This window comes from Miscanthus floridulus, chromosome 9, assembly GCF_019320115.1.
Source record: "Miscanthus floridulus cultivar M001 chromosome 9, ASM1932011v1, whole genome shotgun sequence".
NCBI classification, from domain to species: Eukaryota; Viridiplantae; Streptophyta; class Magnoliopsida; order Poales; family Poaceae; genus Miscanthus; species Miscanthus floridulus.
Window position 1 is genome coordinate 124,960,765 of NC_089588.1, and position 72,089 is coordinate 125,032,853.

Sequence of the window (72,089 nt, forward strand, 5' to 3'; positions counted from 1 at the left end):
CTCGACTTCATTGATCCAGAGCTTCCCATTCTTCGGGGCGAGAGGCCCCCAAGGCGCGACAGCATTGTGGAAAGGTGCAACGTGGCTCTGTCACGCTTCAAGGAATATGCGCGTGGTGCCGCCTCCTCTGCGCAGTCCACACATTGGCGATCGTCAAGTCGTTTTACCCTTTGGTAAGACGGGATCTCACCGAGTCTCGCTTCGCCCAAGGGACGACCGACGCGCGGGTCAGGTGCGCGCTTTGCGGCCGCCCACGCCGGCGAGCTCCGCTTCCTCGACACAGCCGCCTCGTCCCGACTCGACAATGTAAATTCATGGGAAAAAATCAGGTGTTAGGAGCTTTCAAAACGCTCAGTTGTTGGCTAGATTGACTCATGTTTAAAACAGTTATTTACCGTTCCGAACAATTATAATGAACATTATGTCCATTTATGTATAAAGCGTGTATATTTAATATTAACGGCGTCCGACTAGTTGGTTCTTGATTGTGCCCCCAGCCCCAGCTAGCTCATACCCCATAACGCAGAGCGCTGGAGCCCATGCACGTGTAGGAGTATAAGCGTCACTAGAGAGCCGCTGCGACCACCCATAACGTAGAGCGTTGGAACTCACGCATGTGTAGGGAGAAGCCGAGGACAGGGCCGTCTCTGGGAAACGCAAATAAGAATGTGGCCGTTCGGCGAGTCAAATGGCAAAAGTATGTTTTATCTTAAAGATGTTAAGCATTGAGAAACAAACAATTGGAGAAAAAATCAAACGGACAAAACATCACGGAGAAAACTTTTTATCAAATGTATATATATAAAAGGTACATATTTTTGTAGAACGCTTCAAGGATAGAAACGCCTAAAGATATCGATATGCTAGGAGTTGGGGATGTCCACCCCGTCCTGATCGCAGAGTCTATATGACCCTGGTCGGGTCACTGCGGACAAGTGTTTCGGCGTCTGTGACTGCTGATGGCCAATAGAAGCCTGCTCGGAAAGCTTTGCCGACCAGACTCCTAGATGCTGTGTGGTTGCCACAGGAACTGGTATGGATTTCTTGAGGTAACGCCACTCCTTCCTGAGAGATGCACTTTTGAAGCAATTCTGCCTTCTCATTCTTTCGCTTCAACTTGCCATCAATTAAGACGTAATGCTTGCTACGGTGAATGAGGCGCTCCATCTCGGCCGGCATGTCTACAAATGTTAGGTATTTGATGAAAGGCTCCCACGAGTCGCTGCTCGTCGTAGGGACTGCTCAGACCAACTGCTCGGCAGGAGGCGCTTCTTGAACTTCTTGCCCTGCTTAATGGATGGTGTCATGAGATCCTGGACAAAAGGGCCGGCTAGGACTTTGGCTCTGGTCGACCCTAACCTAGAAAACTAGTCGGTTGCTTGGATCTGATTTCATACAACATGGTTGTATTCAATACCATAGAATGTGCCTTCTATTTTTCTAATTTTGGAACAATAGGCGTCCATCTTATCACTGGTACGGCACCAATCTTTGTTGACCTCATTAATGACTATCGCAGAGTCACGGTACACCATGAGGCGTTTAACGCCAAGCTCGACGGCTATACGGAGACCATGAAGGCAAGCTTCGTATTTGACGGCGTTGTTGGTGGCTAGAAAGTGAATCTAAAAGACATATCAGAGTTTGTCCCCGGACAGGGAGATAAAAAACACACCTGCCTCGTCACTATCAAGGATGAGAGCTCCGTCGAAATACATAGTCCAGTGCTCGGGGCAATCAGCCGAGATTGGAGCTTGCATGTCGGTCCATTCGGCGATGAAATCAGTGAGCACCTGGGACTTTATCATCTGTCGGCTCCTGAAATCAATGGTGTATGTGCCAGGCTCTACCACCCATTTAATGATATGGCCATTGGCTTCTTTGTTATAGAGAATGTCACCAAGGGGATACTCAGTAACCACAGCTATAGGGTATGTTTTGAAATAGTGGCGGAGCTTCCTAGCTAGACATAATGAGGATGGCGTATAACAACTTCTAGACCTATGGGTACCAAGCCTTAGACTCGTTCAGGACCTCGCTGATGAAGTAAACAAGGCGCTGAACCTTATAGGCATGCCCGGTTTCTTCTCGTTCGACAACGACAGCTGTGCTGACCATGCGATTGGTTGCGACGATGTAGACCAGTAAGGTTTCGCTAGGTTGTGGTGCCATCATGACCAGAGGTGTCATAAGGGATAGTTTGAGCTCGGCAAAGGCCATGTTGGCCTCAGACATCTAGGTAAACTTCTCCGAAGCCTTGAGCAGCCTGAAGAAAGGTAGACCCTTTTTGCCCAATCGGGATATGAAACGACTTAAAGCCACCATTGCATGCACCCCGTTAACTTCTGGACATCCTTCATGCAGGTCGGTGGTTTCATCTTGGTAACCGCTTCTACCTTCTCTAGATTTGCTTCAATGCCATGATGACTGATGATGTTTCCTAAGAGGATACCTGATGGAACACTGAATATACACTTAGTGGGATTTAATTTCCATTGAAATTCCTTTAGGTTTTTGAAAGTTTCTTCGAGGTCGGTGATGAGGTTATCGGCAGTCTTAGACTTAACCACCACATTGTTGATGTAGACCTCGACGTTCTTCCCAATTTGGTCCTTGAGGCAGTGCTGGATGGCCCTCTGGTAGGTGGCACCACCGTTCTTGAGCCCGAAGGACATGGTGGTCTAGCAATAGGCACCAAAAGGCGTGATGAACGAAGTCTTGATCTGGTCTTCCTCCTTTAAGGAGATCTAGTGATAACCAGAATAACAATCTAGAAAGCACAAGAGCTCCAACTGGCTGTGGAATCTACGACCTCATCGATGCGAGGTAAGCCAAAGGGGTCTTTAGGGCAATGTTTGTTGAGATCGGTGTAATCAACGCACATTCTCTATTCATTATTCTTTTTGTGTACAAGGATTGGATTTGCCAGCCACTCTGGATGATACACCTCTTTAATAAAGCCGGCTACTAAGAGCCATATTATTTCTTCCCTAATGGCCTTCTTTTTGTCTTGCATGAATCATCGAAGCTTTTGCTTGATTGGCTTGGCGGTCACTGAGATGTTTAAGGAGTGCTCGATCAGCTCTCGTGGAACGCCAGGCATGTCTATAGGTTTCCATGCAAACACATCAATGTTTTTGCGGAGAAAGCTGGCGAGTGCATCTTCCTATTTGGGGTCGAGATGGGCCCCAATACAAGCCATCTTGCTCCTATCGCCAGCGCCGTGCTCCACCTCCTTTGTATCCTTGGACTTAGTTGCAGACCGAGGTGGCTCTTCAGTCAAGATCTCCTGCTCCACCGCTGGCACCTTCTTGGAGTCGATGAGGCAGTCCAGTATTCGGGTGGAGAGGTCGAGCGCCTCGGTAATGGCGAGGCCTTCCTTCTCACAAGTGTATGTAGTGGAGACATTGGCACGGAGGGTGAGAACGCCCTACTTCATCGGGATCTTCAACACTAGATAGACATAATGTGGCACAACCATGAACTTGGCGAGAGCTGGTCGACCAAGGATGGCATGGTAGGCGGTGTCGATGTTTGCCACAAAGAAGTTCACGTACTCAGTACGGAAGTGCTTGGTGGTGCCAAACTGGACTGGCAGCATGATCTGCCCCAAGGGTTGGGATACCCTGCCAGCTACAATCCCCTAGAATGGAGAATCAACAAGAACGAGATCATCCTTTGAGAGACCTAACTCAGTTAGGGCTCCGGCGAAGAGGATGTTGAGGGCGCTCCCACCATCAATGAGGACCTTCTTGAATCACACATTGCGGATGGTGGGCTCCAACACAAGCGGAAAATGCCCTAGGTACAAGATATCTGCCCACTGGTCAGCCCTACTAAAGGTGATAGAGTACTCTGACCAGTCCAGATATTTGGGATCAGCGACGGTGTCATAGTTGGTGATCGACATGATCTGCCGAGCGGTGAGCTTCTGCTGCTGTCTATTCTCGGAGGCGGCGTACCCTCTAAAGATTGTGGCGAAGGTCTTGTTTGCACCTTGAAAGGCGGGTCTTGTGTCCTTATGATGCTCCTCCCCCTTGCGGTCATCTGACTCATCATCCTTGTGTGTCTGCCTCTTCCTATCTTCATCGCAGAACGCTTTGGCCATGCCTAAGCACTACCGCATGGTGTGCTTGCCGTTCTTATGTATCAGACACAGGCCGTCAAGGAGCTACTATAGAAAAGACTTTATGAGGCATTGCACTTCTGTTTTTTTTATCATAGATAAATATCAAAACAAATAATAAACAATAAATTCTATATTACAAGTTCAACTATATGCAAACATGGAACCTTCACTACTACAGAAAAGACTTTATGAGGCATTGCACTTTAATTACCGAGGCGGGCTTTCTGGGCGGCCGCCTCTGTTAATCGGTGGCAGGGCCGCCGGCCAAGTGTCGGCCTCAGTTAATGATTTTAACGAAGGTGGCCAACATTAGATGTCTGCCTCTGTTAATGCTAGATTAACGGAGGCGGTCACCATTAACCAAGGCAACCGCCTCCGTTAATCCACTAATTGAGGAGGGCAACCTAAGATGTCCGCCTGTGTTAATCGATTATTTTTCGAGGAAGTCGTTCTAAGCATCCGCCTCAGTTAATGGTTATAATAAAAAATAATTCATAACTTTTTCGTATGAACTTTAAGAAGACAAACTTTATATCCAAATTGTAGCTCTCGACGAAATCTACAACTTTGTCGTTGAGTTTTTTATTTGAAATTGTTTATGGTCCCAAAATATTTTTTAAGTGCATAGATTTTGAAATTTAAAATTATCAAACTATCTCGGAAGTTAGCATACAAAAGTTATAGTTCTCAATAGAATATACAACTTTGTAGTTGAATTTTTTTTTTAATTTGAAGACATTTTGAGTCGCAAATATGTGTTCAAAGGTTATAGATTTTGAAATTTAAAATTTAGAATTTCTAAACTATCTCATTTGTTCACATAGTAAATACCAAAGTTGTAGTGGCCGATCTGAGCTGCACGTTTGATATTGGCATGTTTTTTTATTTAAGAGTCTCAAATATGTGTTTGAAATTCACATGTTTTAAGACTTAATTTTTTGAATTTCTCAAACTCTCTCATGGAAATATATCCTATTCCGAAGTTGTAGTACTTGACAAGATTTAAAACTTTGTAGTTAAAAGTTTTTTCATTTGATTTCATTTAGTAGCTAAAATATCTAATATAAAATTACCAAATATTGACATATAAAAATAGCATATTATATATAATTAGAAATGAGTGTGTAGTGTAATGGTAGAGAGGTGTTGGTGCTGAGTAGCTAGTCATGGGTTTAACTCTTTAAAGTCGCAAGTTTTTTGGTTTTTTTTTGCGTTTTGTGGAGAACATTAACAGAGGCGGGCATGATAAGGCGCCCGCCTCGGTTAATAGGATTAATGGAGGCCTTTAGACGGAGGCGGATGCTTTGCCCACCTCGGTTAACAGAAAACGCCTGCCTCTAGAAAGATTTGTGTACTAGTCCTTTAGTTTGATCCTAATTATTAAATGTTAATATAGTGTTTGATTAAAAATAAAATTTATTCTTATTAGAGTCTAGATCAGCCGATAGTTCAACTAATCAAACTGTAACCCAAAATCTTGAGCAATTTATTATCCAACATAGATAGTATGAAAATTAAAGCTATAATATATTTACGTGTAAAAAATTATGTGCTTTATAATGGGAGGAAAAATCTATCGAGATTGTATTTTAATTTGATACAGGCTTCAACATTATCAGTTATTGTCATCATAAAATAAATTATACTCTATATTTCAGACATTTTGACTTTTATAGATACATTGCTTTCCAGGCCGTTTGGTAGTGGTTCCACTCCAGTACGCCAGGAACCAAACATGTTGGCAGTCAACTGCACCACATGTGAACTCAGCTAAATCCGCTGACTAGAGCCGAAACACATACCTGGAGCCTAAAAAACAAGCTTCAAGCGGCTTCATCCACCGTGGCGGTGGCCTGAGCCCAAAGTGCCCTCCCCCTGTGTTGTCGCATGGCTGGACGGTGGGGGCGAGCGGCTCCCGACATTGCTGACGAGCGGGGGTGGCAGCGAGCGGCTCCCGACCACGTCGTGCAACCCATGGCGGTGGTGTGCGACCCCTGGCGGCTGCCCTGGGTGCTGACGTGGTGGGAGGGGCGACATAGACGCATGGTGGAAGGAAGGAGGCCAGGTCGGGAATGGATAAGGTAGAGATAAGCAATGAGGGAGGAGTAGAGAGAATAAAATAGTTAAAGGAAGAAGATAGAAAAATAAAAGAGAGAAAGGAAAAAAAGAAAGGTATTATCCATATTTTATCCCTTTTCCCTACTACTAGAAGTTATTTTACTAAACGTTTGTCTAATCAAAGTAGCCGAAACCATTAGGGCTGCTCTATCATAAAAGTCACAGTTGGAGCTGTTTTGGCTAGAGTTGGAGACGTGACAAACACAAACCTTACTATGTATCTAGGCATAATACATATTTAAAGGCCTAAAAAGTTATGTATTTAGAAAAGACAAAAATCTTATAATTTCGAATGAGGTGAGTACCTTTTAAATTTGATAGAAAGGGCAAAATATAGATAGGTATATATCAATCAAGTTCACTTTTTCTATGAATGTTTCATAGTTTTTTTTTCCGTTAGATGCACGGACATAGTTGCTGGTATATTTAAGAAATAAACGCAAAAGTGAACCGACAGGCGACACGTGTTCAACCCATAAATTTCACATCGCTCAGCCTTACACACGTCGCCATTGTTTCCGTCGGACGATTGGTCAACGAGAGGTTATCCGGCTGGTAGCTTTAAACACACGTGTCACGTAACTGATGGAGCACGTACACCTTCTGGTCTATTGCTGCGCTGAAATGTCTACATCAAATCAAGCATTCGTCCTGTTTGCTGGGCTCATAAGTCATAGCTGAAAGTACTATTGACTGATTTATTGTGAAAAAAAAATAATATTCGTTGGCTGAAAAAGTACAGCTTATAAGCTAAATGAATAGGACGATTATCCAAGCACAGGGTTGGGGTTTAATTTCTTTCGGCCGTAGGCGCCACGCGCCCATGAGAAGACAACTTCAAGCATTATCCTAGCATCACTTGTGTTTTATAAGACTAGTCTTGGTGGGAGTTTCATCTGAGTTTCATTTATATTAAATATGTTGCCACATAGACATTTTTAATGATACGGCAGTGTACTTAAGAAGAGAGAGAAGAAATAGTTTTCATCTAGATAAAACTCTCTTGGCACGAATACCAACTTTCTATGAGTCATGAAATTAAATGCCTATGAAACTATAAAATGAAACTCTTCATTGAGAGTGGGTGTTTCATCTTAGTTTTATTTTATTTCATATGACATGACAGTTTTAGAAATAAGACAATGAAACTCCTCATTGAGACTGGCCTAAACAAAGACAAAAAAAAGTTTGGAAACAAGTTAGTTGACAAACACAAACTTATGTGGTAGAAAAGTTGCAGGTACATGTTTCTTGTCGCAATCATAGCAGGTGCCTGCCAGGCTATCGAACTAGTAATGGTTTCTCTAATAAGTTTTGACCAAATATACCATCTCCTGTGTACTAAAAAACATAGCTTTTGACTAAACTCTATTTCTAAACAAGTATCTTTAAGTCATAGAAAATATTCCATAGGATACATGTATACCCTCGTAAATGTTGAGAATCTTCTGGTCTAAGACACTATTTGGCATAGCTCCACTTTAGCAGTAAAAGCTGTTTTTTTTTTTTTTTTTTTTTGCTTCACAGCTCCATCGGCGGAGCTGGAGCCATTTTGATAAACTATTTGGCAAAACAGTTCCACATGTAGAGCTTCTTAAAATATTCTCTCATAGAACCCCATATAGAGCCCACTAGCGCGTGGTGACGCTAGATGAAGCCATTATTTTTGGCTCTACCCTCTACATATCCCTTGTAACATCACGATTTATGGGGCTCCTTGGGTGAAGTTGCTTCAGGAGTCGGTTGATAAGCCATGCCAAACCCGACCCAATTTAGTACAGAGTATATTATAACTTTTGACAGATAGACATCTTTTTTTTTGAGATTGGGGGCTGCAAACGGACATCTAACAAGTTATGGTTTAATAATGGAACTGCTTTTCATAACTAATCTGTACAAATGTATATGATCTCCATATTTTTAACTATGTACATTAGAAGTTATTTGCAATAAAAGTTTTAGAAAATGAGTTAAGCCTTTTTGAAAACACAAACAAACTGGAGTAGTAGTTACGTACCATAGGTTTTAGAAACAGTTCTGTTAAAAATCGAGAAATACACTAACGCCCACATCCACTCATGGTGTGTGTCCAAAAAGATTGCAGGCATATTCACATTGTGCACCCACATGCTTTGATATTGAGTCATTCACTACAAGAAATCTGGGTTTACGTGACAGTTAGATTACGACGATGACAGCATGTTCCTGTCACAGAGACATTGCAGTGACGAAGTGACTGTCGTTATAGAAGGTGGGTCACTAACCAACTTCTGTGACCACCAGTGGACGCTGTCATAGATATCGTGACAACAATTCTTCTGCCACTAACTTATGACAGCAATATCTGTCACTAAACTTATCACAACATATTGAATAGAACAGCGACATGTATATGATGACATAGCACATGTGACGGGTGACAGAGAAGAGGGCGGCCAGAGTTTGTCCATTTTATACAGGCTGGTGGGCTAGACAGGCCGAGATGGGCCCTTATTTGTTAGCGGTCTAGGCTATAATAATAGCCTTTGAAAATAGACCCCATGTTTAAAGTCGGGCCTTTAAAAGGCCCACGTCTCTTAATTGATTTTTTAGAGGCATGAGTGTTTCTTTAAATAGTGTTGCCACCTCTGAAATCAAAAGATATATTGGGAGACTGGGACGTATTTTTGTCCATCTCTAAAAATAGAAGGGAGTGTCTCCTAAAATGTTTTTTAGTAGTCCAAAAGAACCAAATACCTTGTATAGTATTTCAAAAACACATTAGTTCATTTGATCATATTGTCAATCAACCACCAAAATCACATATGATTTATGCTTGGTGCCATTTTCATGAAACACCACTAGAGCTCTTTGGTCGAAATGTTGAGGGGTGAAGAAAAAATATTGGCTATTGATATATGTTTTTTCTTGTAATATTGTATAAAGATGGTATTGTTTTACGATATAATGAAGTTTCCAAGGCACTTGTCCTCTCAAAAACTAGTTTTTAGTACCATTGTGAATGATAAAAGTGGGGAGATAAAAAAGGGGTATTTAGCCATCATAGGCCTAACCAAAATTGTGAATCTCTTGGCTTCTAATGGAATTCACGAATGGTTTTATTTTTATACTGTTTCTTCCTCAGAAGACCTTGCCAGACCTATCTTCAGTAACCTGTTTATACAACCACTTGTAAGCGAAAAAACATTCAAAATTTCTAGACCCCCTAAATCCTTTGGTAAACAAAGAATGTCCCATTTCGTCAATCAGAAGTTTTCCATAACCATGCCAGAGAAAAAGGTTGACATATTGGAAACTAATTTCTATAAACATGGACAGGCCGCGAAAAATAGAGTTTATCAAGAACCAACTACCATAAGATAAAAGATTCACCTTTCATCAACTATGCTCAATTTTCGTGAAAGCCATCTTCAGCCACTTCATTGTCTTTATTATTGAGTGGTTTATGTGTCATTGGTATGGCAAGATATAAGAAACAAAGATTTGTGTTGCCTCCCCATAGAAAAAAAGTTTAGTCTTGTGGAAGACAATTTTCAGACATAAGAGTTGCTTGAAAGAATATCAAATAATTTTCATATTCTTTGTTTGTTCAATATCATGGTCCATGAAGAGTACAGTATCATCTGTGTATTGCAAAGTTGAGAGGGTACCATCCACCAAATGGGGAATCTGGCTCTGAGTTCGGCCATCATCTTTGACTGTAGTGATGAATATGGCAATCATATCCTCGGCTAGATTGAAAAGAATGAATCCCCATCCCATAGTGTTTTTTTCGTTTGGAAATGCACGGTGAGAGTGAATCCCCTTATGCACCCCACATTATTGTTTACTTTCACAACATTATCCTAGAAACTACCCATTAGCACCTACAAGTATTCAAATTATTTTGTCCTTAGAGAAACCCACATTATAGAAAACGGATGTAGAAAAATAGAGTGACAGGTTTTAAAACATGCATGAATCGAGGTGTCAATGCAAATGTTGCACTATTGTTGGAACCAAGTCATTCGGTCCTATCCATGAAGTAAGTAAGTGGCGAGGCACAGTAGGACGTATGCACCCAACTCTTCGTCATGTCCTCCTCCAAGCCATCATATCAATGCTACTATCCTCATCAGGAGCGTACATTGGTCTCCAAAGATTGCGTGCACAACTCTCCAACTATAGTTCCCTCCATCTATAAAAGGACATGAGCGACAAGCTAATTAAGAGCATAACATATCAGCACCGTACCTCACAAGGAAGCCACAATAGAAACAAAGCTAGACCGGACAATGGCCGGCAAAGAAGACCTCAAGCTGCTCGGCTCGTCGGTGAGCCTGTTCGAGATCCGTGTGCGCATGGCGCTGATCGTGAAGGGGGCGAGCTACGAGTACATCGAGCAGGACCTCTTCAACAGGAGTGAGCTCCTCCGCAGGTCCAACCTGGTGCACAGGAAGGTTCCCGTGCTTATCCACAACGGCAGGCCCATATGTGAGTCGCTCATCATTGTGCAGTACATCGACCAGGCACTTGGCCGCAGTACCGCCCAGCCTGCTATTCTTCCTGCAGTTCCTTATGACCGCGCCATTGCTATCTTCTGGGCGGACTACATTGACCACAAGGTATATATACCGGTCTTCTTTTTAGCATTATATATACCGGTCTTTAAACAAGCATACTACTGTTAAACTGTTTTTGATGTGGTTTTGTACATTGCAGGGTTCTTTAATTGCTTATTTTATATAAATATCTACATACAAATATCAATTTCTGAGACGTTTACTTTTCCCTAGATGTTGATAATCAAAGACAGTCCACACCAATCGCTTGTAGAAATGACATTTCCGTGGCTGTTGGTGCTACCAACTGTACCTAAAATTGGCCGCCATTTATAGAGCGGTTAGAAATGTGACCTGCCTATAAAAATAGGTGCAGCAAAAAAATGTATGATTTCCAACTTAAATCAAATGACGACTAACTATGTATATCAAACATGTTAGTTTTCGTTTTATACTTCCTCATTTGAAATTCTTTAGGGTCATGAAAATATGTTTTGAAATGATAGATTATAAAATTGTTTTCTCTGAATTTTCCAAACGGTCTAAAATAACAAATGCCGTAAACCAAATTACTAGGGCCCGACGAGATCTAGAACTTAGTAGAATTAAACTTTTCTTCATTTGAAACCATTTAGAGGCTAAATATTGAGTACAAGATTCTTGAAATTAATACAAGAGGGTAGCATCCTATACTTGCAACACGCGATGCTTCCCAGGCGTGCTTCTACAGGTATTAAAAAAATTGTTTGCTACTTTTTATAGCCAATTTTAAATTATTGGAAAACAATTTTTATAGGCGGGACACATTTCTGCTAGCCTCTAGAAATCAACTTACTGAAGCAGTTGATAACTTGACCCGCTTCGAGGAATCGATTTCTATATATATATATATATATATATATATATATATATATATATATATATATATATATATATATATATATATATATATATATATAATCGTTGATTTCTGGAGAACCTTGAGTAGAGGTGGTTGTTATAAGTTATAACCGCCTCTACAAAGTGAATCTGATAGCCTATACAAACAATCCTGTAGTAAAAGTAATTTTAATCTAAGATTAATTATTCAATTCGTCAAGTAAATCAAGCCCGTATCGTTATATCACACCTTCTTTTGAGAACTATATAGGCCATCTTGTAGTACCTGTCTTGTGAGTGTGCATGCATGTATACTAAAATCATACTCTTGTTGTGGGACCTTTTAAAAATTAAAATCGTTGCATATATGAGTTAGTTCTACATATTCTTGCACTGATTCTTGTAAAAAATGGTCATGGCAATAAAAGAATTCAATAAAAACTAAAAGAATTAGATTGAATTATAGGATGATGGAACGACAAAGCAAAGAACAAGATATGCATGAATTTTATATTTCTTATATATTATTAAAAATAGTAATTGCGTTTAATGTAGGTGATGTGAATGGCTTGCCATAGTAGGCTGAAAGTTAGTGGCGTGACGTGGTATTAGTGGGAGATAATGTGAATAGGTAGTGAGAATTGATGTGGATGGCTTGTAGGTTGAGATAAAATTTGTAGTAGTGTTTAGAAATCTAAGATAGTAGAAGCATACCTGCATTTTGCTCAGGGAGTCGTAGATATGTTGAAATGATATTATTATATTACTTATATTTATTTACACAAATGACTAAATATCATAATGCATGTTAGTGAATGGTGTGGGATGATGTAGCTTGTTGACATGAATAGCTTGAATGAATGGATAATCATGTGGTAGTGGAAGGCAACATGGACAACTTGCATGGCGAGATAAAATGCTAGTGGAGATTGAAAATATATGATATATATAAATATATAAATACAGATACAGATACAAATATAGATTAAGACAAATATATATTAATCTTTGCATGTGTACTAAGATTTGCAAAAAGAAAAGGAGCTAGTAGAATAGTTATTATTAGAGAAGCCATACATGCATTTTCCAATCTTACATAGTGACATTTATAAATCAAGGACTTTTTTCAAGCTCTTATGTTAATAATCACAGGGACAAAAGTAAATAAATGGTAAAATATAATAACAGATTCATCTAACTTGACTACTTCAATCAAGGGTGGTGCTAAGGATTTTGCACACTATGCACACATCGAAGAACTCTAGGTTTACACACACAAAACAGAAGTATAATCTCTATTCATGCCTCTATAAATCGATTAACACAGGTGGTATCTTAAAATGCCTGTCTCTATTATTAATGCCATTTAAAAAAACAAAAAATGATTGCCTAGTTTCAAATCCACAATCTTTCACATAAACAACAGCCATTTACTACTGCACTTCAAACTCATTTGTGAGACGCTATCTTTTTTGTTATTTCATAATCTTGTATTGAATATTTTAGCCTCTTAGTGATTTCAAATGAAAAAGGCAGTGTCTCCATTCAAGATTGTTTGAAAATTTCAATAAATTGAATGTGAAATTTGAGAATCCTAAAGTTTGATGTAGATCATCTGAACATTCAAGATTGTTTGAACACTTTAAAAAGTTTCAAGTAAAATATATCAACTAAATAATTGCGGACTGCGTCGAGGTCCAAAAGTTTTGTATAAAGTTAGTCTTTATCTGATTTCATACTTAAAGTTATTATTTTTTTTGGGCTAAGTATTTTCAGTGGCGAGCTCTTAGAATGACCAGTTCTATTAATCGATTTTTAAAGGCAGACACTTACATGCTTATCTTTGTTAATCGATTAATAGTGGCGGGCACGAGGCCCACTTCTATAAAAGTTGATTATTAAAGCGTTCACCTTACTATAACCACCTCTAAAAATGATTAACAGAGGTGGACGTTCGCCTAGAGGCCGCCTAACCATTTGTGGAGGTTGTCCCTAGATTTGCTTGTCTTTGTTAATCAAATAGGTTTCTCCTAAAATCCTTTTTGTATAAGTGACTTATCTCTGCAATTTGCATATGAAATATATATCTCTAGTAGCACATTTAAATTGTGGTGGTAGCTATTCCCATAGGCCACACACCAAGTGTAAGCATAAAAACAATGTGGAAGCTCAATATGTTAGTGTTAGCATAAATTGATTTAACCAAAATAAACAACTTTCATATATGCTTGGCATAAATAAGTTGTTCATGTGCTAAATAGAGCAAACCCACCTTTCACCATGTTTGCTACTTATACCTTGCAAAATGTTTGCCTACTCTCTATTTTAAACCTTTCCTGTTCTCCTGATGATACGAGAACTTGTATACTTTCATTTCTGTTATCTTTTACTTTTCTAACCATAGCCCTTCATACGTAGCCAAGCCAGCTATATACTCATACACAAGCTAGCACATGCTGAACCGTGAGACATGCATGACATTCCAAGCACTATTCATGCCTTTTTACTGTCACTTATTACTGCATAAGTTTCTTGATCTAGCACTCACATTAATTACCGCACCAAAGTGAAAGGCCTCAAACGCATGCAAGCATTTATTTAATTACCACTGATCTCAATGCACAGCAACGTACACATGCATGCACCTTTTATGACTAGAAATGGTACAATATGTGAATGTTTCTTCTACAAAACAGTCAACATCACAATGATTCCTTTGAAAGCTAAGGGAGAGGAAGAGTATTTGAACTTAATTCTTCTTCTTATTCTTTAATTCTAACAACCATCAGACAAATGCATTTAATAATAATAATTGTTACCATATTTACACGGGCCATATTTTAATTAAAATAATTTAGCATTTTGCCCCATCCCTAACCCATATCTTTATGAAAAGAATACCAAAATTTCTCAAATAAATTATTCCAAATTACCCTTTCAGCCGTTGTCAATATACACTGGACGGAAAAAAGTAACTGAAGGTACATACATGCATGATATATCTGACCATGGACATGGAGGTCTCATATACATGCATGCATGTAGAGAGAGCAATGAACATATTAATTGTTTCCATGTCAAACACATAGCTCAAGTTAAGATTTTGACTAAACATGTGGAAAATACAGAAGAAGCGTCAAGTGTGACGCAAAATGGATCAGGAAAACCTTGAATGATAGGCATACAGAGTAATTATGGCGAAAGTAGTCTATAAGAACAAGTAACTAAAGATGAACAATGTATCGGTATGAGTACTCTATTAGAATATGAACAAATTAGAGAGATCACAAAGAAGCAATTTTAATTACCGTGGCCGACTAGGTAATTAACAAATTTGAACAGCAAAATACTAATTAAATGTACGAGGTTATCGATGTGAATTAGAACTTCTAGGTTTAACATTTGGCTCAGATGATGGAGCTGTATATATATACAAGCTATAACAAAGATCATGTGTATAGTCGCTAGCTAGCCACGTCTACCTTATTGTTCACATGCACAAAAAACAATTATACTAGACCGGGGCATCAACATGAGTGGCCTTGACTCATTTTGTATCTGGCATGTGTTTAATATATCCATGATGTCCACATCCCATGATCAATAACTTATAAATGTTTCTAAGGAGACTCCCTCTCAACTCACTTGGTGCTTGGAACTCTTTATTAATACACGCGGCTGCGTAGACAATGAATCCGTTTACAATCTTGTTATTTTTTTTAATGAGAAAGCATTTTTTTAACTCAAGATACTTAGAGCATCTCCAACTCCAATAGTTCCCAAAAAAGCAATTGGCAAATCAATGAGTTTTACAGGTGGCTAAAAAAAGTTGGGAGCATATTCATTGGGTTCCTCTAATATTTTCTAAAATATTGATCCTAAAATATAGAAGATAATTTTTACATCAGGAATCCAACACTATTTCTAAATCAAGTATCTTGATAATTTATTATATATTGTTCATTTTACAGATGTTGCCTGACTGGCTCGGGATCATGAGGGCGAAAACTTCGGAGGGGAGGCTGTTGAAGGCTAAACAGTCATCGGCAAAGATGAAGCTTTTACAGGAGGAAGCTTTCACCAAGTGTTCCAATGGAAAAGCCTTCTTCGGAGGCGATTCCATTGGGTACCTCGACCTTGCTCTCGGGTCATACCTAGTTTGGTTCAAAACTCTGCGCAAGGTCTTTGTTGGATATATTATGGGTTTGTAAAACTCTATGGTACGTAACATTAAGCGTTGTATGGTTTAAAACCGTATGGGATTTTGACTGAACGTTTACTTGGCTTATTTGGTTGGAAATTATTCATCTCAATTGAGAAGCTGAGAAAAGGACAAAGGAGTGCCACACGCGCGCGTCGCTGCCAGGCTGGGGCACGGGTGCGGGGCGAGGCCGTGGGCATGGCGAGGCAGGCGGGCGGCGAGCGGGCGTGGCCAAGTTTTGCCACTTAATCCACATAATCACTGGAGTTTCTCTCCTTTATGGTGGAGGCGAACTGATTGCGCCAGTTACCGTCTCCTGGGATCCTCCGTAGCCTTTCTCCCTTTCCGTCCCAGCCATAAATCTAAAATCCTCGGTCAGTCTTTGTCCCTTTTGCTTCGCTTCTAAGAGAGACCATATCTTAGCCGCCTTTGGGCTTTCCCCGTCCCGTACCTCTGTGCGCATAGAGCAGCGGGAGAGCAAGTGCCTCCGGAACCCTCGTCCGCCTACGAACCTTGCACGTGGTGTGCAGCGATTAGTGTTTTGGGGAGCGATTCCGCGACTGCTTGTTCGACATCTTCTTCCTCGCAGAACCTGTCTTCTTCCTGGTGATCCGTTCGTGCGGCGATTAGGTTTTTGGGGAGCGATTCCATGACTGCTCGTTCGACATCTTCTTCCTCACGGAACCCGTCTTCTTCCTGGTGATCCATTCATGGGACTGCACTGTGAACACCGTCCTACATCGACTGTGGTCCATGACTTCGAGCAACGCACTATATCGACTAGTGCAAATGGAGCCTCCGATGCTCTCGGCATGGGACCCTCTGCTGGGTACAATCTTATCTCTGTGGTTACCGCACTTTGCGTTCTTACTGTATCGATCTGTATGTCTGAAAGGTCCCTGTTTGGTTTTGGTAATTGAGTGACAACTTAGGTGGACTAATTGTGTTTATGTGAGATATACAGGTGATTAGTCCACAGGTACATGTGTATGAGCAACATATGCCATGGAGGTGAAAATGGCTTGGAGATGTTGCAAAGCTCACACATGTGATGATGAAGGAGCTTATTGCACATGAGACATGACATTGAGTCATGTGATCAAGGTGGAGAAGATCAAGACAAGACTTGGCTTGATGGACCGGTTGCAAGCATGAAGGGCAAGTCGAAGGCTTTGGAGTGATGGACCGCGTGGCAGTGAAGCTTGAGCAAGACTTGGCGCCGATGGACGATGGCAACGGTGAAGAGCAAGTAGAGTCAAGATCGATGAACCAATATGATCATGTGATGATATGAAGTGGATCATATCATTGTTGATCGTGTTGGTGCATGTGTTGCATCGACATTGGAGGAGATGGAATGGAATGCGCAAGGCAAAGGTATAACCTAGGGCATTTCATTTCACCGGTCATAGGTGAGTAGAGAAGTTTATGACCAGGTTTAGAATAGATGGCCGTACTATCAAGAGGGGCAAACTTGTTTGCATATCGGTCATCTAGTGCCACTCGAGTGATCTAACTTTGCATTGTCGCTAGGATCGAGTGGCGTGGCAAGTTGAGTGGCTAACATCCTTTGGGAAATGATTGTGAAAATGCTAACACACTTACACATGGTGGTGTACACTTGGTGGTGTTGGCACATTTACAAAGGAGGTGATTCGACGCTTTCGGGAAAATGGAATGCCTATTTTCTATTGCGCCGGATGCAAGTTCTTGTGGTTAGCACATTGGAGCAAGGGTGAAGAAGTTTGAAGTGAAAATGAGTTGGTCACGAAGACGCTGGCGTTGGTCAACTGACTGGACGCTGGATCTGAATGCACCGGACGCTGGCAGGCTACGTCTGGTCAGGCTGACGTACAATGACGCAGAAGCTGGAGTGTGACCGGACGCTGGCTGCGTCCGATCAAGTGTGACCGGACGCGTCCGGTCGAGGTCGGTACCTTACTAGAAACGACCGGACGCTGGGGGTTCAGTGTCCGGTCAGTTGAAAGCTGCTGCGTCCGGTCAGGTCAAGTGACTGTTGGAATCGGGACACGTGGTCGTCTGCGAGCGACCGAACGCTGAGGTCCAGCGTCCGGTCAACACGACCGGAGCGTCCGGTCAGCCCGACCGTTGTCCAGTGAAGGGGTAACGGCTAGTTTAGCCCTTGGGGCTATAAATAGAAGTGGCCTTCGGCCATGGCTGGTGTGGAGCACCTTGGGGGACTTTGTGTCCATGCTTGAGAGTGCTTAGGAGCCCTCCATCTCACACATACTTGATAGCGATCATCCGATTGTATGAGTGAGCGATTCTAGTGCGATTGCATCGTGAGGTTGCATCGAGTGGCACTAGGTGATCGAGTTGCAAGCCGGTGGTGCTTGTTACTCTTGGAGGTTGCCACCTCCTAGACGGCTTGGTGGTGGTCTCCATCAAAGCGCGCAAGAAGCTTGTGCGGCGCTCCGGAGAAGTGCTTGTGAGGGGCACTTGTGCTCACCCCGCGGGAGCCGCGAAGAGCAACTCTAGTAAAGCATGTCATTGAGCTACCCTCACTCAAGGGGTAGGTTCTTGCGGCGCCCGACGTGCGGGCTTAGCGGGTGATGCTAATTAGCCGCCGAACCACCAAGTGAGCGGTCGACACAAGGGGGACTAGCGTGTTGGCAAACACGTGAACCTCGGGAGAAAAATCATTGTGTCAACCTTGTTCTTCCCGTTGGTTTGCATCCCCATTACACAAGCTTGCAATTATTTCTATACATATTAAGCTTGTGTAGTTGCTCTTGTAATTAGATAGCTTGTGTAGCTTGCTAATTATCTTCTTGCTTGTGTAGCGTAGAAGTAGATCCCTTGCGTGGCTAATTTGGTTTGTGTAACCTTGTTAGTCACATTGCTTAGTTTGTGTAGCTAAGTATTTGCGCTCTCTAATTTGGCATTGGTTGCCTTGTTATTGAGCATTGCTAGTGAGCTTTGTTAGCTTTGTGCTTTTGCTTACTAGCATGTGTAGGAGCTCTCTTGTTGCTTAAAATACTAGTGGCATAGGTTGGTGTAACCTTGCTCCTAGAATTGTTTAGGAGAGCTCTAACTAGCCCGGCACCTTTGTTGCATAATTGTTATCTTTGCAAGGTGCTAGTGAACATATATAGTGGGGTATAGTCTTGGCTAGACCGATAGTTTTAATTCCGCATTTGTATCGGTTAGCCGACGCGATTAAATTTTAGAAAAGACTATTCACCCCCCTCTAGTCCGCCATCTCGACCCTTCAATGTCATGTCTGCATGTGTAGCATTCGTTAGAGATATACACATGCACATATATGTCGTCACGAACCTGCTGATGTTATATTTCTGGATTAAATTGACCATGAAAATGCCTAATTATCTAACAATCCAAAAACCTAATCTTAGGCAATTTTCTGTCAGCAGTTTTGCTGCTACTTTGCAGCTAAATAATTTTGATGGTAAGAATTTCATGATATGATGTGCCAAGATGGTATTGTGGTTGACTGCGATGAATTGCTATCACGCCGCATAGGGGAAGCCTGAACAGTTTACTCCTGAGGAGCAAAAGTTCTTGGCTGTCGATAACCTATTTCGAGGCACTGTGATTAATGCACTTCATCCTAAGTATGAGAAAAATTACATATCTTGCACATCAGGCAAAGAGTTATGGGATGCTCTTGAGGCAAAGTTTGGAGTTTCTGATGCTGGCAGTGAGCTGTACCTTATGGAGCAGCTGTATGAATACAAAATGGTTGAAAACCATTCTTTAGTGGAATAGGCTCATGAGATACAGGCGCTAGCAAAGGAACTAGAATATTTTCTATGCCTGTTGTCCGACAAGTTTGTGGCCGGCGGTATAATCGCTAAGCTGCCACCTTCTTGCAGGGATTTTGCTACTTCTCTAAAACACAAGAGACAAGATTTAAGCGTGGTTGAGCTTATTGGATCTCTTGATGTTGAGGAGAGGGCGAGAGCAAAAGACAACCGTAGAAAAGGAGTTGAGTCTTCCGCTGCCATTATGGTGCAGAAGAAAAACTCATTTGCATTTCGTAATAAAAAGAAGAAGAATATGCAAGAGAACAACAATACAAAGCCTAAGCAAACTGTACATTTTAAGAAGAAAAACAACAAGAAAGGTGGAGGTTGCTTTGTTTGCAGGAGTGATGAGCATTGGGCAAGTGCGCGCCCAGACCGCAAATATAAGCAAGAAAAGAAATTAGCAAACATGGTGATTAGCAAGACTGGAGGAGGAACATCTGGGTATGGTAATTCTTTACCTTTCGTTCTTTCAGTTTGTCTTTCACCTGAGTGGTGGATGGATAGTGGTGCTAATATTCATGTGTGTGCTGATGTTTCTTTATTTACTTCCTATGAGGCTAGCAGGACTAGAACCTTGTTGATGGGAAACGGTTTGCATGCGCGTGTTCTTGGTACTGGTACGGTCGTTCTAAAGTTTACTTTGGAAAAGATGGTGCTATTAAAGAACGTATAGCATGTCCCCTCCATCAAGAAGAATCTTGTTAGCGGTTCTCAAATATGTCGCGATGGCTTTAAAATTGTGCTTGAGTCCAATAAGTGTGTTGTGTCGAGACATGGAACATTTGTTGGAAAATGTTATGATTGCGGAGGCTAGTTTCGCTTATCTTCGCTTGATGATGTGTGTAATAAAGTAGTGAACAATGTTAATATTTGGGATGAGTCGAATATATGGCATTCATGACTTTGTCAAATTAATTTTGGCTGTCTCACGCGGCTTGCAAATCTGAATTTAATCCTAAATTTTAACTTAGCCAAAGATTCTAAGTGCCAGGTGTGTGTGCAATCGAAGCAACCACGCAAGCCTCACAAGGCTGCTGAGGCGAGGAACTTGGCACCATTAGAACTCGTTCATTCTGATTTATGCGAAATGAATGTCGAATTGACTAAAGGCGGTAGACAATACTTTATAACATTTATAGATGATTGTACTAGATTTTGCTACGTGTATTTATTGAAAACTAAAGATGAAGTATTGCATTATTTTAAAGTCTATAAAGTTGAGGTAGAAAATCAACTTGAGAAGAAAATCAAACGTTTGTGGTCCAATCGCGGGGGAGAATATTTCTCAAATAAATTTTCTTAGTTTTGTGCGGTGCATGGAATTATTCATGAGAGGACGCCACCATACTCAACACAGTCCAATGGGGTTGCAGAGAGAAAGAACCACACTCTAACTGATTTGGTTAATGCAATGTTAGAGACTGCGGAACTATCTAAGAAATGGTGGGGTGAGGCTATATTGACAGTGTGTCATGTCCTGAATAGAGTGCCCACAAAGATCAAAAAAATTACACCATTCGAGGAATGGGAGAAGAAGAGATCAAATCTCTCTTCCCTGTGAACTTGGGTAGTTTAGCAAAGGTGAATGTGCCAATAAACAAAAATCGAAAGCTTGGACCAAAGACTGTTGATTGTGTTTTTCTTGGTTATGCTATTCACAGCGTGGGTTATAGATTTTTAATTATAAATTCTAGTGTTCTTGAGATGGCTGTTGATACAATCATGGAATCTAGAGATGCTACATTTTTTGAGAATGAGTTTCCCATAAAAAATGCACCTAGCACGACTGGTCATGAATTTATAATTCCCCATGAGCTTGAAAATTGTACTCCGATAGAACAAATTGAGGAACCCTATATGCAAAATCCTGAGGAGGATGACACTATAGTCACTAGAAAAAGTAAGACACAAAGGACTGCAAATCTTTTGTTGATGACTATATTGTGTACCTTGTGGATGACAAACCAATGACCATTGAAGAGGCATATTCCTCTCCTGATGCTGACTTATGGAAGGAAGCAGTACAGAGTGAGATGGATTCTGTTATGTCTAATGGAACTTGGGAAATTGTTGATCGTCCTTATGGGTGCAAGCCTATAGGGTGCAAATGGGTGTTCAAGAAAAAGCTTAGGCCTAATGGTACTATCGAGAGGTACAAGGCAAGACTAGTGGCCAAGGGTTATACTTAAAAGGAAGGTGAGGATTTCTTTGATACTTATTCACCGGTTGCACGATTGACTACAATTTGAGTTTTGCTTTCCCTGGCAGCCTCCTATGGTCTTATCGTTCATCAAATGGACATTAAGACAACTTTCCTAAATGGAGAGTTAGAGAAGGAGATCTATATGGATCAGTCGAATGGGTTTGTAGCAAATGATCAAGAAAACAAGGTGTGTAAATTATTAAAGTCATTATATGGCCTAAAACAAGCTCCTAAGCAGTGGCATGAGAAGTTTGACAAAACTTTAACATCTACTAGTTTTGTTGTGAATAAAGCTGACAAATGTGTGTACTATCGGTATGGTGGGTGAAAGTGCAGCTAGCCCTTTAGTGGGTTTTGGATGATTGAATGACAGCATGATTAAAGGACTAACCCGTTTACTAAGTGTGAACAGGTAATAGGTTATCTCACAGGTACTTAATGAAAGCCAAAATGACGTGTTGTTGTATAAACAATCTAGTTCAAGCACAAGACAACAATGCAAATGGAATTCATGTGAAGGCTTATTTCTTGTGGGATTTCCATGTACTATGTGAAAGCAAGCTCATGATTATTAGTTAATGAGACATGAGGGATTGCATATGGAATGGTCTCATATTTGAAGCTTGCTAAATTAAAATAAAAAAGGTAACAATACATATGAATGGATGATTCAAAACAAGATGTGACTTGATGGCTTGAGATGGTGAAGATAGCAAGGAAAGGCTTCGAGGTACTAAACAAGGGTGAAGGGCAAGCGATGGCTTGGCGGCCGAAGAACCTAGCTAGGGTGAAGAAGAAAGTACTTGCATTTAGTTGAGGTACTAATCAAGCTAAAGATGGTCATATTGATGTGAAGAATCAAATCTATAATGAAGTATTTGATGGAAGTGACTTGATACATTTGGGATTATTCAAATTTGATGAATGAATCAAGTCACATGCTCAAGATGGCTATGCTCAAGTGAAAAGATCAACATCAACATGTTAAGCACCCTTACTTGATGAAAGATTGGAAGGGACGGCATCGATTCAAAAGAAATCAACTCAAGTGGTATAAATTCATTTTTGATTTTGATCTTGAGTTTAATAGGTATGCCGTACTACTAAGAGGGATGCATCATGTTGATAGATAATAGTTTCATTAAGTGCTCAAGCCAACCCATATGAGGTTTGATTATTTGAGCGACAAAAGTGCTAACTGATTTCTTGCTGGTCTGGCAATACCTGGACATGTCCGGTATTCATACCGGACTGTGTCCAGGTATTTGTCCAGCAGCTGTGAAATTATTGTTCTCGGGTTGGTTCATCAGGAGTTCCGACATAGGATCGGGAGTTCCGACGGTCGGGAGTCCCGACATGGGTCGGGAGTTTCCGACATGTCTCGCACTTCTACTAGACTTGGAGGTTTTCATGTCTAGGTCATACCTGGACCATGTCCGGTTATTTCATACCAGGACCATGTATGGTATGGATGACCAGAAGCCAACTGGCTTAGTTTTCAAAAGCCTTGAGGGTCGGCGTCCGACTGATCGGATTCCAACGGGAGAGTTCCGACATCGACTCGGGAGTCCGACACTCTCACTAACTTTAACTCAGTTACATTGTTTTTCAAATTACTGAGGGTCGAGGGTTCCGACTTTGAGTCGGAGAGTTCCGACGGTCAGAAGTCCCGGCGATTCTTCGGAGTTCCGACGCCTCACAACATCACTGTAACTTAGTTACCGTGGTTGCCGGTGCGTCATACCGTGAAGTGGCCGGTATGCTACAGACGTGTCCGGTATTGCAATGGCTATAAAATAGCTAGTTTTTCAAGGGGGCTATAAATACCCCCCAAGCCTCCACCTTTGGAGGCTGCTGATTCTGCTGAGATAGGACACACGTTTTTTGAGCCATGCCAACTCTCCTAAACCCTCTCTTTAGTGAGTGTGTGATCCAAATTGCAAATCAATTTGTGGGTTGAGAAAGAATTTGAAAAAGAGAGCAAGCCACCACTTGAGCACTTGTGCATATTGTCAATCTCGTGATTCGCATTTGTTACTCTTGGACTCTTCGGTCCTAGACGGCTAGGCGTCGCCGGAGAGCAACCGAGAGATTGTGGTTGCTTCGGAAAGTTTGTAACGGTCGATTCCGCCGCCTCGGAATCAATTTAGTGGAAGGAGGAAAAGGAGTTGGAAAAGACTCCGACTAGAGTGACCTTCATGGTACCCTCTAGGGCTGACCTTCGCTGGGTCGCCCGCAGCCCCCTCAACGGAGAGTAGGACTCGAACAAGTCCGAACTTCGGTAAAACAAATATCGTGTCTAAATTCGCATTTCATTTGATATTTGTGTTGCTCTAGCTGTGCTGCAGGTTCTCTGTGTATATTGTCATCTCCATTAGGTGCCTGCATTTTGGTTTGAAGATAGAAATTGAAAGGAGCAAGTTCGGGGTTGATCTGCAGAAATCGTGTATACCGAACACGTCCGGTATTCATACCGGACACGTCCGGTATTTCCTGCCTGCACTGAAAATATTTATTCTCTGTTCTAACTTGGTGTTGTCAGGGTTGTAGCCTTCTAGATATATTCTTTATACCTTGTTTACTTTGTGGCTAACTTGTGAGGGGTGGTAGTACTCTTAATTTGGAGTTTCCATTTTGGAAACTCCCCTTTCTAATTGTTTCCGCATTTAAAGGTGTAAATTTTCAGAAACGCCTATTCACCCCCCTCTAGGCGGCATCCTAGGTCCTTTCAATTGGTATCAGAGAGAGGTTCTCACCTAAAGCTTCACCGCCGTGAGAAAAGGATGTCGACGCCTATCGAGTTGGAGCCGGTGCTTCTCCAAAATGATGGTTCAAACTTTCTACCTTGGTCAATACATGTACTCAATGCTTTTAGAGATATTAGTCCTCTTGTTGAGCATATTGTGGATGCAAGCATATCTCTTTCTATAGTTGATTGGAGCAACTACAAAAATTTGTCAAAAGAGGAAGAGATATATGTGCAACTCAATGCTCAAGCTATTAATATTATTTTGAGTACATTGAGTGTAGAGGTTCAAGATGAGGCAATCTTCAATGGACAACCACCTCCGGAGAGTGCTCATATCATTTGGACTAGACTTTTTGATTTGTATGGAAAATCCAAATGTGATGATGCACTTGAGATCGAGTCAATGGAAAGTATGTCCATTGTGTCATCATACAGCGAAAGAAGCCTCACAAGACCTCAAGAGCGCCGAGCCGGAGCAAGAAGTGCAAGCAGTGCATGACCAGCTGTCTGCCTGCACATACCGGACGTGTCCGGTATGCCTACCGGACGTGTCCGGTATGGCCGAGGCAGCAGATCAGCAAGCTGCTGTTTGCAACGATGCTCAAGCCCGGTGGCGAACAAGTGATGAGTTAACCTCAATATCTCATGATACTCATCACTTGTGTCTCATGGCTAAGAAAAGCAAGAAGAAGAATAACAAGAAAGATCAAGAAAAGGAGAAAGCACAAGTAGATGATCAAGATAAGAGTGATGTTGAAGTTGAAGACAACTACAACCTTGATCATTTCAACCATAAAGACAAGTTCATCATCATGAAGATAGTTGAAAAGAATGATGAGCTTGAAGAAGAGATTGAGAAGCAAGAGCAATCGCTTCAAAATCAAGAAAAGTTTCTCATCTCCAAATTGCAAGAGCTAAAGGCAATAAATGAGAGGTATGATAAATTGTCAATCGAGCATGCTTTAGTTACTAACTCCTCTTCTAGTGTTTCACAACTAGAGAAGGAAAACTTTGAGCTCAAGGCAAGGCTAGATGAACTATCAAGCAAGTACAATGTGCTACAAGCTAATTATGTTCATCTAAAGTGCTCTCATGAAGAATTAGTAGAATCAAACATTATGCTTGAGGTAGCACATGAGGTTGTGATCACATCAGTAAAATCCTCTCAACCTCTCACACATTTACTCACTAGTACACCGTCTCAATTAAATGTTTCTTGTGCTAATGAGTGTGCTCCCCAAGCAAGCCAATCTTCGGTTGAAGCTAAATCTTATAGAAAACATAGAGCTCAAAGAAGAAGTGCAAAGATTAAAGAAAGATATGATTCGGTTGAAGGGTAAGGAGAAAGCACAACCTTCTCAAGATAACCGTGATAACATGGTGAAGAAGCTTGAGAAGGGTTCAAACCTTGCTTCCTCCAAAGCCCAACAAAAGAATCACATCTCAAGCAAGGCCAACACAACCAAAAGCAAGAAACATGGAAAAAGGATGTGCTATGGTTGTGGATTGTATGGACATGAGTGGGCTATATGTCCACACAAGAGTTGGGTCGACAAGGTTGAAGCCGCCAATCAAAAGGCTTCTACCAAGGAGGCCAAGCAAGTGAAGAGTCATGGACAAAGTGCTTGTCTCATGAGCAAGAAATTGGGGCATCCTACCAAGAAATGCCCAATGTACAAAGAAGCAAGAAAGGAAGCCCAAGTTGCAACTAGAAGATGTTATGGGTGCAATGAGATGGGCCACAAGGTTGATAGATGTCCATACAAGCAAAGCAAGCATAGAGCACACAAAGGCCGCATATGCTATGCTTGTAGAAGAAAGGGGCATCTAAGCTATGAATGTCCAAACGGTAAAACTCCTAAGCCAAACACATTTGTTTATAATGATATGCTTTGGAAGACCACAAATGGAGTTAGCACTAGTAAGGTGATGTGTTCACCACTAACTAATGCTAAAGCCATTTGGGTGCCTAAGCACTTGTTGACTAACTCAAAAGGACCCAACAAGAGTTGGGTACCAAAGTGTGCTTAGGTTAATGATGTAGGTACTTGGTGATGAGATGAAATCTTCGGGGTGGTTAAGCAAGCAATTTGATAATATTCACTCAATCTATCAACCAATTCTTATCATAATCCCTTATATGATTGACCCGAAGATAATTCAATGAACATCTCATATATTTCATCCTTACCATTGGTAACAAGTACCTAAACCTTTTAGGATAGTCACTTTGTTCGTTTCGTGTTCTATAGTTCACAAATAGGTACATTTGTGAAATAATGAAAGTGGCTAATTGATTTCACTTGAGATTTATCATGTTTGCCATATGATGCTTTTGATCGCTCTCTAGTAGAGTAATTTATTTGTTGAGATGCTAGTATACAATAAATAAATATTACAGTTAAAACGAAGAATCACAAGCAGCAAATTAATTGGTTCTGTCTTGCACCTATCGGACGTGTCCGGTATTACTATCGGACGTGTCCGGTATGGCCAGGGACAGAAAGTCAGTGTTTCCGTCCTGTGTATTCCGGACGTGTCCGGTATACTACCGGACATGTCCGGTATTGCATGGACCAGAACACTAATTGTGTTGCAACTGAGTATTCGATCCGTACATTTTTCATATATCCCTAACATACTCAGAAGCTTGTGTTTTATCAAATCTAAGTGGATTGTGAGCATCTCTTAAACTCACTTTTAAATATGGCAATCTTATTTGGTTTATGGTCAAAATGAAAATTGTCTCTCAATTTCTTATCAGAATAAAAGTGCTTGTTGAAAGTCATTCAAAATACTTGAAGCACTTATTTAGGGGGAGCTAAATTTCTATTTTGCACCATTGTGGACTAACAAATTTATCTAGCACTCTTTGTAGTCCTTTGGATGAAAAATTGAATTTGTATCAAGCATGATTACTTGGCAATCAAGGTCAACATAAAGATTATCATGCCATGTATCTTCTTAGTGGTATTCTTGTGGGCTCAAGGCAAAGGTATGTTTTTACATACATGTATTGTAAGTGCATCTAAGGCCCTTTACATGTTAGAATGTGCATTTGTGTGACATAGGAGAGATGTTTTTCAAAACCCATAACTAGCATGTGTAGGTAGTGTGAATTTGAAAAACTATTTGAATCTTGGTCTTTGCGACCTAGCCCTGCCATGTGATGATTATAGCTCTCCTTGATAGTTTGATTAGTCTAATCACACATGACATGGCTTCTTAAGTCCATAATCTACTATGTCTCTCTCTCTCAAGCAAGCAAATTATTGATTATGCCATATATTTGGAAAAGAGAAAATAAATTGATGGCATTTGACAAGAAAAGTGATAGTACTCGGTTTGGATCAAGATCATACACCTTTTTGGACTGAGCAACAATAGAGAAAGGGTTTGGAAGAGTGAGAACACATTTTGGAATTATTTGGGCTAGCCCGCGTATACCGGACGTGTCCGGTATGCTACCGGACGTGTCCGGTATGAGCGGGACTATAAAAACAGAGCATACCCCTTCGACCAAAACAGACTTGCCTCCTCCAAATCAACCAGCCGACGCCCTTCTTCCCACCTAGGGCGACCAAGGATTTCACCAAGGAAAAGAGAGAGAGGGAGATTGCATTGGAGAAGGCTTGGATCAAGGATTGAAGGCCCGTGGATTTGGATTTCATATTGCTCTCTCTTCTCTCCTCTCAAGGTACCCTAATCACGGACCTCGTCCGATCTACTTGGTCAATACATGATTTGAAAATTCCTTCGGTCAATATGCTGCATTGGTGATGGAGAAGCAATGCCCAAAGTTTGGTATTAATCCGTGTTGGTTTGAATCAAGGAACCCTGGTTAGGGTTGCTGGTCGCCCATACCGGACGTGTCCGGTATGCTACTGGACGTGTCCGGTATGACCCAGCAGAGCAGGCTCTCTGCTTCCTTTGATTCAAATGCTATCCTAGAATTATATATTAGGCACAATTTCTTCTGTATCTATGTTTTGCAAACCTTGTGACAATGGTGTGTTGAGGTGATTGTAAAACCTTGGATAAAAGAATCTATGTCTAATTACAATTCAAGAATAAGCTATGGGCATGTATCTAAAAATCTTTGGAAATCTTTGGATATAGGACATCAGCCATGAGTGGACGATAGGAGCCAAGGTCCAAGCACAGGCATGATCCAGCACTTGAGAAGTACAAGAAGGCGAGACAGGATATGCATCCTGGATTTCAGCCGACCAGCAGGAGGTCCACCCGGGCTGCCTCTAGTGCAGCAGCTCAGTATGTAGAGGGGTCCAGGAGCTCTTCTTCTAACACAGACATTGATGAGTTCAGAGTGGAGTCTAGAGATGAAAGAAAGAGGAAGAGCACTGACAGAGGATCAGATGGTGACAGCTCAGATGAGGAGCAGGAGATTGAGGAGGAGGAGTCAGTTCCTCCAGTTCAGCACCAGCCTGGTTAGGGGATGCATTATGGTCTTCTTGAGACACGTCTACCCAATGTGCCCTCCTATGTTCCCAGAGTTGACTACAGGGGAAAGGGTATGACCAGGAAGGCTAGAGATGAGCGAAGGGTTGATCTGAGGAGCTTACCTAAGGTTCAGTACGATCACCGCTTCCAGACAGCCTTTCACCTGGACTTCTACTCCAGTGTGATTCTCACCAGGAACCCTGTGATTGTCAGGTCTCAGTGGATTGACTGGCAGTACGTCAGAGAGTTGCAGAAGGCCTCAGTTGATCATGCCATTGCTATTTGCCAGCGCACTGGGGTTTATGAGATCATGGAGTTCCAGCATGACTGGAACACAGAGGTAGTAGCTCAGTTCTATGCTACTCTATTTGTTGAGGAGGATGAGAGGCGGAATGCACTGGATGCTTGAGGGCCAGTGGTACAGTGTTGACTATGATATTTTTGCCACCCATCTTGGCTTCTCAGAGGATGATCTCTAGAGGGACAGGATCCACACCGAGTAGGTGTTACCTCCTGAGCAGCTCGCCTACATGTATCCTCCAGGTGGTGAGAGAGGAGCTGTGGGGAAGGTTCTAGGTCTTCACCCTACCTACAGATACCTGGACAGGATGTTCAGGAAGACTATTGACTGCAAGGGTGGAGACAAGGGCAACATTGCAGATTATTCTAGGAACCTACTCCATAGGATGGCACCTAATGCTTAGCCCTTCAGTGTGTTTGACTTTATTTGGTCTGAGATCAGGAATGTGGGAGAGAGGCCCCTCAAGGGCTGTGGTTTTGCTCCTTATATCATGCATATGATTGAGCAGGTGACTGGGCACACATTCGAGTACGATAAGAGTCACAAGGCCCTGAAGATTATTGCAGATTTGCCTGAGACAGGGTTACCTCCAGCAGGACCAGGAGGAGCAGCAGCAGCACCAGAGGCAGATGCACCTAGGAGTGGTGCACCAGCAGGAGCTTCACCTTCACCACGTGCTCCTTCACGTTCTACTTCACGCCGTGGCAGTCCTCCCTTGCCTATCTGTAGGCTTTTCAGCTCCATATTTGGGATGTGCCGTGACATCCAGACTAGGCAGCAGAAGGAGAGGGAGGCTAGGAGGAAGGACACTCGAACCTTGAAGCAAATTGCTTCTAATCTTGAGCTTGATCCTCCTAGGTCTCCTCTATCAGATGAGGCAGCCAGTAAGCCTGAGACTGAGGAGCAGCAGCAGGCTAGATATGATAGAGAGTATGTTGAGTTCATACAGCAACAGCAGCAGCAGCAGGCACCTGAGCACCCTAACACTCTACCACTTCAGGCTCGTGTGCCTACTCACTCTCAGCCACATCCCAGCACTGCCGACGACTATGAGATTGGTGGAGTGACTTGACAGGTGGTGGCAGCTACTACGGCTCTGGTGGCTACGACCCATCTGGTGCCGGTGGTTCTCATTCGGCTGGTTTTACCCGCTCTGATGACGAAGATGCTGGGAGAGATGATGATGATGATGAGTGATGCCAGAGATTAGTGACAGCTTGTAGCCCCTTTGTCCTTAGTATGTCATTGTTGGACCTTTGTGGTGATAGATGACAAAGGGGGAGAGAGACTGACTAAAGCTTCAGGATAGTTTCATTTGTTTATCTTTGTACCTGAAGATATGTACTGCAGGCTGTAGTTTGTTTTTGAGCTTCATTGATTATATCTTGTGAGAGATGAGACTTATGCTTTATCTATGTATCTCTTGAGACATGATCTTTATCTATATATATCAGTGGTTTCTGGACTTGAGAAGATTTGTAATGAGTGCTATGTATGAATTACATATGTCATATTTATTTTCATAAGGACTATGCATGCTAGAATGAAAATATTTGATGTGATGCGTTTATATTTATTCTTGTGTGATATATCTTGTCATATGCATCACGGTTTCACTTTGTCACACACACATGCACCGCATGGATGCAATGATTTAAGGGGGAGTCTCCTATTTGTTTTAGTATGTGCAATTGACATTTGAGGTCATTTTGTGAATTCTAATCATAAGCACATATTAAGGGGGAGCCTCTCATAAATCATTGAACCCAAAAGTTTAAATGTTTATATCATTTTGTAAGCTTTAATCAAGTTGTCATCAATCACCAAAAAGGGGGAGATTGAAAGTGCAGCTAGCCCTTTAGTGGGTTTTGGATGATTGAATGACAGCGTGATTAAAGGACTAACCCGTTTGCTAAGTGTGAACAGGTAATAGGTTATCTCACAGGTACTTAATGAAAGCCAAAATGATGTGTTGTTGTATAAACAATCTAGTTCAAGCACAAGACAACAATGCAAATGGAATTCATGTGAAGGCTTATTTCTTGTGGGATTTCCATGTACTATGTGAAAGCAAGCTCATGATTATTAGTTAATGAGACATGAGGGATTGCATATGGAATGGTCTCATATTTGAAGCTTGCTAAATTAAAATGAAAAAGGTAACAATACATATGAATGGATGATTCAAAACAAGATGTGACTTGATGGCTTGAGATGGTGAAGATAGCAAGGAAAAGGCTTCAAGGTACTAAGCAAGGGTGAAGGGCAAGCGACGGCTTGGCGGCCGAAGAACCTAGCTAGGGTGAAGAAGAAAGTACTTGCATTTAGTTGAGGTACTAATCAAGCTAAAGATGGTCATATTGATGTGAAGAATCAAATCTATAATGAAGTATTTGATGGAAGTGACTTGATACATTTGGGATTATTCAAATTTGATGAATGAAATCAAGTCACATGCTCAAGATGGCTATGCTCAAGTGAAAAGATCAACATCAACATGTTAGCACCCTTACTTGATGAAGATTGGAAGGGATGGCATCAATTCAAAAAGAAATCAACTCAAGTGGTATAAATTCATTTTTGTTTTGATCTTGAGTTTAATAGGTATACCATACTACTAAGAGGGATGCATCATGTTGATAGATAATGTTTCATTAGTGCTCAAGCCAACCCATGTGAGGTTTGATTATTTGAGCGACAAAAGTGCTAACTGATTTCTTGCTGGTCTGGCAATACCGGACGTGTCCGGTATTCATACCGGACGTGTCTGGTATTTGTCCAGTAGCTTTAAAATTGTTGTTCTTGGGTTGGTTCATCGGGAGTTCCAACGTAGGTCGGGAGTTCCGACGGTCGGGAGTCCCAGCATGGGTCAGGAGTTCCGACGTCTCGCACTTCGACAGACTTGGAGGTTTCACTGTCCTGGTCATACCGGACGTGTCCGGTATTCATACCAGACGTGTCTGGTATGGATGACCAGAAGCCAATGGCTAGTTTTCAAAAGCCTTGAGGGTTGGGAGTTCCGACGTGAGTCGGGAGTTCCAACGGTCAGGAGTTCCGACATGCGTCGGGAGTTCCGACACCTCACTAACTTTAACTCAGTTACATGTTTTTCAAAATTACTGAGGGTCGGGGGTTCCGACTTGAGTCGGGAGTTCCGACGTTCGGAAGTCCCGGTGTTCTTCGGGAATTCCGACGCCTCACAACATCACTGTAACTTAGTTACCGTTGGCGCAGTGTGAGTCATACTGGACATGTCCGGTATGCATACCAGACATGTCCGGTATTGCAACGGCTATAAAACGACTAGTTTTTCAAGGGGGCTATAAATACCCCCAAGCCTCCACCTTTGGAGGCTACTGATTCTGCTGAGATAGACACACGTTTTTGAGCCTTGCCAACTCTCCTAAACCCTCTCTTAGTGAGTGTGTGATCTAAATTGCAAAATCAATTTGTGGGTTGAGAAAGAATTTGAAAAAGAGGGCAAGCCACCACTTGAGCACTTGTGCATATTGTCAATCTCGTGATTCGCATTTGTTACTCTTGGACTCTTCGGTCCTAGACGGCTAGGCGTCGTCGGAGAGCAACCGAGAGATTGTGGTTGCTTTGGAAAGTTTGTAACGGTCGATTCCGCCGCCTCAGAATCATTTAGTGGAAGGAGGAAAAGAAGTTGGAAAAGACTCCGGCTAGAGTGACCTTCGTGGTACCCTCTAGGGCTGACCTTCGCTGGGTCACCCACAGCCCCCTCAACGGAGAGTAGGACTCGAACGAGTCCGAACTTCGGTAAAATAAATATCGTGTCTAAATTCGCATTTCATTTGATATTTGTGTTGCTCTAGCTGTGCTGCAGGTTCTCTGTGTATATTGTCATCTCCATTAGGTGCCTGCAGTTTGGTTTGAAGATAGAAATCGAAAGGAGCAAGTTCGGGGTTGATCTGCAGAAATCATGTATACCGGATACGTCCGGTATTCATACCGGACACGTCCAATATTTCCTGCCTGCACTGAAAATATTTATTCTCTGTTCTAACTTGGTGTTGCAGGGTTGTACCCTCTAGATATATTCTTTATACCTTGTTTACTTTGTGGCTAACTTGTGAGGGGTGGTAGTACTCTTAATTTGGAGTTTCCATTTTGGAAACTCCTCTTTCTAATTATTTCCGCATTTAAAGGTGTAAATTTTTAGAAACGCCTATTCACCCCCCTCTAGGCGGCATCCTAGGTCCTTTCAGTGGGGGTCAAGGAGTTATTTTGTGCTTATATATTGATGACATACTGATCTTTGGATCCAGCCTCAAAGTGATTGAGGAGGTGAAGGAATTTTTATCTAATAATTTTGAAATGAAAGATTTGGGAGAGGCTGATGTTATTCTTAATATCAAGCTTCTAAGAGAAGGTGATGGTAGGGTAACTCTGTTACAATCCTACTATGTGGAAAAGGTGCTGAGTCGCTTTGGGTTTAGTGACTGTGAACCTGCTCCTACACCTTATGACCCGAGTGTGCTATTAAGGAAAAATCAGAGAATAGCAATGGATCAGTTGAGATATTCCCAGATCATTGGTTCGCTCATGTATCTTGCTAGTGCAACAGGGCCTGACATCTCGTTTGTTGTGTGCAAGCTGAGCTAGTTTGTGTCAAACGCAGGAGATGATCACTGGCGTGCTCTTGAGAGAATGATGTGCTATCTAAAAGGCACTATGAGCTATGTTGAAAGGTGCTAGAAGGCTATTGTGATGCCAACTGGATCTCTAATGCGGATGAGCTTTATGCCACAAGTGGATATGTGTTTTCGCTTGGAGGTGGTGCTGTTTCCTAGAAGTCTTGCAAGCAGACTATCTTAACGAAGTCTACAATGGAAGCAGAACTCACAGCATTAGACACCGTTGTCTCTAAGGCAGAGTGGCTTCGTGATCTCCTTGTGGATTTACTAGTTGTTGGAAAACCCATACCAGCTATTTCTATAAACTGCGATAACCAGGCTATGATTACGAAGGTTAACAGTTCTAAGGACAGTATGAAGTCCACAAGGCATGTTAAGAGATGACTAAAATCTGTCAGAAAATTGAGAAACTCTAGAGTAATAGCATTGGACTATGTTCACATGTCTAACAATCTGGCAGATTAGTTCACTAAGGGTCTATCACGCAATGTGATAGAAAGTGCATCGAAAGAGATGGGTTTGAGACCCACATGAAGTTTACTATAGTGGTAACCTGTTCTATGTGATCGGAGATTCCATGAAGTAGGATGGTGAAACAACCTAGTAGTAAATTGTGAGGAAAGATCCTTAGTAAGACTTATTTCTGATGCATTTCTTTCCTTTCTGTAAAGCAGGTTGGTTTTTACCTTAATGTGTTCCAAGTGGCTTGCTAAAGCAAAGATGTCCTACAAAACATCTTTTGAGGAATACACCTATATGAGTCAGACTGCTGGTCATAGTCTATGAGATTTGGTTGATCTCTAAATACTCATGAAAGGCACTAGAGTATGACTTATATGCTTCAAATAGAGGGGATGTCTTTTGCAGCTAAGTATCAGCTAAGGACTTTACTGACATTCACCTCATATAAAACTGTTAATTCAAGGCTTAGTCCATTGTTCAGTTGTGACTGAGTGAAACTATTGCTCTAGATGGATGTTCAACTTAACAGTCTCCATCGAAACACTGGTATATAAAAGAAATGTGGTTCTGAGACTACTTTGTTACAAACCCTAGAGTTTGGTCGGGATTGTTGGATATATTATGGGCTTGGCCCGTATAATATTTAATAAATCAAATAAAACTCTATGATACGTAACATTAAACGTTGTATGGTTTAATACCATATGGGATTTTGACTGAATGTTTACTCAGCTTATTTGGTTGGAAATTATCCATCTCAATTGAGAAGCTAAGAAAAGGACAAAGGAGTGCCACACGCTCGCGCGCGCCGCCTCTTGGCCAGGCCATGGCATGGGCGCGGGCGCGGGCCAGGCCGGGCCGGGCCGAGGCCGAATCCGAGGCCGCTTGCGTGGCGTGGCGTGGCGAGGCATGCAGGCGGTGAGCGAGTGGGCGGGAGTGGTCAGGTTTTGCCACTTAATCCACATAATCACGGGAGTTTCACTCCTTTATGGTGGAGGCGAACTGATTGCGTCAGTTACCATCTCTCCGTTGTCTCCGTCTCCTGGGATCCTCCATAGCCTTTCTCCCTTTCCATCCCAGCCATAAATCTAAAATCCTCGGTCAGTCATTGTCCCTTCCGCTTCACTTCCGAGAGAGACCATATCTGAGCCGTCCTTGGGCTTTCCCCGTCTCGTACCTCTGCGTGCACGAAGCAGCGGGAGAGCAGGTACCTCTAGAACCCTTGTCCGCCTGTGAACCTTGCACGGGGTGTGCAGCAATTAGGTTTTTGGGGAGCGATTCCGCGACTGCTCATTCGACATCTTCTTCCTCGCGGAACCCGTCTTCTTCCTGGTGATCCGTTCATGGGACTACACTGCGAACACCGTTCAACATCGACTGTGGTCCACAACTTCGAGCAACGCACTATGTCGACTAGTGCGAATGGAGCCTCCGATGCCCTCGGCATGGGACCCTCCGCTAGGTACAATCTTGTCTCTGTGGTTACCGCACTTTGCGTTCTTACTGTATCGATCTGTATGTCATGTCTGCATATTGTAGCGTTCGTTAGAGGTATACACATGCGCATATATGTCGTCACGAACCTGCTGATGTTATATTTCTGGATTAAATTGACCATGAAAATACCTAATTATCTTAACAGTCTTTGGCGTGGAGATCATCGACGCAGGTAACACTCCGCTCCTGGCCGCTTGGGCCGCAAGGTTCATCAAAACCGCACTGGCGAAGGAGGTGGCACCGGAGGAGGACAGGATGGTGGCGCATGTCAAGAAAGTTTACAGGGTTGCTACTTCTGCTGCCCTCGAAGTTAATTTTATGGTGCTACCGTATTCGAGCGTTCTTGATCTTATATATATTGTACCGCCTCTGTCTCAAAATAGGTTTCGCTATAGTATTCATGTCGGTCAAACTTTCTCAAGTTTGACTAGATTTGAAGAAAAATATTAGCAATATTTGTATCTAATAATGCTAAATATGTGATATAAATATTAATATTCTCTTGTGTAGATTTTTTTTTGCGAATTACTCCCTTGTGTAATTTGGTTAAAGTTAAAAGCATTACCTTCTCGTTAAGCGAGAACGATACTTTTTTTTGGACTTAGGGAGTTATGCCGAGGAACGTACCTTGTTATACAAAATCTATACCTAATAATAAAGTAGCAAAATTTTAGGCCATTTTTTTGTCCATCCATTTTTTGTCCACCTTCCTCTAACTACCGGACAATGGAGAGTTTCTTCCGTCCGGACTTATATATAACCCATTCTCATACAAATTAGAATAGCTCACGTCTAGCGCGATACCGAGTCCGATTCTAAAGCACTTGATTTCCTCTCTCAAAACTGAGCACTTTGTTATCTAATCCAGTCTAAATAACTCTATTTCTATAATCCTCGATAAGGGTATAAAATTGAGAGAGGTCTCCCATTAGTCATCGACGAACAAACTAATACTTGCGCGTCGGCAAGAAACACTGGTCGACTCTAATAAGATATTAGAATTAATTTTTTTATTTTCAAAGAAAATCACCGAACTCAATATATAACGGCATTTGATAGTGTGGAAATTAAAGTTATAAAATATTTATGTCTAAATATCTTTATGTGCTTTACAATGAGAGAAAAGATCTATCAAGATTATATTTTAATTCACATATTGGTGTCAAGGGCGTCCATACGTATTATTATCGATGGATTCAAATATAACAGAATTGTAAGGGGTGAGAAAGGTGTTAACAGCTTAAAAGTGAAAATAATGGCCCCGTTCGCTTTGTGAAAAGTCGTGGCTGAAAGTACGGTTTGCTGATTTGTTGTGAGAGAAAAACACTGTTTGTTCGTTGAAATAGTAATGCTCATAAGACAAGCGAACAAGACTATGCCTCATTGCAACGCACAGGCACTTTTGCTAGTAATTAATAATGATATAAAAATGAAATAGAATTACACTATTGGCCTTGTGAGGAGGAACGTTCCTTGTTCTCCTCGTATAAAAACTAAAACTGGTCCTTTTTGGATTCTAATTGAGTAGCTGGAGTCGATCTTCTCCCGATTGGATCCAATTTGAACACCGGTTTTTATAAGGAATATATATGCATTTTTCTTTTTGAATCTAGGAATATATATGCATTGGGTACGATAAGTCAACCTCTTCGTCTTCGATCGTGTCTCCATCCAATGCATGCCCACGCACGCAGCCACGCACCATAATAAACATATAATATAATAGAACAGATCTCATCTATCTATCGGCCTCTCTTCCGATCGATCTGGAACCTCGTGACATGGGGGTCGCGGACGACGCATGGGCATCGCTACTGCCTGACGAGCTCCTCCTGGACATCTTCCACTGCATGGAAGCCACCGCCGTCATGAGCTGCGCCGGCGCCTGCAAGCCATGGCAGCTTTCACCAAGTGCTCCAATGGAAAAGCCTTGCTCTCGGGTCATACCTGTTATTGTTCAAAGTTATCCGCAAGTTCTTTGGCGTGGAGATCATCGACGCAGGTAACACTCCGCTCCTAGCCGCCTGGGCAGCAAGGTTCATGGAAACCGCGGTGGCGAAGGAGGTGACGCCGGAGGAGGACAGGATGGTGGCGCATGTCAAGAAGGTTTACGTCATGGCTGCTACTTCTGCCCGCCTCTAAGCTTCATTCATGGTGGTTGGTGCTACGGTCTGACATGATGAATGGAAACTATGTGCCGTCTTGCTCCTGTATATATATTGTAATATACAGAATAGTTAATAATGAAATAAAAATAAAAGAGAACTACACTATTGGTGGGGAGGAACGTACCTTGTTCTCCCCTAACAAAAAATAAAACTTGGATTCTAATTGAAGTAGCTGGAATCGATCTTTTCCCGCCAATTTGAACACCCGTCTTCATGGAATATATATGCATTGGGTACGACAAGTCAACATTTTCAATCGTGTTTCCAGCCAATGGATACCCATGCACGCACATCGCACCATAAACATAATAGATAGATCTCATCTATCGGCGTCTCTTCCGGTCGATCCGGAACCTCGCGACATGGTGGTCGCAGACGACGCATGGGCATCACTGCTTCCCGACGATCTTCTCCTGGACATCTTCCGCCGCCTGGAAGCCACCGCCATCATGAGTTGCGCCGGCGCCTGCAATCCATGGCGGCGTGCCATCATGGACAACGCCTCCACCCTCCGTCCTCGCCCCGACATCTTCGTTCCAAGCCTACTCCTCGGTTTCATCCCCGACTACATCGACGGTTACAATAGCAGGGCGCAGCTGCACCGTACGCCGGCGCTGTCCCAGACTCCCAGCCCGTGCCCCCGGAGCCGAACGCGCACGGCTACTGCTCCTTCGCGCCAACCCGAGCCAGCGGCAACGAGCTTTCGTCACGCGACGGGTTCCTCCTCATCAGGCGAGGTGGCGAGTTCGACGACGATCTGTCTCTGGAACCACGTCACCGGAGCTTGCACGTTCATTTCCAAGGCATTGTTCGGCCGCGGTGAGGCCTACATCTTGGCAACTTGCTACGATGATCTCCAGACCATGTCCACGTCCAGTGAACTAGAGGTGCGGTCGCCACCGTGCAAGCAATAGACAGCGGCGGCCGCAAGAGCTTCCTATACCAAGTCTTCTCCTAGACGTCCGGCAGCGGCGGCGCGTGGGGGCCAGTGGAGCGCTCCCATGAGTTCGAGGGGGGCATCACCGTGAGCATGCATCCATGCACCGAGGTCGTTTGCCACAGCGGCTCCGTGCACTGGCTTGCGTGTTCGCGCGCATGTACCGTCACCGACGACGTGCGAACCGGCCGAACTTGGACGACGGAGAGGGGTGAAAAGAGATCCCTTGGATTAATCCCTAATTAAGCACTAAATAATAATTCTCAACACAAAACCCGGCCTGTGGGAAAAATCAAAGTAATACCGGTATACCAGGCAAAACTCCTTAAGATCCAGTGGAAAAAATAAGAAGAAACACCATGATATACAATCAACAATGTTATTAAACGTTTTGAAATAAACCCAAAGCCTTAGTCTAAAAACACATTTACCATAGGGTCAATATGCTTCAAATATCATCTTCCAAAAACCCCGGTGGGGAAAACTAGATGATATAGCATATACCTTTGTGTTGAACATTGCCTCATCAAAAACTTTACATGAGAAACCATAAATAGAAAACTCACATAAAGAAAAGAGTACAATGCATCTTATGTGCCAATATCATCCACCAAAAACCCCTGTGGGGATAAATTAATGATATGACATAACCTTGTGTTGATATTGCCTCATTAAAAACTTTATATGAGAAACCCCAAGGAAAAACTCATACAAAGAAAAGAGTGCAATATGATGTTTGTAACAGTTATTAATCAAAGTGACTCTCCTCCTGATACTAACAAACCTCGAAGTAAATTCATACCAATGCACTCAACACATAAGAAATATGAAGTATGGTAGATTCTGTGAATATCTCTACAAGATTATCCAAGACTTAGTTTGCAAATATTCTAATGCCCATATTACCTTTGGAATAGAACCATCTTAGTGCAAAATATTGTATTTAATATAACTTGTCTCCATCTACACAACACAACTTGCATTACTTTTATAGATAATGACTATAGATTCATAGAATCAACACCACATAACTTCATTATGTGATATATCATTCTATCAAGCTATACACATTCATGTGAATCCTTGTACAATACAATGTCAGAATGGTTAATGGAATTGACCATTAAATGTCAATTGAAAGACTATCACAAAATAGTCTTTCCATATTCATGTAAAGCCTATTTCAATGATCTATAATTTGGGGATCTTATAGATAACCAGAATCATTATATCCACATAATCGGATCATGGATTACACCAAGACCACAAGTGCTATTTGAGATATCAAAAGATATTCTTAACTTCAATCCACCAACATTTGGTAGGAGTAGCGCTGCTACTAGATAGCAAATCATTGCAAAAATAATATCGAGCCGAGAACTTTTGCAAGATTTATTAGCGCATAAATAGCACAGAGATAATGGACCACATGTCCCAATATCTCATCTCAGTCACTATGACAAAAAACAATCTTCCTCTATCATGAGGTAGAACAACCATAGGATACCTTCATATTGAATCACTCAATATGATCTGCATATAGATAGCTTTTCGTATAAAATCCTGAGAGAAGATGCTTGGATTATAAACACAAAATGAAATTTTGGTTTAGTCCGTATCTTCCATCTCAAACTCCGTCTTTAGATTACAACATGCTATTAACATGTGTTCATCACAAGTGATGTCAAGATTATTGACTATCATATAACACTATGAAGTCCAATCAAGGACTTCAAAATGAACACCACGTGTAATCAATCTTGTAACCCTTCAGTTTAGGAAATACACAAAGTCGATTATACAAAATTCGACTTAACTAATTTAAGCCATATATTGACTTAAGCAATACACAATATGTGTTGAGATTTTATGTATGAGGGTTGGGTATGTGAACTCCTTCCTGGAAGCTTCACAAATACACCAAATCATGTTATCATATAAATATATGCAATCACTACATCTATCAACTATCAACTACAACGATAGATGCTTTTGTACTGCCAATCAAAAGATAGTATAAAAAATTTATAACTTACCATGGAGAATAATTTGCATTGAAAATCAATGCTTGGGCTTTGCATAAACCCCTTGTGCTACTAGTCTTGCTTTGATCTCACCACCACATTGTTCTCAATCCATTCTAGGACGACAACACTTTTGTAACGTACCATGAGGTGTTGGCATCACAGCCCAAAACAACTCTTTTCTGGTGAGCAAGACTATCTCTGCATGTATTACATCACTCAACAAGTTCCAGTAAGAGTGAGCAAAGCACTCTGCCATGGTCTTATTGACGGGATGATTTGGAATGTTGTATACAATTTATTTAGAGAAGTACGTGTCGACACATGTAGCCTTTCTATGATATAATTCTCAGGTCCATCAAAACTCAAAATACCCTAAATGGCTCATCATGACTTCCCAAAACGAGAGTCAGGGCATCCCGATATCCTAGCATCAGCATTCAAGTGCACCTCTGAACTAGGTTTGTGGATGACATCCATCCACTAGGTAATAACCAATATTTACCCAAAAGGTGTCGCCAACCATAGGTTGACCTGTATTGACTTCTTTAGAAGGAAACCTTCTATTGCTAGCATGAATAATCCTGCTTTATGGCCATACTACTCCCCCTCTTATTTACAATTGGGAGATGAGTGGGTTTACTTGGTACCACCACACTTTCTGGCATATACTTGCAATGGATTAACAAGTTTAATAGACACCTTAATAATCAGTAAATGCATTTGGCAGTTTATTTACAATATTATGCAAATCAATAATTCTTTGAACTCAAAATTTAGTTCATTTAGTACATGATCCTGAGCTTGAAATGTCATATGCATTCCAAATAATTTCCTGACATTATATATGGTACATCAAATCTTCCCCTAATATCTGGAAATGCTCATTATCTAACTACAACCAGCGTTCGAGGCCATAAATAGATTCTCCATAAGAGGTCGTAGATATTTAACAATCGATGAAGATTGAAACCTCACATTGATCTCCAGTTTCCTCTGTGTGCCCATAAATGTACGTTGCAGTGGTGAGATTGGTACGTATACAACGTAACCCAATCTTATGCAAATAGGATATCTTTATGGATTCCCACGTATTAAATGCATATAGGGGATATGTAGTTAATCTCAAGTCAGGAGTGTGTAAATCTACCTGACCCCAATACGAAGTTGGCAAATAGCAATTCACTAACAATGGTCCTGCTATGACCTTGTCATACTTCATAGATTCTGTTATCCTTTTGTATATGTAACTAAACCTTTGTTATACTAAACAATCATTATTGTAGGCACAAAAATTTAGTAGTGTTCAGGATAATGAGCTCACAACATGAGCCATTATTTACCAAATGCATGGCTGAGTGTGGATACTTCACACACTCTAGATCATCTTATAGATGTATCTTCACAACCATGAAATGCCCAAACTGTCCATATAATATTTGTATCGGACCCACACATATTCTCTTGAATATGGTTAAGAAATCTAAGACATTCAATCTAATTTTAAAGAGGGTCTTAAAATCTATTTCTCTGTGGCACTTATTGTATCCACACTTTGGGGAAAACATGACCAAAAGAATTGCTAATAAATTTTCACCTCATCCCATATGATGAGCAAGTTGTTCATTCGAAATCCAGAATGCATCAACAGTGTGAAAAAATATCTTATATGCAACATGTTATACGGGGAAGGTTGTATGCATAATACAACCAAAACAAGACTTATCTAATTACTTATATGACATATCCAATGTTGTATTTTTGTGTTTTCATACGAAAACACATTTGGATATCTCTATAATTTGGTAAGATACGAGTGTAATTAGACCATAATTAAATATCCTCAATTGCTAACTCAGTATCCATATGAAGAATGATAGTAGCAAAATGTGGCAAACTATCATTGCATTGCATCATCGATGGCCAAAATATTTCCTCTTCTTGTCATAAGAACTAGGAACATTTTGCTTCCCTAATTATAGAGTTTGTGGTACAAATGTCCACTAGGCACATACCATTCCCACATTGGAATGATTCCCGTACAATCTATCTATATATGACAAGAGTTCAATGAAAATTTTGTCTAATATATAAAAATCCATAAATATTGTCAAGTATCAAATACATCGATATGATACCCACGATAGTTAGGCATTGACAACACATGTATTACAACATCTTCGGTGAACATTATTACATATTATTAATGGACAATGAGATTATCGCAAATCTCAAAACAAATCATTCGATGCATATTCGATGATCATGTTGTTCAACTATGTGATGTTCTCTTTACGAGAAAAGGAGAAGTGTTGTTGTGTGATCCCATAAGATCTAGCATAAACAACCAGCCTCCTTTGTAGCTTCAGACTTTAAAATTGAAGCACCCTTCATATATTATTTTTGTAGCTCCTATTTCATCCCTTATAAAATGTTGATATAGATCAACTACAAATTTAAGAGTACGGCATTGTTTAGCGCTATGCTAAACACAACCACATATATGATATTACTCTTTGTCATTCTTGGGTTCACATTGCCATCACTCATATTGCACATTAGGCCTTTTGCTTTTACAAGTGGAAGCAAATTGTATGAACAATATGATCATAGTCTTCTGCAATAGTTTGAAAAACTAGAGACATGATCCACTCATAATTAGCCTCAAGCTATATGAGTTTATTTATTGTTCATAAAACTCCTAAAGAGTGAGCCACGAAGAATGTGCATTTCCTTCCATAAGATATTCTTATCAAAAATCTTGATGGATGTAGCACCTTAACAACAATAAGGCACCATTTTCTTTTATCTATAATGAAAGCAACCCCTAATTGAGGTTCATTAAATGCTTCCATTAGTCCATGGGATAAAACCAATGTCAATGTCCATTGTCCATGTGGGATATTGATGCCATCAAGAGTAAGTTCATTAGACTTCTCTGAAGTTAGTATCCACAACATGTGATAGACCATTGATTTAATTAATTTACACCTAAGATAAATTAAAAATCACTATGCTGATGTTGTATCTCTAATGCAAAATTTAGGGGGTCCATATCTTGTCACTTTATTTTGGATTGTTGGAGATAGTCGATAAAATTGTAAACTTTCCAATAATTAGAGGTAATCACAAGATGTGTAAACCTCATGAACAATCATTATTAATGTTGGCACACATATTGAAGATAATCTCTATGTCCGAAACATAGAGTAGATCTCTCAGTAGTAGGCAAATAAATTGCTGCTATAGGCATAGTCTCTGGGCTTATATATTCATAGGAATATACCGCAGCCAATGCCTAAGACTTTACCACCTGTGTATAGCCTTTAATAATGAATGATGGTACCATCAAAGTGTACCATTCTAATATTTCCAAAACACTTATTTGGGACAACACAATGTAGGTAATCATCAAGTTGAATTAAGCGCAGCCAATGCCTAGGACTTCATTACTTATGTTAGGATCCCAAATATTTCCAAGAATATAACAATTTTGCATAATCCATCATTAATTAAGAAACATTTAATTAAGAGGATCTACCATTGTTAAAATGCAATTTATTAAAAAAAAGTCAAATTAACAAGGTCAACAAAGTACAGGAATAAACACTCTACTGCACTGATACTGTTAAAACAAGAAAACTTACTAAGTACATAGTGCTATAGTGGGCTAGTGGCATAACTATGCAAAATCTCGTAGGATCAAAGCAAAACCCCACTTTCTATGTTAGCCACATTTGCAAAATGGTTTGGCTGCCATTTTGCTTATTCGGACTAGGCTCATATGAGCCTAAATCTAGCCATCCTTAATTAACTATCAATTAATTAAGGGGCTACGATTTTGTTGCAATTAAAATTAATTGGCAAACAACAAAACCAACAAACAATGTATGTTTTGACATGAACAATTTTCTGGTCTAAAAAAATGTATGGGAGTAAAAACTCTGCCATACTAATATTGTTATAGTCCATGACTAAAACAGAAAATTATAGACACAAAAAAAACATATCTAAACATGACAATAGTAAATTTATCTACAATTATATATTATGATGCAATTTCTTAGGATCCATGTCTCAAAAAATCATCTATTTATGCAAGACAAATATTGTGCATCATAATTTATTTAGACGTAAAGTCTAAAACAAGCATTTATCAATATATTGCACAATGTAGCCGAGGGCTACCACATACAGTAAATCTAATATACATTGATAATCTTTCAGAACTATCATATAATTCACAGGAAGGAAAAGGGTTTATGTGCAAATCTGCACAACCATATCCTTTCCCCATCCCAATCTCACGGACTTACAGTTTCCCTTCGGGAAACGTCGCTCGGCCTCGGGCCTCCTCGACCGTGAGGGTGCCGCCGCTGTCGCCCAAGCCATGGAGCAGCCGGTCGTCGCCACAGATCGCAGGCACCAGGCCACGTGGGGCTGCTGCGGGAGCAGCCGGCCGCCCCAGGCACAGGGCCGCGAGTCGCCGGGCGCTGGGGCCATAGGCTGCCGGCTGTCGGCACAAAGGCCGCGCGGGGCTGGCCACCACGGTACAGAGCCGCACGAGGGAGGCCGAGCACCGGGCCATGTCTGCCCGGCCGCGGGGGCCGCTGTCGCGAGCGCGTGCCCGGGGTGCCGACCGCTGGAGGCGCAGACGCCTCCGACCGTAGGTAATCGGCCACGGGGGGCGGAGGCTGCCGGCCGCGGGCGCAAGGCCGCGCGAGGCCGAGGCGTGGAGGCTGCCTGCCATGGCACCACGCATGCGCGCGTGCCCTTCCGCTAGGGCCCGCTAGGCGTAGCGGGCCGCGGTCACCGCCGGCCGTCGGTCCGGTCGCAAGCTGCAGAAAAACAACCGCAAGGACAGGCGTCGAGAGGAAGGTAAACAACGATGGTTGTTACCGTGATTCGTGAGTTCTTTCTTCATCGTTGTGAAGAACACCATCGCCTGTTCTTGTTCCGTCTGGACTTGTAGTAGAAGCAGCGACGCCCGTGAACTCGTCTCAGCGGAGAAGGAGCGTGCCTCGCAGGAGAGATAGCGATGCCGGCGATCTTCTCCGGCCTTGCCCGTTGGTGGAGATGACGCCGACGGTCTGCAGTGGAAACGATGTGCAACTGCATCATCGGCCATCGACGTCTTCTTGCTTTCGGACCCGTAACCAGCGGAGAGCAAACGTGCGTGATAACGTGTTAGAAGTAGAGAGCGAGACAAAAGCGAGAGATGTAAATGATTCTGTGTTGTATTCTAAAGAACAGTGTGTATATATATATAAAGAGCCCATGTGGGTGGCAAGTGTGAAAGAGAGAGGGGGTTGAAAAGACACCCTTTGAAATAATCTCTAATTGAGCACTAAATAATAATTCTCAACAATTGGAAAGGTAGTGGCCACTGTTTGATTGCTAGCGTACGTGCTAATGTTTTGCGCCTTTTCCTTCCTGTGGGTTTTTTTCGTCTCCCTATGAAGGCTACCACGAGGGAGCGACGGATATGGACCAGTGGCTCTCGAGAGGATGGAAAAGTAAGGTTTTGGGCTCAAAAGTGAGCGCATGAGAACGAGCAGATTTTGGGCTGAAAAGTGTGTAGATAGCTGGAGTGGATCGAATTATGGGCCAGACCATATTTCTCATATCAATTTAAGAACATAAATCTTTGGGCATTAATCTACACAAATTTTCTAAAATTGATAGTCAAGTCAAAGATACAAATGTTAACTGTTTTTTTTTTGCTATAGTGTCCGTGCTTCAGGAGCCGAATGGGCACGGCTACTGCTCCTCTGTTGTAACCAGGTGTTGCCCTGGGTCCTCGAGCTCAGGCCTCGACGGCGACGCGCCACCGGCGCGGTGCGCGGCGACAGAGTAACAGATGGAACAAGAACGTGAGAGAATAATGCGCCGCCAAACATCGCAGTTTTTCCGGCCTCTATTGTTTCTTATTTATAATGATAGATGGGATCACGGAACATGTCTCTGCATATCCCCGCGCCACGCCGCACACCGTGTGCCACGCCGTTTCACCGCGACGCGCACCACGTGCTGCGGCATATATGCGTCGTGACGCCTACCAAAACCGAGAACTCCAGATCGTGTCGTGCCCAAGCGCGCCTCTGCCCACGCCCAATCTGCTAACTCGACTAGACTCCTATAACTTGACGACTCAACAACGAAATCCTAACCGAATGATGCAACAGTTTAGCTAACAAAACACCCCCTAAACCTGTTGCAGCTCGACGACGCCTAATTCATTCCTCAGCTCCATAATCCTGACACGCCCAAGCGCCTTGGTGAACATATCAGCCAACTGATCAGCAGTTCCAATATGATCAATCTCCACCTTTCCTTCTTCAATGCACTCACGCAAGAAGTGATACCTTGTATCAATATGTTTGCTCCTGTCATGATGCACTGGATTTTCGCTCAGTGCGATCGCGGACATGTTGTCCATCAGGAGCTTAAACGGTGCCTCCTTTGTTCCCATCAAGTCGCCAACTAGTCCTTTGTTCCCACTAGTCAACCATATCCCTTGACATGCTGCTGCAGCCCCTGCAACGTATTCGGCTTCACAGGACGACAACGCCACGATCTTCTGCTTTTGCGAAGCCCACGTGACCAAGCTCTTACCGAGAAAGTAAACAACCCCAGTAGTGCTCTTCCTGTCCTCTACATCACTGGCGAAATCACTGTCACTGAACCCCAGCAAAAACAGTTTCAGTTCAGAGTTTCTTGCATACTTGCAGCCAAACCTCACGGTTCCCTTCAGATACCTGAGTATGTGTTTTACTGCAGCCCAATGTTCTTTGCCTGGAGCTTCCATATATCTACTCACAACACCGATCGCAAAGGCTATGTCCGGTCTAGTGTTGACAAGATACCTCAAGCTCCCTATGATGCTTCTATATGCTGTAGGATCCACAACTTCTGCCTCATTCTTCTTGCTGAGCTTGAGCCAAGTCTCCATGGGTGTTGGACAAGGATTGCAATTTGTCATTCCCACAGACTCCAAGATCTTGGTTGTGTAACCACTTTGGCACAAAGTGATCCCATGTTCTCCTTGCTCCACTTCTATTCCCAAGTAGTAACTCAACGACCCAAGATCGCTCATACTGAATTTCTTCTTCATTTCCTACTTAAAATTTTTAATGTCACTGACATTTGGCCCGAAAATGATTAAGTCATCGACATAAACCCCAACAAGCAAGAGAGACTTCTTGTTGCTCCTTTTGTATACAGCATGTTCGAGCTTGCCCTTCATAAAACCAAGAGCTATCAGCTCCTTGTCAAGCTTCGCATTCCAGGCCCTAGGTGCCTGCTTTAAGCCATAGAGCGCCTTTTTCAATTTCAGTACTTTCCCTCCATTACCCATGTTGAAACCCGGAGGCTGTTGAACATAAACTGTTTCTGTTAAGTCTCCATTCAAGAATGCCGACTTGACATCCATATGGTGTACTTCCCATCCTCTTTGAGCTGCAAGCGCCAACAACACCCTCACTGTTTCAATTCTGGCAACCGGAGCAAATACCGCATCGAAATCTACTCCATGTCTCTGAGCATAGCCCTTTGCCACTAACCTTGCTTTATGCTTGATAATATTACCTGTTGGGGTCTTTTTTAACTTTGAAAACCCACTTTAACCCAATGGCCTTTTGATTTTCTGGCAGATCACTAACCACCCATGTCTTGTTGTCCTCGATTGCCTTCATTTCAGATTCCATGGCCTGTCTCTAGCAACTCTTTGACAACGCTTCCTCAACTGTAGTTGGTTCCTCAAAGGCGACCAAACAAAAACCACTGTACCCAAAACCCTGAACTGCATCAGTGGAATCAAGCAAATCGGGTATCATTTTGTACCTCATTGGAATGCCTTCTGAATAAACCGAAGCTCCTGTCGGTGGTGTCGCCCATTGTATCTGCGGTGCTGACTGCAGTGTTGATCCCACAATTGACCCGGTTGGTGTGTGAGGTGGCGTACCCGGAGCACCCCCCCCCCCTCTGATGGAATTGCTGCAGCAGGTGAAGACGACACTCCCGCATCAAGATCCTGACCAGCGAGCTATGTCGGCTCTATTGCCGGACCATGAACAGTGCCATCCAGCACTTCATCTGCATACACGACTGAGAACTATGGTACCAATTCGCTCTGGCCTGCTGCTTTTTCCTCCCAATTCCATCTTCTTTTTTCATCAAAAATCACGTCCCTAGTCACTATCAACTTCTTGTTGACTGGATCATACACTCTATAGCCTTTGGTCCCCGATTCATAACCAAGGAACACCCCCGGTATCGATCTATCTGCCAGTTTGTTCACACTCAGCCCTGTACGCTTTGCAAACGCCGTACAGCCAAATGTATGGAGGTGCCGCACACTCGGTTTTCTCCCGAACCAAGCCTCAAATGGAGTCCTGCCATTTAAACTCTTTGTTGGCGACCGATTCACAAGTAGACAGCTGCTTTTACTGCTTCTCCCCAGAATTTTCCCGGCACACTCATACTCTTTAACAGACATCGAGCCATCTCCACAATAGTTTGATTGCGTCGTTCCACCAGTCCATTCTGCTGAGGAGAGTATGGCGTTGTGGTATTCCGCTTGATCCCTTGTTCATTGTAGTAAGCAACAAACATACTGGAGTTAAACTCACCACCTCGGTCAGTCCTAAATGCCTTCAGACGATGGCCTGATTTAACTTCAGCTCCCACTTTTATCCTTGGTTGCCAACAATTCTAGCCACATGTAGCGGCTGTGATCATCCATGATCAACAGAAAATACAATTTTCCACCTGATGTAGGTGGTGTGATCGGTCCACATAGATCACCATGAACCAGATCAAGGCCTCCACTAGCACGGTACACCGAAACTTGAGGGAAAGGAGTGCGATGCTGCTGCCCAAGTGCACAACCGTCGCAAACTTGTTCAACTGGACTAATTGTTGGAATTCCCTCCACCATCTCTCTCACACCGAGATCACGAAGTGATATGAAGTTGAGATGCCCATACCGTGCGTGCCATAGCCAAGCCACTTCATCCATCTTGCTTAGTAGACATACAAGCGAAGTAAGATTCACTTTCATGATATACAAGCGATTTTTCCTCTCCGCCCTAATTAACACTCCACGTTTTTTCTGTCCACCCTGCTGCCGCTAAAACACTTCCAGAATACCGTGATCAATTTCAACCCGACATCCCCCTTCTTCGAGCTGACCAAGGCTAACAATATTGCACTTAAGAGATGGAATAAAGTATACCTCTGTGAGAACTCGGTGGTCGTTGTTCTTTCTGGCGATCGTTACGGCACCGATCCCGTGAATCTCCACTGTCGACCCATCACCGAACTTCACTGCGCCCCGGACTGTCTCGTCTAGAGTCACCATGGCTTCTCGGCGCCCCATCATATGGTTCATGGCGCCCGTGTCTAGTACCCACGCTCCTTCATGGTATTCCGCTGGGAATACGCGTTCCAGATTCAGGAACACACGCTGCGTCACCGGCGTGCTTAGCCTCTTGATGTTGCAAACATGCGCCACCATCAGAGCTGATTCTGCCTCGACATTGGCATGATGAGCAGCCTCTTGTCGTTCTCCTTTTGCCTTTGTTTTGCACTCTTTTGCAAAGTGCCCATAGATTTTGCACTTGTGACATCTACCTTCCGCCGTGGGGTTCCCATCGACGTGAGCTGCTTCCCACCGGAGTCACGCGCATCACCGCCGCCGCGTGCCCTGGATCCGGATCGCTCCTTCTTCACATACTGCCCGCCGCCTTTGCCTCCAGAAGACGAGGTCGAGTCCAATGAACATTGTTTATTCCTGGATGTCCACTCCTCTTCTGTTAGGAGAAGTTTGTCAGCCTTCTCTATCACTGTCGATGCGGGACCCATGGGGTTTCGCACGAAGAAGAGAGAAGAAGACCTAGTCCAACTAGGATTCCCTACATGTAATCCTAGTAGAACTAGTTACACGTAATCCTACTAGGATCTCTACTTTGTAACCGACTAGGACTCCCGCCTCTCCTGGACTATATAAAGGAGGGCAGGGGTCCCTAGATCGACACACACACATAACCAACAGAACTCACAACCACAATAAATAGCGCAGGGCGCAATATACTATCCACCCCACACTGGACGTAGGGCGCCGTGATTTTCCGGCGTACCGAACCAGTATAAATCGTTGTCTCCCTGCGTTTACCACCGAGTTCCTGCATACGCCGATACCCCTCCGAACAAATCACCGCCCTGGGTACTCCCATGGCGGGTTGCCGGTGGTAAAACATCGATAGCTGGCGCGCCAGGTAGGGGCTCTCGGCGCTTTGCGTTCGAGAGCTCGGTGGACCTCAAAGATCAACATTCGCCGCGGCACTCATCGGCCCCGTCAACAACTCTCCACGGCTCTCGTCGGCCTCATCGACAACCCGCCGTATTCACATTCAGCATCGGCATCAATTCGTGCGAGCACGAGACCTCTTCGTCAACATCTACTCCGACTTCGTCAACTCAGCGAGATCCTAGCAGAAGCGCGACTGTATCACGTTCCTACTACACGCCAACCAGCATCAAACATGCCTGATACAAGTACAAGTCGGACTGCAACTCAGACTCCATCACAACTCAGCTATATGCGGATTCAAGTCCAACTCCGACACAAGAAGAGTCCTACTCCCACACGAAGCCGACAACGTGCGGGCCAATTATGAAGCAACACATCCAAGAGATATACAAGCTATGAGATTGGACGGAAAAGGATAACGACATGCAAGTCAGTCAGGATATACGGAATTAATGGATCAACCTGTGCATACACGCGCACACCCCCGTCTCCAAGTCAACTTCGTATACGAATACATCACGGACATGCAAGAAGCTAACAAAGGAAGCAAGCAAGCAAAGCCAAAGGTGTTTGTGCATTGATTTATACATACGACATACTCAAGAAATACAAGCTGTACGGTCAATAAAGAGAAGACCACCTACAGCAAGCCGACAAGTCACGAGCAAGCAACCAAATTCTGGGAACCCAGCAACACGTTCCGAGTTGTTTTGAGTACTCGACATGACAGTCACTCGTTTGGTTAAACTCATCAGCAAACAACTCGGACGAGCTGTCCGATGACTTCATCATGTTGTTCGACTACAACAACCCGCCGACTCTGCCTACGCTCGACATAACAACGAACAACTACTCGGATGCTACGCCAACTACTCGGCTGCGGCGATCGACAACGCGGCCACAAACCAAGCTAAGTCACGTTTCATTTTTTATATATTTAAGATATTATTCATATATGTCTCTGGGAAGACACAAAAATCATCATGCGAGCAAACATAGTGCTCTAAAGTCAAATCATCATGCGAGCAAACATAGTGCTCAAGATAAAAAAAATCATCATGCGAGCAAACATAGTGCTCTAGGTCTTCTCTTAACGGTCGCCGAATTCCTCAGGTAGAACACGCCTTAATCCGTGAAGCTTGTCTACTCACATGGACGGTCACAAACCGAGTGCCAGGCTCACATGGTCACGTCATGAACCTCTGAACCATACGCCAGAGATTCAAGTGCTTAAACGTAATAGGACACTACCTGAGGAATTTGCATGGCCTAGCAAGAGCAAGACGCAAAAAGTTTATATGCATTTCATAATGCCGGGGCCTGCCCCTGATTGATTATTCAAATATGGGACATGCTCCCCACTTTATATCCGGAATGTTATTTACAACATATTTTTATGTTAAACATGCAGGAAAGCTACATCTGTACCATGAGATTAGGAAAAACACGCTCCTGAGAGCTACTTTACTCAAATAAGTCAAGAAACAACCTGGTTTGATCAAAAAAGAACCCCGATGAGGTACGGCAAGAACCAATACAAGCCCAGAAACAACCTGGTTTGATCAAAAAAGAACGCTGATGAGGTACGGCAAGAAACAAGACAAGCTCAGAAAGAACCCGGATTGATCAAAAAAGAACCCCAACAAGGTGCGGCAAGAACCAAGACAAGATCAGAAAGAACCCGGATTGAAGGAAAACAACCCAGACGAGCTGGGGCAGAAATCAAGACAATTAGAAAAAACCCAAATTGAAGAAAAACAACCCAGATAAGTTGGGAACAGAAATCAAGACAAAAAAGAACTTGGATTGATCAGAAAACAACCCGGATGTGGTACATACAAGTTCAGAAAGAACCTGGATGAACTGCAAACAACCTGGAAGAGGTGCGGCAAGAACCAAGACAGGATCAGAAAGAACCCGGATGAATCAAAAACAACCTGGAAGAACATTTCAGAAAGAACTCAGATTGATAAAAAAAACAACCCGGATGAGGTACATACAAATTCAGAAAGAACCTGGACGAAGTGCAAACAACCTGGAAGAGGGACATCAAGAACCAAAGAAGTCTAGAAACGACCTCATTGAATAAAAAACAACTCGGAAGAGCATCACGGCTTAGCCAAAAAACTAAGCTCGGGGGCTCGGCATTCGCTTCAACTATGCCCGGGGGCTCGGATTCAAGGATGACAGACCAAGAATACAAGTACTCAAGACTACAATAAAGACAACACATCAAGACCCTTCATCCGATTTCTATTCTAAAGAAAAGTACTCGGAGAAGGCTCGGGGGCTGCGGGATACATAACCCCAGAAATTTTTGAAGACAAGAATCTGGACCCTCCAACTTTTGCAAGCAAAAGCAAGAGGCTCAGGGGCTACACTCAGTGAGTGCAATTTTTACGAAAAATTGCATTCACAGAAAAAGAACTCGGAGCAACCAAGAAGACTAAAGGGACCCTCTGGCTTCTTGTCCCAACAAGCAAGAGGCTCGGGGGCTACACTCACTGAGTGCACTTTTTTTAGAAAAAAAAGTGCACATCAGTCATGACGAACCAACCAAAAGAAGACCATCTCAAGGTTTCACTTCAGAAGAACCTGGAACGGATTTACAACAACTCAACAAAGGCCAAGAAGAACAAGAAGGCTTCCAAAGCTCATCCATGAGATGCTCGAGGGCTTGTCGATGCGGGACCCATGGGGTTTCGCACGGAGAAGAGAGAAGAAGACCTAGTCCAACTAGGATTCCCTACATGTAATCCTAGTAGAACTAGTTACACGTAATCCTACTAGGATCTCTACTTTGTAACCGACTAGGACTCCCGCCTCTCCTGGACTATATAAAGGAGGGCAGGGGTCCCTAGATCGACACACACACATAACCGACAGAACTCACAACCACAACAAACAGCGCAGGGCGCAATATACTATCCACCCCACACTGGACGTAGGGCGCCGTGATTTTCTGGCGTACCGAACCAGTATAAATCATTGTCTCCCTGCGTTTACCACCGAGTTCCTGCATACGCTGATACCCCTCCGAATAAATCACCGCCCCGGGTACTCCCGTGGCGGGTTGCCGGTGGTAAAACATCGACAGTCACCTGCTCCACAGAGGGCTCAAACCTCTCTTCTGCTGCCCGAAGATGACCCACAAGCTCCTCGATCGACAGTTTCTTTAGATCTTTGAACATCTCAATCGCCACCGCGACTTGACTATACCTAGACGGCACCACACGAAGGAATTTCTTCACCACACGTTCGTCGGTGAGGCTCTCCTCCCCTAGCCCTCGCAGATCCGTGACGAGCTTTGTGATGCGAATTGCAAAATCATCAATGGCCTCACCCGGCTTGAATGTGATGGATTCGAACTCAGCCAAAAGCTTTTGGGCGTTGACCTCCTTAACACGATCTGCTCCCACTTCTTGAAACTGCTCAGCGCTTCATCCTTGGTTGCCAACAATTCCAGCCACATGTAGCGGCTGTGATCATCCATGATCAACAGAAAATACAATTTTCCACCTGGTGTAGGTGGTGTGATCGGTCCACATAGATCACCATGAACCAGATCAAGGCCTCCACTAGCACGGTACGCCGAAACTTGAGGGAAAGGAGTGCGATGCTACTTCCCAAGTGCACAATGGTCGCAAACTTGTTCAACTGGACTGATTGTTGGGACTCCCTCCACCATCTCTCTCACACCGAGATCACGAAGTGATCTGAAGTTGAGATGCCCATACCGTGCGTGCCATAGCCAAGCCACTTCATCCATCTTGCTTAGTAGACATGCAGGCGAAGTAAGATTCACTTTCATGATATACAAGCGATTTTTCCTCTCCGCCCTAATTAACACTCCACGTTTTTTCTGTCCACCCTGCTGCCGCTCAAACACTTCCAGAATACCGTGATCAATTTCAACCCGGCATCCCCCTTCTTTGACCTGACCAAGGCTAACAATATCGGCTCTGATGCCACTTGTTGTAACCAGGCGTTGCCCTAGGTCCTCGAGCTTAGGCCTTGACGGCGACGTGCCACCGGCGTGGTGATTGCGGCGACAGAGTAACAGATGGAACAAGAACATGAGAGAATAATGCGCCGCCAAACATCGCAGTTTTTCCGGCCTCTATTGTTTCTTATTTATAATGATAGATGGGATCACGGAACATGTCTCCGCATATCCCCGCGCCACGCCGCACACTGTGTGCCACGCCGTTGCACCGCGACGCGCACCACGTGCTGCGGCATATATGCGTCGTGACGCCTACCAAAACCGAGAACTTCAGATCGTGTCGTGCCCAAGCACGCCTCTGCCCACGCCCAATCTGCTAACTCGACTAGACTCCTATAACTTGACGACTCAACAACGAAATCCTAACCGAATGATGCAACAGTTTAGCTAACATCCTTCGCGCCAACCCCAGCCAGCGGCAACGTGCTATTGTCACGCGACGGGTTCCTCCTCATCAAGCGAGGTGGCAAGTTAGACGACGATCTCTGCCTCAAGAACCCCGTCGTCCGGCGGCGGAGTGACGTATATCCTGGTAACCGGCTACGATGATCTCCAGACCGTGTCCACGTCAGGCGAACTAGAGGTTCGGATACTCGCCGTGCAGGTCGTTGACGGCGGCGGGTGCAAGAGTCTCCTCAGACACGTCGGTTAGCCGCGGGCCAGTGGAGCGCTCCCAAGATTTCGATGGGAGCATCAGCATCACCGCGAGCATGCAGGCAAGCACCGAGATCGTTTGCCGCGGCGGCGTCATGCACTGGCTTGCCAGGTTGCGCGCGTGCACTGTCGCCCTCGACGTGCGCGCCGACCGAACTTGGACGACGGAGCTGCCGCTGAGCGGGATACCATGCAGAGGCGTGGTCGTCCTGGCCACGTCCAGGGACGGCCGGCGGCTGTCTGTGATCAGGTGGTTGAAGGATCAGCAAGAGATCCAGGTGTGGGTGCTCACCGGCGGCGACCAGTGGTTCCTGCGGCGGGCGGTCGACGTGCGAAAGCTGGTGCCTCGGCCCAACGTCTGGGTAGCGTGGCTGAACGTCTTCTGCCCCAGGAGCGGCTGCCTGCGCGTCCACGTCAACGGGCAGGAGGTCCTCATCGACGTGGACAGAGGCTCATCCACTCACATTCACCAGGACTGTTCACACATATCACACGATCTTTAAAGTCGCCACCTATTTTTTTCTTGGGATGGTTCACTTCCAGCAACTCCAAGAGAATATTTATATTCTTCTTAATTTATAGAAATAGAGATTTTGATGAAAAAATACTCTTCAACAGTCTCTATAAAGTAAACTTATGGTATGTAATACTTCTGCTCATTTACTATGATGTAATATTCTGTATTAACTTTTGTACTACTACAATGTCTTCTGTAATGATCCTGTTCGGATGTGAAAAGTGGATGATTCGGGATCCCCGAGGATACATGACAGACTACCGGAGTTGTGTGAGTCCCAGCATAATGATCAGAAGTCTTCAAGACAATGATAAGTGCATGTGAATCAACATAACTTGGGCGGTTCTGCCACATGAAGCAGCCACGAAGGCCATAAAGGCACTTGCTCAGGAGAAAATGCAAGGCGAATTTAAACCCAGAAGAGAGGTGGATGAGCTTAGTGTTGCCCTAGGCAACAAGGAACACCACTACCGGAAACGTTAAATTTGCCGAGTGTTTTTATGTTTGCCGAGTGTATTCTCTCGGGCACTCGGCAAACAAGTTCTTTTGTCGAGTGTTGCGCTAAAAACACTCGGCAAAAAACAAACACTCGGCAAAAAGGAGATTTGCCGAGTGTCAAAATATAAACACTCGGCAAAGAGGGGGTTTGCTGAGTGTTTTCTTTTTTACACTCGGCAAAGAAATAAAAAAAATTCTGGAAAAGGAGAAGAAGAAAAAATGAAAAAAAACACTTTGTCGAGTGCCCAGATCTAGAACACTTGGCAAAGAAATAAAATATTTTTTCTAGGAAAGAAGAAGAAGAAAAAAATGAAAAAAAAACACTTTGCTGAGTGCCCAGATCTAGGACACTCGGTAAAAAAATAAAATATTTTTCTGAGAAAAAAGAAGAAGAAAAGAAATGAAAAAAACACTTTGTCGAGTGCCCAGATCTAGGACACTCGGCAAAGGAAAAAAACTGCTTAATTGACCGGTCCGCGCCCGCGGGCCTCCCCTCCCCCTTCTTCTTCCCCAGCAGCGCCCTCTCTCCGCCGCGCCACGCCGCTCCCCTCCCTCCCCTCCTCCAGCGCGCCCCTCCCCTCCCTCTCCGGCGTGGCCCCGTCCTCCCCTGCGTCCTCCCTAAATCCGCCCTCCCGTGCCCCTCCCCTCCCCCCTCTTCTTCCCCCACCCGCGCCCTCTCTCCGCTGCGCCGCTCCGCTCCCTCCCCTCCTCCGGCGCGCCCCTCCCCTCCCTCTCTGGCGCGGCCCCGTCCTCCCCTCCCTCCTCCCCTACGTCCTCCCTAGATCCGCCCGCCCGCGTCCTCTCTCCCTCTCTGGATCCGGGCATGGTGGTGGTGGTGAGCTTGCCGGCGTGGTGGTGGTGGTGAGCTCGTCGGAGCTGCGTGATCCAGTCGAGCGCAAGGTGACGGCATCGCCTCTCTCCTCTTCATCTCCCCCACAGGTGGCGATGGCCCTCCCTCTCCCTCTCCCCTACAGGCGGATCTGGCCCGTCCACCTCCGGCGATGGCAGAGGGAGGAGCGGCAGATCCGGTGGTGGATTGAGCAACCCCGGTTGCGGCGGCGCGTGGGGTGGGGACTTCTTTCCCGGCAGCACCGGCGTGGTGGTGGTCCTGGCTGGTGCTGGCGGCTGTAGGCTTCATGGCGTGGCGGCGGGAGGCAAGGGTGACGACGACCAGTGGTTGCGGCGGCCGGCTTGGCTTTTTTTATTTTTTTTGAAAAAAAACTTTGCCAAGTGTTTTTTGGACACTCGGCAACATCTTTGCCGAGTGCGCGACAAAAAACACTCGGCAAACTAGCGTTTGCCGATAAAACATTTACCGAGTGTCGTTTGCCGAGTGTTTTTGGGGCTTCGCTGAGTGCCCCTGTGACTCGGCAAAGCTCCTGTATCTGGTAGTGCACCCTGGCCGCGTGCGGGACATCTCCTCCAAGCTTGGACATAAGCATGGGTTTCCATAGGAGGCGCGTAGCTATAGAACAACCTTTGCAGGCAGGCCGACGCATATATTGATCAAAAGATTGAACAGTTGAAAGCTTCACAAGGTTTGTCTACCGTGGAGCCAACACCTGTAGTGCCAAGTAGTGTTGCATCAATGACACAAAAGACTTTTCCTGTGGACACCATTGATAGGCCTACACCGTGTGCTCTGCACATTCCTTACAACAGGAAGGGGAAGACGATGCAGGTAGCCACTGGAACTGCTTATCCAGGACGCTCTATGCATGGCAATATACATCCGGAGGATTATGCGAGGGTTGAAGTTCTCTTGGTTTCTCTGAATCATCTCGAGTGCGAAGTTGAGATCCCTACTCCTGATGGTCAGTCAGTCTTGGGCAATCTTGTATGCTATTACATTGCTTGGCAACGACGAGACATTGTGGTGTGAACCACCGCGTCGGATGGACCTTCTACCACGTATCAGCTACAATGGACTCAGGTAGAGGAACAAGCAGAAATAGTCCCCACGGGCAAAGCAGGTGCACGGTTGTCACTGAACTATTATTAGTAGATGGAATCGTTCGTGGAGGATACAGTAGCCCAGCGAAACCCAAGTTACAGCTTCTCCTATGAATAATTCATGGAAGATGTCATCGCAGGAAGGAAATTACCAAAAGATCGGGGAACTAGGCACTACAAGTCCCACATGCGGCAAAGAAGATGCACATCAGGATCAGACCCAGGCAGGAACACAACAAGTGTTAGGGGCGGTGCTCTGCCACCGCCACCCACACCGCTACCGCCACCGCCACCCCGACTAGCACCGCTTCTACAGGTACAAATTGCTGAGCCACCACCACCATAGCCACCGCCACCGCCGCCATAGATACCACAACCTTCGCCTGCGCCACCACCACCATAGACACTACAGCCACAAATGACTACGCCACCACCACCACCACCACCTCAGCCACAAATGGTTCCTAAGATGGTGAGAGGATTTGAGAAGGGTAGCAACCTGCCGGATGCTGGCATATCTGTGATGTTTAGGTGTCTTAGCAAAAAGAACCCCAAGGAAGCTTCTGCAATCAAGGGCAAGGGGGTTGCATCGTCTACTCCAAATGCCAACAAGGCCATCAAGGTCATGGAAGGATCTGCAACAATCTTTGGTGGCCAACACCATTTGAGCAAAACCCTGATGAGCATTGAATTCATTAAAGAGATGATAGATCAAAACAATACCGAGTGCCCCTATGATTACGTGCCAGGCAAGGAATTCCTTTCGAATTTTGCCCTAGAATGCATCAAGAGATTGTCGCAAATGAGAGTATCTCAGAAGTAGTATTTGCAAGCGATCGAACTCGGCTTAGAGGGAGTGCCGGTGTCTTACCCAGCTGATGACATATTCGCTACCAGTGTAGAGTTTTAGAAATTGACCATACCTTGTGAGGACTTTCAATTTTTATTCCACCAGAAGAGACTCGAACTGAGTCAGATTACCCTGTGGTGCATGTAAGTAGTGTTTGCTTAAACTCATCGTCAAATTTGGTTATATGTGAATTGTGTTATCCTTTTAACCACACATGTCGTACTTTCATGTAGCAAAGAGTGGATGGATGTGGCCAAGTTGAACGTGAGGAACGCGTACCTTGACCCAAATCTCATTTGTGAGGCAAGTCATGCTAGACCTCTATTGTGGCCAAATAGTTATCCTACATTTATGGGTGCCAAGGGCCAGGCGAGAGAAGCAATTAGGAACGCTACGCACAACAAAGCAGGGAATGCTGCTGCAATATATATCGGAAAGGCGTTCTGAGCTCATCAGAGATTCCAATACATAGAAGCCCCGTACAATTTCAGGTAACATCGACTACTATCTTCTTTCATGTTATTATTTGGTAGATGGTTTACATTGACACCATTATATTTTTTGTACTAATGCAGCGACCACTTCATCTTAGCAACCATCAATTTGAGAGTAGGCAGGATAACCATCTATGACTCTATGAAAAAAGATAGCAAAACGTATCAAAATTTCCTCAGCGTATTACAGACGTAAGTAATCATAGTTTATTACTTGTGACACTAATTTTTCATCCGATTATTGTTATAGTGAAACTGATTAGTTTGTTCATTAAACAATGTGTCGGTACAGAAAGTGACCAACTAGTGAATATTTGTAGTTTTGCTGCACATTGTGATCGGAGGTGGCCTAGCACTCAATGACACAGGATTTATACTGGTTCAGGCAATGTGCCCTACGTCCAGTCGGTGTCAGTCGGTGACTTTATTCCTGAACCCAGGTGCTCGAAGTCTGTAGTGGGGTTACAAACGAGAAGGAGAAGGATGGGGTGTACAAGAGTACCGGTCAGCTCCGGTCGGGAGGGCTGAGAGTGACAAGAACTTCGCTATGAGCTAAGTGTTCAAGCGGGCGCTTGACGTCCGAACCTAGCGGTTTTGTGGTTGTGAGCTATCGATCTAAGGAACTCTGATCTACCGAAATCGGTAGGTCTATTGGAGGGAGTGCATCCCCTTTTATAGATGAAGGGGATGGCTTTACAGGTGAGAGGGAGATGGTACGGATGCTTTTAAGCCTTGTTGCCCAAGCCGACGAGGATTGGATAATGGTAGGCGCCCACAATACTGTTGATGTCACTGTAGAATGTCAGGTGCACATAGGAGGTTACGTTGTCTTCTTCAGGAAGGGTTGGCATTGGTACCTGCAAAATGCAGCTGGATGCCTAGAGGCATGTGAGGAGTCTCACCACGTTTATCGGGTATGGTGAATCCCGGCGCCTACAATACTGTAGGGATAAGTGTCGGCGTCTACAATACTATTTGTGTCAGGGTGGTTGTGGAACATAGTTCCTGCAGGTGTACAGGGTATGGTCCCTGTATCATGGTTTGACTCGTGTGCTGCTTTCTCCGTTCGTCCCTGGTCCCTTCTGATCGGACGTCCCTGGTCGGATGGTCCCAGTCGGCTTAGGTTGCGCCGGCCGGAGAAGAGCGGCGAGCAGGATTCTTACGTACCCCGGTCGGAGAGACATGGGGTCGGAGTCGGAAGTAGGGCTCGGGGTAGCCCTTTCGATTAGAGAGGCCATCCGAAGGTGGCTGGAGCCCGAATCGAGCACTCCGGTCGGATAGGTGGACCGAAGTAGCTGACAAGCGGGCGTTGCTCTTCTTGGGCCAGGCCTTTTGGTCAGTTGCTAGACCGCCCTTTTGCCCTGTTGTTTTTAGACTCTCGGGTCGAGCCTTGGCATGGAAGCCGGTCCCCGAGGGACCCCGGATTTATGAACCCGATAGGAGCCCCCGAGCCCCTGGGCGATTTGGGCAGAATCGTCCGGGGGATTTTTGTCTTGTCGGAGGGTGCGCGTGAGCACACCCACGGGTGTAGCCCCTGAGCCCCCTGGTGGTTCGGGTAGAACCGACTGGCGGGTTTTCCTGCGTTGTCAGTGGTGGAGGTTTTTCTGTTTGTTCGGCGGGTGCGTGCGAGCGCACCGATGGGTGTAGCCCCTGAGCCCCCGGGCGGTTCGGGCTGAACCGTCTGGGGGTGTTGTTTCAGCGGGCGTGTGTGCATGTTTTTAGTCTAAGATGGATTTTAACCAAGGCGTCGTTGTGCAGCCGAGGTGTTTTTAGGCGTGAAGATTTGGTTTGAGACATAACTTACTGATCCCGGCATCGATGCACACTGTGGATTGGGCGAGGAAGTTAGTTCGGATGCGAGAGAGCTCACTGATCCTATCGTCGATGCACGCCGTGCGATCGGGTGAGGGAGTCAGTTCGGTCGTGAGAGAGCTCACTGATCTTGGCGTCGATGCACACCGTTGGATCGGGTGAGGGAGTTAGTTCGGACAAACCCTGGCGTCGGTGCGCGCCGTGGTTTTGAAATGGTTAGTTCAGGGGACGAGACCGAGCCCATGGGTCTTGGTGTCGGTGCGCACCATGGGACTAGGCGGGTCAGAGTCGTCGTGGATCCCTGGCCTCGGCGTAGCCTAGGTAGCCGAGGTAGTTAGTTCAGTTAGTTTGCATGTGAGCTCGGCATCGCGGTCCCTGGATTTTTTTTGGAGCACAATCGGAAGTGAAGCCGTTACACGAGTTTGGAGTCGTGGTCCCAAGCATAGTCAGATGTCATAGATCCTATCGACGTGAGTTTGGGGTCGCGGTCCTAGGGTTTTTGGAGCGCAGTTGGAAGTGAAGCCATTACGCGAGTTTGGAGTCGTGGTCCCAAGCGTAGCCAGATGTCGTAGATCCTATCGACATAAGTTCAGGGTCACAGTCCTAGGGTTTTTTGGACCACAGATGAAGCATAGTTTGTTAGTTAAAAGATCAAACGAGGCGGTGCTCGTGGATCCTAGCGTCGGTGCGTGGCGTGGGACCAGGCGAGTCGTAGTCATGGATCTGGCGAGTTCGAGGTCGCTGTCCTTGGCATTTGTCTTGAGCCCTCGAGCCCTGTCGGGCCTTCATGGGGGTCGATGTGAGTTGTGTGCATTACCCCATCTAGTTCCTCACAACCGGAGGGGCTGAGTTTCATCGCTTGTCCCGATCGCTCGGGCTCGAAGACTAGCTCGGTGAGTTCGCTAACGGGTGTGATCGAGCGGAATCCGGGTCCGTCATTCGTGACGGGGTCAGCATAGCCCTCTTGTGACATTCCACTACACATTTACCTGCAACCTGGCAGATTCCTAGGTTTTTTCCGGAGACCGACCCAGGTGGCCTAACAGCCTCCCCTCGATGGAGATTCTGTGGGCCAGGCGAGAGGTTCTGGATTGACCGAGAAGGTTGAGATGACCCGATCTACCAGACCGGGCGAGGCCGCATGGTGCTCATCGACAGTTTTCTCCCCTGGCTCTGTTGGTTGCTCATGTCGAATGAGTCAACCGCCGCTTCGTGACTCAACACGGAGCGTTCTGGTGCATTTCGCTGCATGTGCGATGCTTAGTTCCCGAGCCCTCGGGCGGTTCAGGGCCTGAATCGTCCGGGAGGCGTGGGCATATGGAATGAATGCACGTATGGATATATGAAATGATTGTAAGGAAATAGAGGGGGTTGGTAGTGGTCACCTTGATGGCTTAAGTGACGGGGTTCGGAGAGCTTTAGTCGGAAATGTCCGACCGGGACATGTGCTTGTCAATCGTGGGTGAGCCCTTGTGTGAATAGTTTTTGTATTAATGAACACATGCTCACCTTGATGACCTGAGTGACGGGGTTCAGAGAGCTTCAGTCGGAAATGTCCGACCGGGACCCATGCTCGTCATTCGTGACGGAGTCGGCATGGCCTACATGGGCCACTCCTTCGCTTCCTACCTGTGTCTTGGGGTGGATACTGAGCGATTCGATCGACTCAGGGGCATGTTGGTCTTCCGGCGGAGATTTTGTTTTTGGTTTCCCCAGGTTTGTCCTGGGGAAGTGGGGAGCCGCCCACGTGTGGTGGCGCTTCGGTTTTTGCGCCCGGTCGTGCAATTGTGGTGGGCCAAACCCAGGCCACATTTCGCCTTGCTAGGTGACATTTCGTCTGACCTGGTGTTGCTCCGTCAGTCAGTGTGCATCCCTTCAGCCAGGGCGTGTCCCGTCGTTTCTCATCCGTATTGAATGGGGGTAGAGTTTTTGCGCTCTGATCATCTGCTTTTCTTCTTTAAATAGGGGGGGGACTAACAGATCCTTTGTGAACCCAGAGCGTGATGTCGGACCGGAGGCCGCTGCGGATGATGCTGGATCTGATCTACGAGGCCTTCTTTGGGATGGAGCCGTGTGTAGATTTTCTCTAGTGGATCTTTACCGGGCGAGCTTTGTCGGAGGGGAACTTACTCACGATTGTGCCGGTGGAGGGTTCCGTGCCTACAACTGCTCAAGTCAGCCAGTTCATAAAGTTTGATGTGATTTCTTCCTGTCATGGTGACCATACCTCAGTAGTGGCGCCCCTACCCAAGAGCTGCCTCGACTGCATGAGAAGGTCAGGAGCTCCATGTTCTTCTGCTGAGCATCTATAGGTGCGACGCCCTGGAGGTATCCATTGCATTTGCCGAAGTCAAAGGAGCGAAGCCGAGCGGGTCCCTGGTGGTTGCATCCGGTTTCTTCTTTGGCTTCCAGGCGTTGTCGTTGAGCGGCCGCAGTAGTTTTTGTAGCAGTAGAGAATGTAATAGTTAAGTTTGTGGGTGAGTCCCCGTGTGAATAGTTTTCTGTATTAATGAATACATCCATGCTGCCCTTGTGACAGAACCACAATATTCGTTCCTTGTGTTTATCTTAGCATAACTTCATTCTTATCCTTTCTCTCTCGTACCTGCCCATTTGTCCTGTAGGGTGCGACCTTGGGAGTCCCGGGCGTGGCCCGCAGGGCTCGACTGCTCGTATCCATAGGGAAAGGCGGAGTGCGTTCTGTTGGGAGTAAGAACAGAGTTACGTAGGGTAATCAAAGACATGGAATGTGTTTCCGTTTGGGGACAAAGTTGTTTATTATGTGATAGTAAAAAAGAAAGAGAGGTAATATTCAATATTGTACCAAGGTAATATTCAATATTGTACCCTTATGGAGCCCCCGAGCGACCCGGGCTGAAAGTGTTTTGGGCAGGGGTGCTCTTATGGGAGCATGTTTTAACTAAAAAAGCAGTTTAGACCAAATTTAGGGGAAAATGACGTAGATGTTCAATGTTCCAGGTATTGTTGAGAATGTTGCCGTTGTTGTCCTCCAGTCGGTAGGTGCCCGGTCGGATTACTTCGGCTACCGTATAGGGTCCTTCCCATGGTGGAGAGAGGTTGTGTTTTTCCTTCGTTGATTGGGTCCTCCGGAGTACGAGATCATCGACTTCGAGTATCCTTCCTCTAATCTTCCTTTCGTGGTACCTGCAGAGGGTTTGTTGGTAGCGGGCTGTTTTATGGAGCGTCGGGAGTGCTGACCTCGGTGGCGACGCACCACCCAAATCTAGACTTCGCCACTATCTATAGAGGGTATGCTGAAGGTCTGAGCATGGGGGACATCCAATCGATCGGGGAGAGCTTGCTACCGCACGCGTGGTCAGTGACAGCGCAAGTCTCTGCCGAGTGGGTGATGGATGTTTGCCGTGAAGACATGGCCTGAAGCATGCGTGGGGAGGATGCTTCCGAGCCTGCGGATAGCACAGAGCCTGGTTCGGGGGGGGGGGGGGGAACGTCGCCTTGGCTCCGATCGAGCCAAACATCATGCCACCGGGGAGTGAGCAGCCTACGTCTTCGTCGGTCGTGCCGCTAGCAAATGTGGCCGGGTCGGTTCAATAGCTTATAGGATATAAGTAGTTTAGTGAATGTAAAAAAGTTTAAGTTTGTGGGGGAGCCCCTGTGTAAACATTTCTGTGTATTTAATGGTTATAATGGTATTTTGTTTTCTGTGATGGAGTCACTCTGTTCGGGGTAGCTTGTTCCCTTTCATTCCTTTGTTTTCCCTTAGCATAACTTTGTTTTTTATTTCTTTCTTTCTCGTACCTGCCCGTTTGTCCCATAGGCTGCAACCTTGGGAGCCCGGGGCATGGCCCGCGAGGCTCAGCTGCCTGTAATTGTAGGAAAAGGCAGGGTGCGATCGGTCGTAATTTTTAAAGCAAAGCTATGAAAGGTAAATTAAAGGAATGAACCACCCCTTTGTTAGGGTAGGAAGGAATTTCTCCACACGATAGTAAACAAAACAGAGAGGTAGTAGTTCCCCCTAGTGGAGCCCCCGAGCACCCTAAGCCGAAAAGTGTTCGGGTCAGGGTGTTCTTATAGGAGCGTACGCTAATTAAATAATTGTAAGACTGAAACTTAGGGGAAGAAAAAATGACATAGTTGTTCCAAGGTGCTCGGAGAGAGCATCGTCGTTGTTGTCCTTCAGTTGGTAGGCATCTGGTCGGATCACTTCATCCTTCAGTCGTCTGGATCCTTGCTCGCTCCGCCCCCTTCTTCGGTTGCTGCCTCTTTGCCTTTTTCTTTCCTTGGCATGCCAGTCTACCTCAGCAGGAGCTTGAGGAGCTGTCAGTCCTTGTAGAGATGTTTGATGGGATAGTCGTGGTTGGTGCACAGGCTCTCCATGAGCTCGTGAAAGTGGCCCAGAGGGTCTTGCTGGGGCTGAGTGCCCACGTGATCCGCCGTGGCGACCAACGCAGAGTTGGTCGATTGACGATGATCCTTTCTGTTCTTTTTTCCCCTCTGCGTGGAGGGGCCCTCGTCTTGATCCTAGCGTTTGGCCTTACCTTTGCCGCGGCCTCCGTTGAAGCGCGGTGGGAACAGCGCTTGCTGGAGGTGTTGGACAAAGGTCCGTGGTCCTAGGTTGTTAGGTCTGGGACTCCGGTCGACGTTGTGCGTGTCTCGGTTCAGCCCGAGCCGCGCGTAGATAGGCGGTCATCACAGAGCGGTCGTCAGGTCAAGACGAGGTGCCGTTGCGGCCTCATGTGCTGCGCTCAGCGGTTGTTGCGGTGATAGGGTGTACTGCCCCATCTGCTGCGTCCTTGTTCCCCGGACAGGGAGCAAGGTCATGAGTTGGCATCAAGATACAGAGCACTTCGCTTGTTGAATGGCAGTGGTCTCCAGCAGTGCCCGAAGATTCCGGTGGATTGCCCGTTCGTGAGGGTCGTTCGGCTCGGACAGGCCACGCAGGAGCATTGCCGCGTCGGTAATGTTCTGACTGGCCCGAGCGAACTACGGGGGATTGGTCCCCCTAACTAGGGTGTTGCGCTGGACCTAACGGGCACGACCATGAGCGCCATTCGCCGGTCTATGTGCATGGGGCGCAGTGTGGTGCGCCGAGCGTGCTGGTGCAGTTGAGCTGATGTGGCCAATGTCGTCATAGATCCTCCCCATGCTCATGTGTGAGCTCGGGGGGTCTCCGCATGAGGGCCCGGAGGGGTGTGAGTCTGTGAGGACTTCGTTACCCCTAGCGTCTGCTCCGGAGTGTTCGCCATAGCGCGCTCGCGGGACGGACGGTGGCTAGGTGCCATGTCGCCGATGCTGGAGCCGTCACTCCCGGCGTCGTCATCCATGATGTCGAGGAAACAGATGGGAGCATAGCTCGCCATCCCCACAAATTTAGACGTGAGAGGGAGCGGCGCCATAATCTTTTGGGGCCCCTGGGTGCACGCGTCCACAGGAGACACGAGGCCATAGGGGAACCAGTCGTACGGTGGCAGCGACGGGGACAACGGCAACGCTCTGGTTTGAGCAGAGAGTTTGCTCAGAATGAAGCGCAGATACCGCGCCATCGAAGTTGCGCGTCCCAGAGTCGATGGAGGATGTCTCTCCGACGGGTGTCGGGTCGCGGGTCTCCTCGCGGAGGTGGAGTACGCCAAGCCGGTCGGCGACGAAGTCCAGGCTTCCGAAGAGGAAGGCCTGGGATGGCTCGAAAATGGGTGGAACCTGCATCCCGACGGGCGAGAGTGCGGGAAACTCCAATGAGCCAAAGTGAATCGTATCGTCCGAGCCCGCCACGGCGGGGTGGTGGAAGATTGGGCCATCCGTTGACCAAAAAAGTGTTGAACGTACAACGTCTTCCCCACGGACGGCGCCAACTGTCGGCACAGAAAGTGACCAACTAGTGAATATTTATAGTTTTGTTGTACATTGTGATCGGAGGTGGCCTAGCACTCAATGACACATGATTTATACTGGTTCAGGCAACGTGCCCTACGTCCAATCGGGGTCTATCGGTGACTTTATTCCTGAGCCTAGGTGCTCGAAGTCTACAGTGGGGTTACAAACGAGAAGGAGAAGGATAGGGTGTACAAGAGTACCGGTCGGCTCTAGCCAGGAGGGACGAGAGTGACAAGAACTTCGCTATGAGCTAAGTGTTCAAGCGGGTGCTTGAGGTCCAAACCTGGCGGTTCTGTGGTTGTGAGCTATCGATCTAAGGAACTCTGATCTACCAGAATCGGTTGGTCTGTTGGAGGGAGTGCATCCTCTTTTATAGATGAAGGGGATGGCTTTACAGGTGAGAGGGAGATGGTACGGATGCTTTTAAGCCTTGTTGCCCACGCCGACGAGGATTGGATAATGGTAGGCGCCCACAATACTGTTGATGTCACTATAGAATGTCAGGTGCACGTGGGAGGTTGCGTTGTCTTGTTCAGGAAGGGTTGGCGTCGGTACCTGCAAAATGCTGCTGGATGCCTAGAGGCATGTGAGGAGTCTCACCACGTTTACCGGGTATGGTGAATCTCGGCGCCTACAATACTGTAGGGATAAATGTCGGCGCCTACAATACTATTTGTGTCAGGGTCATTGTGAACATTGTTCCCGCAGGTGTACAGGGTATGGTCCCTATACCGTGGTTTGACTCGCGTGCTGCTTTCTCCGTTCGTCCCTGGTCCCTTCCGAGCGAGCATCCCTGGTCGGATGGTCCCAGTCGGCTTAGGTTGCGTCAGTCGGAGAAGAGCGGCGAGCAGGGTTCTTACGTTCCCCGGTCAGAGAGACGTGGGGTCGAAGTCAGAAGTAGGGCTCCAAGCAGGCCTTCCGATCGGAGAGGCCATCCGGAGGCGGCTGGAGCCTGAATCGAGCGCTCCGGTCGGATAGGTGGGCCAAAGTAGCTGACGAGCGGGCATTGCTCTTCTTGGGCCAGGCCTTCTGATCGGTTGCTGGACCGCCCTTTTGCCCTGTTGTTTTTAGACTCTCGTGTCGAGCCTTGGCATGGAAGCCGGTCCCCGAGGGACCCCGGGTTTATGAACCCGACACAATGCCTACAGATATTACGTTAGAAAATGTGGACCTCTTGACCCAAGTATACAGGATAGGATGATTGTTTCTCTACATCAATGGGTACAACCATTTTCAAACTCAAATAGCGAGAAAATGGATTATATAGAACAATATGTTTCACTGTATTGTTTTTTTTGCATGTCACCGACCTATAGTGCTCGAGGCAGCCTATCGGAAGCATGCTTTGTGGCTACTATGTATGTCAATGGATGAGAACGAACGGGTGTTACTACAATCACCCTAAAGAGGTAAGTCGATCTATCAAACCATATCATATGCATATGTTCATTAATATGAATGTAGCTAATTGTGCCCCTTTTGTTTTGTGCAGCATGAACAGTTAGGCCAAACAAAGTATTTACCCAAAACGATATTTAATGAGATCAAGATGATTTCTGCAAGTTCTTGATGCGGGAGGTTCTTAAACCGGGGCACTTATTCTTTGATCCTGATTCGGAGTATGCCACACATCCTAAGTTTGAATCTCTTCACGCTGCATACGAGCAACCCTTCTTTTCATTTTTTGGGCAGAAGCACAATTAATGTTACTTTGTAGTTTGAATGTATTTGAAATTGTGCTACAAATACTTTGTTGATCATGTGTGTATTAGTTAACTCTAACTCGGTACTATGTATATATGAAGTTAATTTGAATCAATTGCAATTGGCTCCAAAATTTGCTAGGAAAACACGATTTCAAATATTGCAGGAAATTTTAAATTCGAAAAGTTTAAAACTGATTTTCAAAGGCGGTTCATTGAACTGCACTTGCAAATGCATTTTCAGAGGCGGTTGCGTTGCAGCGGCCGTCCTTGAATAAAACATTTTCAAGGGCGGTTGCAGTGCAGCAACCGCCACTGAAAAATATTTTACAGGGGTGGTGTTCTTACTGCAACCGCCCCTAAAAAAGGATTTTTAGAGGCGGTTGTCTTACAGCAACCATCCCTGAAAATGCTATTTTCAGTAGCAGATATCCTAATGGAACCGCCCTTAGAAATGTATTTCTAGGAACAGTTAAAAGCCGTTGCTGGAAACACCCTATCTTTACAATCAGTGGCACTGTATTGTTTTTTTACAACCACCCCTAAAAACCCATTTTAACCGCCCCTAAAAGCGTTTTTGTACTGGTGGAGTCTGATTTTATATATGCCTGTGGACTGCAAGTTAGCGTCACGATTTCTATAAGAGGCCGCTTGGATCCTTTCATTTGGAGGGTTTGAAATCTACTTAATAAATTAGACTATTTGGCTTGGAATTTGACATTCCACCACTTTACAAAGTTCACATATAAGCCTAGCTATCTCAAATTCATAGGGTGGGAGATGGAAATTGATTCTATAGATCACCATTTTATGTTTTTTTACTTTGCAACTAATAACATGCTCTTTAACTCGCTCTCCTATGCTAGAAATGCAACACATAAGTATCTCTCTCGTATAGCCAACAATAATATAGACATATAATCCATACTAGGTAAATGCCCGTGCGTTGCAACGGGAACACATATTACCACGATAACTTATGTATGAGCGTGTGTTATACTGTTATCTAAAATAGATACTGCAATCATAATGTTCCAATCAATATTACATAAGTCTTCACGAAAGATAGATAGTTAAAATATAACTCTAAATTTGAATGCAAAACTAAAACATCAACTTCAATTGTTGCATCACTTCATGCCTATGATACGCGAAAGATAAGCTTGCACTTCTTTAGGAATCAAATGATACGGAAAGATAATTATAATAAGTTTGTGTTTCACAATACATGTTTTAGAATCTATTCTACAATTAAGAATCTAATCTCTCAATAGTTCGACTAAGAGAACGTGCTTTGCACGAATACCAAGCTGCAGTTGGTCACAATCAATGATGATCGAGAAGATTTTCTAGTCTAAAATGCGGCGTCTGACTTCTTGTAGCTGGAGCCTGTAGTTAGAAGTATCCTGCATATAAGTTGTTTGTTAATTTTTAAAGTTAAAGCACCATTTGATATCTAAAAAAATATGTATCGACGTGTGATGCATTACCTCTTTTATGGAGTTAGAACCTTCCACAGTTAGCATCTGTTAGTTGTATTGTAAGCTTCCAGCCTAATACTCAAATGTTCCTTTCATATTATCATCTTCTGTTGCTCTCTTATGGTATACTCTTGAATTGGCTCTATAATTAGTTCAGTTGTTTTGCTTGATATATTCACAGAAGTGCAACTTCATTTTAAGCTAGTGCCTATACTGCCGTTTGAACTTTACATGAAGAGAGGGCCTTGGAGGGTATAATTGGGTATTTTACTGCAAGTACAAAATTGAAACGTGAACTTTTTCACAGGATAACAATACTCCATAATTATCATTTCAATTTTATTCTCATAGAACAATATCTTGCCTTCACTCACATATAATTGTCTAGTTCAGTGAATATTTTCCTGCTAGCCTGCTTTGGTCTGTCTGATAGGTTTTCAATATCCAGGAGAGGTGAAATGGAGAAAAGCACAATTACAAGAGGACTGCCAACCGCCAAAGTTGTCTACTCCTTTCTAAATGATACACTATCAGCATCCTTCCACTTCCCAAAATGGAACAAGGGACGAATCATATGCTTGAAGTCCCAGTTGAAAAAGCCGCAGTAAGCCGTAGATTCCTCAAATGGGTCTCCTGCAGCTGGTTTTGTCCCCATGATGAACTCCCATTTGCCGTCTCCTGGTTCCAAGATATATACAAGGGAGGACCAATTGGAAAATGGTACCGGCCATTTGCCAGACGAACCGTTGGTAGAGGAAAAGGAGTCAGAGCTTCTCGCATTGTGAGTTCTCAGGAGCTGCTGCCCTCGCATCTACAGTTGTGATGCCATCGGTCTGA

The 72,089-nt window shown here is 44.5% G+C and overlaps 1 protein-coding gene across 1 annotated transcript; it reads left to right on the forward strand.

Annotated features, from left to right (window-relative positions):
- Positions 1-10,521: 10,521 nt before the first annotated feature.
- Positions 10,522-38,132, forward strand: LOC136480838 (probable glutathione S-transferase GSTU6). Its single transcript, XM_066478277.1, has 3 exons — positions 10,522-10,851; positions 15,639-15,848; positions 37,965-38,132. Exons 1-3 carry the CDS (start codon positions 10,522-10,524, stop codon positions 38,130-38,132), a joined length of 708 nt encoding a protein of 235 aa, XP_066334374.1.
- Positions 38,133-72,089: the final 33,957 nt, after the last annotated feature.

Coding starts and splice junctions, on each gene's coding strand:
- LOC136480838 (XM_066478277.1), top strand. CDS start 10,522: ATGGCCGGCAAAGAAGACCTCAAGCTGCTCGGCTCGTCGGTGAGCCTG. Junction 10,852..15,638: donor CGGACTACATTGACCACAAG/GTATATATACCG, acceptor TTCATTTTACAG/ATGTTGCCTGACTGGCTCGG. Junction 15,849..37,964: donor GGTTCAAAACTCTGCGCAAG/GTCTTTGTTGGA, acceptor GTTATCCGCAAG/TTCTTTGGCGTGGAGATCAT.